Source organism: Haemaphysalis longicornis, unplaced genomic scaffold (genome assembly GCF_048455015.1).
Source record: "Haemaphysalis longicornis isolate Haplotype H1 unplaced genomic scaffold, Haemaphysalis longicornis Haplotype H1 scaffold_1, whole genome shotgun sequence".
In the NCBI taxonomy this organism is placed as follows: domain Eukaryota; kingdom Metazoa; phylum Arthropoda; class Arachnida; order Ixodida; family Ixodidae; genus Haemaphysalis; species Haemaphysalis longicornis.
Window position 1 is genome coordinate 464,484,824 of NW_027526203.1, and position 71,782 is coordinate 464,556,605.

General features: G+C 47.6%; 2 protein-coding genes across 2 annotated transcripts; one reads left to right on the forward strand and one right to left on the reverse strand.

Annotated features, from left to right (window-relative positions):
- Positions 1-412: 412 nt before the first annotated feature.
- Positions 413-29,465, forward strand: LOC144156190 (uncharacterized). The gene is made up of 5 exons (XM_077688058.1): positions 413-1,169; positions 1,230-1,305; positions 11,588-11,859; positions 14,490-14,562; positions 28,590-29,465. Exons 1-5 carry the CDS (start codon positions 616-618, stop codon positions 28,662-28,664), a joined length of 1,050 nt encoding a protein of 349 aa, XP_077544184.1. The 5' UTR covers positions 413-615; the 3' UTR covers positions 28,665-29,465.
- Positions 29,466-38,090: 8,625 nt separating this feature from the next.
- Positions 38,091-55,188, reverse strand: LOC144162589 (F-box only protein 41-like). Its single transcript, XM_077693191.1, has 7 exons — positions 54,940-55,188; positions 54,209-54,263; positions 50,668-50,716; positions 47,223-47,321; positions 43,127-43,273; positions 41,786-41,904; positions 38,091-38,293 (listed from the first exon to the last, which is right to left on the reverse strand). The coding sequence occupies exons 2-7, from the start codon at positions 54,249-54,251 to the stop codon at positions 38,091-38,093; spliced, it is 660 nt and encodes a 219-aa protein (XP_077549317.1). The 5' UTR covers positions 54,252-54,263; positions 54,940-55,188.
- Between the last annotated feature and the right edge of the window lie 16,594 nt (positions 55,189-71,782).

Here is a 71,782-nt window from a genome sequence, read left to right on the forward strand (position 1 = left end):
AAGGTCGCGTACAGCTTCGCTACCTTCAAGTCTTAGGCGTTAGTATGAGCTTCCTTCATTTTTTTCATGTTGCATTCCCACTCCCCTCCTTTTCTTCCTCGTCTACACATTGACTAAATACCGTCTTCTGCTCCCTATTTTGTCTTATCTAATTGGTTTCTATCAACAACAAAAATCTTTTTGCCAATCCCCCTAAGTGGATATGCACCATTTGCACCATATGCATTTGGCCAATCCCCCTAAGTGGATATGCACCACTCCTCCCCCGTTGTAGACATGAGATGCAACAAGATGGATAAAAAACGAAAAAAAAAAAACAGCTCTGTTCGTGTGTCTACCCCGAGGTGGCACACGCGTGGACATGGTCGGCGCCTCTGTAAAGGAGTTCCCGGCCGGTCACGGGTGCTCGGCCCCAGGCAGGCGAGCCATCGACATGGTGAGCAACGGCGCGCGTGGGCCTTTGCGGCGTGCGGCCCGTGGTCCCGGCCCATCGGGAAAGCGTTCGGCCGCGTACCGGCGCCGTGAACCGCCCCGCCGCGCCCCGGTCCGCAATGGCAAGCGCAGCCAAGTGACGCCCAGCTCCCGGCCGGGCCTGAGGAGGGCACCGCCGCCAGGATGTCGGCGCCAGCGGCGACCGGCCAGGGCTCACCCAGCAAGAGCCCAAGGTCCTCAGGCGCGAAGGAAGGCAACCCACCCAGTGAAAAGCGGGCCGGGGATAAGTCGGCCTCCGAAAATTTGTCGGGCAGCGAAAAGTCGGGCACGGAAAGATCAGGTAGCGGCAGCAATGATAAGAGCGACGATAAGAGCCATTCTAAGAGCAAAGACCTCAGCAAAGGCAGCGACAAGTCGGGAGAGAAGAGCAACGAGAAAAATGGCAGCAAGCGTGGAAGCAGAAGCGGGAGCAGAAGCGGTAGCAAGAGCGGAAGCAGGAGCGCTGAGAAGAGTGCGGAAAAAACTAGTGGTGAGAAAAGCAGTAAGAGCCCTACTCAGGAGAAGAGCAAAGAACAAGAGGGTGAGAGTACAATGAAGGATCCCGAAGAGATCTTGAAGAAGGCTGAAGAACATCTTCTGGAAAAGACTCAAGAGAAGAGTCAGGATGGCGCTGAATCTACGAAAGTAGGCTCTGGCAGCCAGCGCGACAGCAGCCAGCAACAGCAGGGCGACGGGATGTGAGTACGACAGGAGGGCAGGCACCTGTGCATAGCTGAACGCTGCTGTTTCTCTTGCAGGATGGGGGATGACAAGGGTCTCGAAGGCATCAATGCACTGCCCGAGATGTCCGCCATGAGGCTCATGTACGAAAACGTAAGTGCCATGTCTCCTAGGCTCGTTTTTTAAGAGTATATGCAGGACCTGCCGTGTAGCTCGGTGCGTTTTTGAGATCAGTGTGACGGATATCGAATGGCTCGAATTTAGGAATCGCAGCTGGAAGGATAGGGTTGGCAGTGTGCAAGTCACTACACACTAAAACAACTAATTTGCCATTAAACCTTTTAAGCCACTGGTACTCTGAAAATTTTGTTGCACCTAGTGTGCGGCAGGCTGTAGCCTTCGTCCGAAACAAATACACTGGGACTACCTGATTTTCAAGAAGCAGCTCGGACCGCTTTCTCCATTGTGATCGCGTATTTGTGTTACTTATCTACAGAAACACGATTGCCCCATTTCCGACTGCCATATGTTATGTTTACCTTTTCGCACTGTGTCAGTTTTTAAATGTTTAAATGCTCTGCAGTCACGGCTCTTGCCTTTTCCTCATCGCCTCACTGGTACGCACAGTGATGTGTTGAGCACAAAATTTCAGAACTTTCTCTGGCCGCTTTCTACACTATCATTGCAAGCCCATGTAAAAAAAAAGTTGCAGCCTTCCGCGGTAAGTGCGAATGTCAAAACTAGCCTCATTCTGCGGGAGGTTCCCATTTGAACCCATTCCCATTTCACCCTTCCCGCTTGTTCCCTCCCGTTTCAGCCCGGCGCAAAACGACCTTCCCGTTTCGCCCTTTCCCACTTTGCCTGTTCCCGTTTGAACTCATTCCCATTTCAACCTTCCCGTTTGTTCCTTCCCATTTCAACCCGGCACGAAAGAACTTTCCCGTTTCGTATTCTCCTATTTAGGCCGTTCCCGAAATAACGTACCCAGTTCATGAAACGTTATAACAAACATTTTCATATTGTTTTTCCTTTATTTCCGTTTGCTCACAGTCGCTGCGATAGCATGCTCAGTAAAGCCAGAGTCCTTGACTGCTTTTCAAACCTGGGGTTCACTTTTTGAATCTACAGACGACGACATTTGGTTACAATTCAAGTCATACCAATTAACAAATCTACAAAATTTACACGAAAACAGCGAAATACCTAAACTAAACGTATTTAGGTCGCGAGGGTCTCCCGGCGTCTGCCCTCGTTTGCTCTTGTTCGGTCGACTGACCCTTGTCTCAAGCTTCTTTAGATCCACCCCAAAAACCCCAGACACTTAATTTTTATTACATTAAAACGACGCCATCATGGCCGTGTCCCGAAAGAGAGTGAGGAGGGACTACTAACACACACGACCACGTCAACCAAGGGTTTATACACAAACAATTATTTTATCCACACCCTAGAGCTAATTTTAACTCAAGCTTCAAGGTATTCGTCAAAGGGCGAGTAAATAACTAATAAAAACCAACCCACCCATAGTAACACCGAACGCTGGCCATCGACTCTCGGGCGGCCTCTATAAGTATTGTTCCTACGACGCGCGCCGAAAATATGCTCAGCGTCGAAGACATTCCCGGCTTTGTCAACCAGGTGTGTCCATTACAAAAGGAGCTGTCAGTCCCTTGTCACATATATCCGTTGTAGTGGTGACACTGTAGGCCTGTTACGAATTTGAACCTCACTGCTTACCTTGGCCGGTGCAACTTTTCCAATCGCTGCGGCGGGCCTTTATTCATCTCCAGCCCCACCAATGACGCCGCATCGAGGATAACACCACCGACCAGGACGCACCCGCTCTTTGCATGCTCTAATGCGGTAATTACCCCCGGCAACTAGAGAGACCTTCCGCCGGCGTCACAAGGTACCCTCGGCGGCGTATAGACCTGAGACATCAAATGTGCGGCTCCCCCCAAAAGGACAATAACCACCTTTCCGTGGCTGGGATTATTTTTATCGGCTAGACGCGCTACCCGGCTTCCCCACAAAAACGACGAAAAGCGGAAAGCGTTTCCGCGGCTGCTCCTAGCGCCCCTCGAACACTTCAGCGATGCCTGCACAAAGAAACCGCGCAGGCTTTATGCAACAACAAAAACAAAGGACAGAAAACCCCCTGCGTATACTCGCAAAATGTGCATTTGGATGAGTTAACACATTCAATCGTTATTTTTGCTTTTCTTTAAGTCTCTCCTATGGACATCTTGATCTATAGATCTCTCGAACCCGAAGACAAAGCTACGCTCCAAACAATGAGCATAAGAGCGGCTGTTAAATAAATTTCAGCCACACGTACGGACACCAACTGCATAAAAATCCAATGCGTGCATTACTCAAGATATTGGGTATCTTTCTAGTACACTTTCGCAGCTACAAATATTGTGTCAAGAGGGCAGTATCGGCCTAAGGCATTCGGAAACTTTTATCGGCCGGAAATATCGGTCGATTCCGGATAAATTGCTGCATACAAGTTTTTAGTGCATGACCCATTGCTTGTAAGCACATTTTGGGGAACAGTTTCGAAGACGTTAATGCATATTTTCAGAAATTCAAATGGGTTGAAACGATGCGGGTTCAAATGAGAAGGGCGCTTTGGGAACGGGCTGAAACAGGAAGCGCCCAAACGGCAAGGTCGTTACGGAAGCGGGCGCACAAGGGACGGGTCAAGCGGGAAGAGCGTTTCGGGAATGGGTTCAAACGGGACGGGCGCCCGAGCCATTGCGCGATCGCTAGGTTTGTGCCATTGCGCGGCGCTTTTCCCCTCTTTCCTCGAAATGTCGTCTCGCCTCAGCGCCACTGTGTAGAGCGGAGCCGTCTTCTCAAACTCCTGCCTGAGGTGAAGGCTGCAGCGACCGTTGCGGCGATAAAACACTGTCGCGCAGCAGGTGCTCCGCCCTGGTAGTGGAGCTAACCTCGCACCATTAGCCGCGTTTACATGAATGCGACAACTGACGCATCGCATCGCATCGCAATAATTTTCTAGCGCATCGCATCCATGTAAGCGGGGCTAATGCGCTAGGAAAGCGCGTCGCATTAATGCGCCAGACAGGGGTGGATTGAGACGTGTAAGTCGACTTTCGAAGTGTATGTAAACGCGAGCGCATCGCATTAGGAATTATGTCAAGAAAAGTAAGCCATGAAAACGCAGCTTTGCATTTAAAAACGTCTGAATCGAGTGTAAGACGCCAGAAAATGCGAGTCGTGAAAAAAGAACAAGAACCATGGAGCCGTGCCGAAGCTTTAGAAGCGCCAGAAACACTGCTTTACCTTCGATATGCGACACCGTATGGCGGCCACCATCACACCAGGTGTAATGCGGTACATGTAAACGCTAGCGCATCGCATTACTCGTGAAGCGCTAGGAAATGTGACGCGAACGCGCGCCCTGCGCGGGGGTCCGTTCGGGGAGACGCTTCGAGGACGCCGAAGGCCTAGCCACCCTACCGAAGGTGTTGGCTGGAGGTATGTCGTATGTGACGCTTTCTTTACCAGCCGGCTGCAACTCTGTTGCGCCGGCGAAAGCCCATCAGCCCTTCCGGCTGACGGCCCGTGCCTTAGGCTGCTCCTGTAGTCCCACCTACCACTCGACGATCACGCCGTGCGGTACGCGCCGGTGAGCGAATAGGCCGCGTCTCCCTTGCTGCTGCGAGCCGATCTGGCCAGCACGGCGATGCGCGCGCACAACGTGTAGGGAGCCTACATGTGCCGCGCCTTCGTCGTTTAGGGTGGCGACAGCAGAGTCCAAGGTTTCCTAACGGTGGCTGTGGCGGCCGCCAAACTTGACGGGACGCCATATTGGGTCCCTTTGCCCGCCCGACCTAGGGAGCCGGCATGCGCCGCGCCTACGGATTCGCGGAACAGGCTATCTCTAGCCCGACCTGCTTCGAAACGATCGTGCGTGGTTAGCGGTTATCGCCAAGCAGCTTTCCAAAAACTTACTGCTGCTGGGCACAGTTGAGATCGCGGGATCATTCGTTTAATGCGGCATTTACGTCCTTGGTAAAGGCTTGCCAGTGCCTCCTTTGGAGTGCACTAGCTGTGCGTAGAAGCGCGCGACTACGCGATTTTTCGTGCCTGGAGCTCCATGTGTATCTTGTTTTTACATGACATTAGTCGAGAATAAAAACACGTCGTGAGCAACTGACACAATGGAGAGCAACGTCTCGAGAGAAAGGCGCAATGTGAATGGAGGCACACCAGTGTTCTTGGTTTTGAATGCCTTTTTCAGGCTGGTACTGAGGAGCAGCAAAAGAAAATGTTAGCAGGGAAATATTTCACAGCTTTTTGAACATAATGTAAATTATACAAATAAGGCATCCATTTTTTTTTATTACAACTGTACGGCAATGAAGTTGCATATAGTTATTAACAAAGGCACAGTCCTGAATTACGATTGAATGTACCACTCAAGTCGTTCAAGTGTCCTCACATAAAAAAGTTGATCGCAGCTGCGTATCCTGTCGGTGCTGTCGGTATCTTGTCGGTGCTGCTCAAAACTTGAATCTTCAAAATGTGCCTAGAAGAAAAAAGTCAATCTTAACAACAATATTTAAACAACACATAATGCACTTGAATTAATCGCTCGCGAGGCAGAATGCTTGCTCTCGCGCGTTTTTTTACCTTTTGGAATGGCAATTGATTATGCCCTGTAACTAATGCCGTACGGGAGTTTTTATGGGGCGGTTCGCCACAGAAATCTTTGCAGACTTTAGTGACCCCTCATACGCAGTTTGGCAGTGTTGCAAGAAAGAATCAATCATATATTTCATCCCCGTGCGGAATATCAGCACAAGGAACGCAGGGGACAATTTTTTCGGCGACCCGATGAATATCCAGCACACGGCAGCTTCAAAATCGATTGCCGAAGATTGCGCAGTCGCCCAGCGATCGCTTTTGTCGCTTGGTATCAACCAATTTTTTGTCGCAGTGACGAGAATCGCGCCTTTTCTGTCGCAAGCGTGAACGGTCTGGGCCTTTCGGGGATGTTTTATAACCAGGCTTAGTTTTGAACATTCACGTTTCATGCATGCGTAATCCGGCATAATCAAGCCACGCAAACAATCCACTTGCGCGCACGCTGCATTCGCACGCTAAATTGCCGCTCGGCTACGTCGCTACGTGCAGCCGTCGCTGGAAGCCATCAAAATGATCAAAACAGGCCGTGCCGTGGCCTCCGCTACCGGCGCGCAACGGCGCTGCGGCGACGGAGGAGACGTTGAGGACACGACGACGCTCGCTGAAAGCGTTGCAGGTGCAGAGCACTTAAATAATAGCATATAGCTGCAAGTACGCGTGCAAAAAACATGAAGCGAGGTGCAATACTCACAGCACAAACACGAGAAGCAGCAGTGGGCTCCCAGCGGTTCCTTTTCACTGGAACGAGCCAGCGCTTTTTTCGGTTCGGGCTGGCCGGGAAGCGGAACATCCGTGTGCCTTTTCTGCAATGGTTCGTACATTGCGGAACGCAACAGCCGGGCATTTTTGGTGCTCATACAACTCCCAACACGTTCACCGAGCTCGCATATTTATGAAAAGCTTCCCGTGGTCAACAAAAGTCACCGCGAGTCACAGGCGGCAAGGACGCAGCCCTACGCACACGGCGGCAGTGAACCAACTGGGGAACAACATGGCGCCGTATCGGCCCCGTTGCTATGGCAACGTGTGCTGGCAACGCTGCCCGACGGCGGAAGGCGGCACGAGCTGTGTCAAAGAGTGGCGCCACCCTAAACGACGAAGGCGCGGCGCATGTAGGCTCCCTAACAACGTGCGCCGCACCCCGGATTTTGCCCTCACCGAAGCCTTTCCCACTTTCCCCTTCCCTACCTATCCCCTACCGACCCATCTATCCATAGCAGCACTCAAGCGCAAGAAAATGGAATAAACGTGTCTTCAATCAATCAATCCTCACCGAAGAGCCCACTGACTCTGCGCCGACGACGCGCACACTTGTGCGTGGCGCCCCATCGCCCCTTTCAACTAAAGGGAAGTACGTACCAGTACCTTAGATCATGTAACTGGGACGTTGATGTAAAATAAACGTCTTCCCTCCTATACTAAGGAATAAGTTTGCGCATGCACGAGGACGAAAGACGAAAGGACAGGACGGGCGCAGGTTGCGCCCGTCCTGTCCTCTCGTCTTTTGTCCTCGTCTTCTGCGCAAACTTATTCCTTAGTACATCATGAACCAACTAGCCAGCAATCAAGTCCTACTAAGTCTTCCCTCCGCACCCTGGGCATTTTCTTTTGTCGCCCCTACTCCACCTGCCCAATAGAGGCGGTGTTGAGTTGGCGCGACGGCGTTTCAGTATCGTGAGCGTGCTCAACTAGCTCGAACCCACGCTGGTTCCTCGCAGTGTGCATGAGTGCATGCCTTGTGCGATGCTACAGGGTTGTGCATATTGTGAGGTAGAGACCACAAGTGTTGACAACAAAGAACAAGGTGCGAGCTTATCACAGAGCGGCAGCTTGCTATGGCCCCCGAGATAATCAGCGAGGTGGTTCACATGCGCTGGAGATGCCGAGTGCAGAAATTCAGCATCGGGAGCACCGATTATCAGCAGCCGAAGATGCGCCGGTGGCTATCGTAATCTGCCGCTCTGTGCAAAGGCTGGCTCCGGCTTCTTCGTTATTGTTAGCACTTTTGATGACTGTACATTGTGTTCAAAGGCGCATGCTCCTTTGTGCCCGCAAACAAGTGCGCAATGCACCCCCCCCCCCCCCTTACTCATGTGCAGTAATTGGGGCTTACGGCCCTCAAGGCAATCATTAGCAAGCAAGTAAAGAAATTACTTTAACAAAGCAAGCAAAGAAAGAAATTACAAAGCAAGCAAATAAATAACTTTCTCAAAGCAACTCTAGAATCGAAAAATAGAGTGCGACATAGACAGCGACACAAGAAAGAACGACGGGACAGGCGTCGTTCCTTCTTGTGTCATTGTCTATGTCGCTCTCTAATTTTCGATCATAATGTACCACTTGCCCAACAGCTTTGTTTAATGAAACTCTAGAAGTTTCCTTTTTAACTTACACAAAATATAATAGTTAATGCTCTATTTCAATCGGCACTGACCAAGGATAGCGACTATGTGACAGCTTGGGGGGCACACAGAAAATACAAGCGAAAGTTTAGTTTGCTTGCCTTCCACATGACGCCCTCGAATACTTCGCATAATACTACTACTACTACTACTACTACTACTACTACTACTACTACTACTACTACTACTACTACTACTACTACGACGACGACGACGACGACGACGACGACGACGAATACTAAGCATCGAATACTACGCATGCTAATTTAAGGGCCAGGAAGGCTTTACTGGCTCCGTTGTAAGCCATTGTGGCCATAAATCACGTCGAAGCATGGGCACATGGAAGCTCTTTTTCTTTGGGCTACTATATAGTACCTGTTGAGGAACTGGAGCCGGGGCCATAGCAACGCTCAGAACGCCTTTATTCCACTTCGACTTCTACTGGCTAACGATGGTGATAGTGTACATTACAAGCTCGCCGTCTTCGTCTTTCCTCAACATCCTCCCTCCCACGACAATGATTGATGCGCACACAGATATGCACAGGACCCACGCAGGAAACACCACAACAATAACAGGCAATTGAGAATCCTGGTTGTGATCCGTTTAGCCGGTCGGTCTCAGGACGTGAGTTGCTTCCGTTTGAACCGGTGCTTTAATGGAGTGATGCAGCTTCCTTGTCCCGGCTCTGTTTAGCGCTGGCAAGGAAAGTCCAACAAAATTCTGAACCGGTGTTGGAGTTGGATAGCGGGCGATCTTGGGTCGAGGGAGTTAGCAACGTTGGACTGACTGGTTTTCCTCGTGATTAGGGCGGCCGTTTCCGTCGGTAGGAGTGAACAGCAGTCGGCATCCATCTCCTTAGCGAGAATGGGTGTCCTCTTCGTTGTTGAGATCCATATGTAGCTAGTTTCATATGGTGTCCTCTGGCCCTGTGCCTAAGTATCTCTGTCCTGCGACGATATAATCTGGTGTTCACGATGGCACCTTTGGCACGATGGCACCAGTAGCCACAACTGAATGCTCCTTCTATCTCGTCGCACACTCGAGGGGGTCTGGTTCGTCGGGCTCTTCATTTTTCTGCGGTATGAACTCGCTCTGCGGCTGCGGCGTGACACAAGATCCAGAGTCGACGACGCATACCGAGACTCAGTGGCTGCCTCCAGGGTCGCTGCTGTCAGCGATTCGTTGGCGGGGACTAAAAGTTCTCCAAAGGCAACTAGAGAGGGGGTGGGACCGCTGCGTGACGTTCGCAGAGATGCAATTAAAATGACGGTTTCAAGAGGTCTCCACGAAGGCTTGCCTTGGCTGTCTTACGGGTTTGTGCAGACTTAGCCATTTTTCGATAATTTCTCACGAAGCAGCAAATTAGTTCGAATAATAATTGCAGGGTATACGTCCGATTCTTCATATCCCTTTGTGTAGTCTTACAAATCCAATACATATCTGATATGATTGTCAAGCTGTACGAGGTTGGTCTGTTTTTGCTGTGCGCATTTATAAAGGGTTTTCAGAATGAATAGCTGGTTTCGCAGATGGCTGCTGCGCCGTCTGCCGCGTTGACGAGGTCCAAAATCTGTACCCGGAGGGTGTCTCTGAGCTGTAGCAGTTGGCCCACGTCGTCCAAATCGTCTACGGGTACCATATGGTCGGTGTGGAGCGTCCAGCAGCCGGCCATGGCGGGCGCCGTCCGAGGGCAAGGCGTCCGGTATCAGGGGATCAAGTTTCCCAGGCAGGAGTTTCTCAGGCCTCGCGTGCCTCGAAGATGCGCTGAGCCGTCTTGCAGTCCACTGGGCTGTTCCCCCCGGGCTTCGGCATCAAATGTTGAGGAACTGGAGCCGGGGCCATAGCACCGCTCAGAACGACTTTATTCCATTTCTACTTCTACTGGCTAATGATGATGATGGTGTACTATACAAGATCGTCGTCTTCGTGTTTCCTCAACAGCATCCTCGATAAACCGCAGCGGTGCGCATCAACTGTCGTCAACAAACCGATGCCCACCGTCCCGTGGCAATTTGTGGTTGCCTCGTCGCTCACCGAGAGAGTCGACGGAGCGCCTTGGTGCAATCCCAAGATGCATCGCGAACGGCGCCGGCGAAGCGGCTTCCTCCGCCGTCTGTTGCAGCGACGACGCGTCGACGCCCTCGTGTGCAGGCGGAAACGGCTGTATATTGCTGCTGACGAGGATGAGTTAATGCTTGCGTATTCATCAGACAGCGATGCGACGCGCCCAGAACGAGCGTTAATAACTGCCAGAGATTGCACATGAGCACACAAACATTATGTGCCATGTAGGAATTATGCTTACTGCAAAGAAGGCTGCACAGCCAACCAGTAGGAGTAAATTTGAAGCTTTGCATTCGTTTTGTTCGAATGAGATGTCACGCACAGTCAGGTGCCTAGACCATGAAGGTCCTACATATTTCGCCGTAGCTGAGGTCGGACAGACCATGACTGCAGGAACTCGCTATGTTGTGGATCTCAGAAGACGAGAAGCAGCTTGTAGGTGGCTGTTTAGCAGGAATACGTTGTCACGCATGTGTGAGAAATACAGGCTGTGAGGTGGCTTTCAATAAATATCAGTTTGTAGCGGCGCTGTGTCATATTGAGCTGTTTTACTGGAACTTGTCAACGCTTTTATGAGTTGCTCTCATAGCCCAAAAGATGGTGCTAGTGTAGAACCGCTCAGTCTGTCCTCGATGAACGCTCCGTGCCGGTGCGCACCGTCGTGGAGCACTGTTAATTGCGCCGGTTTTGGGGTCAGCCCCTTTGCGTGTTTATCGAGGACGTTATACGAAATCGGCTCACGTAAAATATGCCTCAGCGTCGGTAATGGTTTTTCCACGGGCGAAGGGAGCAAACGGGCCTTTCTGGAGAGAGAAGGGCGACAGCAAGAGATTTGTGGCTCAAATCAGGGTACTAATTAGAAATTACAAAATAGAATTAGGATTAGAATGACAAAATAGAATTAGAAAATAATAGGTAAACATCACGTTTTAATTTCCCCCTGAGTAGAAATGGTCCGGCCAACATTTTTCCTGTCGATGTTATGAGCACAATTACGGCTTCCTTCACCTTGTACTCCACTATATTCCATTATCTCCACTATACTCCACTTCCACTGTACTCCACTATATTCCTCTATTATCTCTCGCAGTAATGCGTTTACCAATGTGGTCTTCAATCGGATACCGTCGTTACAGCCCGCGGTCACAGGTCAGTTGTTTCGTCGGTCCACGAAACACCACATCTAACCGTTCGGCAGTCCTAGGTAAAGTGCAGCTTGAAGCGGCAGTAGCAAGATACGCGGGGGGGACGCCATCATGCCTCACAGCAGTTCCTGCTCCTCCTTGCAGGCGCTGCTGAACGTGCGCAACCGGCAGCTGCAGTGGCTGATGTCCGAGCTGAAGCAGGAGCACCTCGAGACTCTGCTGCAAGTGGGCAGGCTGCGCAAGCGGCGCGGCACTCACACCGGCCCGAAGGCCGTCATGGTGGACCGGGCCGTGTCGGCGGCCATCACCGGCGCTGACGTCGCCGCCCACCAGCCAGTCACCGAGTCCTCCGCGGCGCGCTACGACGAATCGCGCTACGCTAACCTGCCTTCCGTCACCGTCAACATCGAAGACAAGTGAGACGCGCATCAACCATTTTGTACACGGCGAAAGTTAGGCTGCTTGGCCAACTATTTTATAGTCCTTTGCTAGACTCTCTCAACTGTCAGCTAACACGTAATGGAACATTAATACAATGCTAATAGCGCAATTCGTAGCCAGCATCGACTCAAATAGTTTATTTCGCATCAGCAAACAGGCAAACCGATGTGCTGTAGCTGTTGTGAAGCTTGAGCCGCATCCTTACCATATAGCGGGAGGTTGCCAACAGACGAGGGGGCACAAGCTACCAACGTATCCAAGCTTGCCAGCGTGTGAATGAGGAGACGACAGTTAGTGTGCACTTGCAGCTTCGCGCATGACTCGCCAAAATGATACGAGCCCCCTGGTGCTAGAATGAGCTTACTGTATTTTGGAACTGTTACGAAGTTATGACTGCCCAGTAAAACTAAGGGAAGTTGTTTTATCCAGCAAATTTTCTAAATATAAAAAGAAGAGCATGTCAGAAGGAACGGATGCTCGTACCTCCCAATTCACGTTCCTCACAAGCTTTTGAGAGCAAAAGCTCTTCTACGCCGTCTTTCGCAAGGTCATTCACGGCATTGCAATGACCTTCAGCCGCCGGAGCGCAACCGTGGCAGGCGTGAGTCGTCACGTCACGAGATTCGCTGCGGAGAGTTATCGCAGCTTGACTCGCTCGGAGCCTCTCCGCTAAGCGAGGGTTGAACGGCTGCTTCGCCGGCGCTTCATAACTCAGTCTCACATGGACGGCGTGCCGGCTGGGCCGTCTGAGCGTGCGCTTCAGCGCAAGCGAAAGGGTGAAGACAATAATCCAGTAGGTATAGCTAGACGGCAGACCGCGAAAAAGCAGGGATGTGTACTGCTTTCGCACTATGTCCCATGGTTGCTGCACCCAAACCGTCTGCCATTTCTTACGAATAAATTGCTTACTCCTAAAGCAATTTTATTGGGAGCGCAGGATACTGTTCCTCATCATCAACATCAACAACGAAGGCCTCTCCCATCGACCTACAACCGCTCCTGTCCTGCGCTGCTCGAGTCCATTCTTTGCTTCCGAATTTACTTATTCTGTACATCCATCCAGTTATTCGCCTTTCCCTTCTTCTGGAACCGTCTCTCGGTATCCAGTGGTCCAGCGGTTGTCATTTCGCCTGACTACGTGGCCAGCCCATGTCAATTTCTTTTTCTGTATTTGATCTCTGATATTATTTGAGTTTGTTGTCTGATTCAGGAAGCTCGTTTCCTCTCCCTCAACGTTACTTCTATCATTATTCTTTCCATGGCCTGTTGAGCCGAACAAAGTTCGCTTTCATATTTTTTTTTTCGTAATAACGGTTTGTTTACGCCACTGTTTAAATGTGAAGTATAGTGTGCCAGCGGAATTTCAGAAATTAGCTGCTTAATCTCGTTAAGGGGCCTTGGTGATTTTTATGCATTAACTTGACACACGAAATATTACGAACGTGGTGTATTGAGGTGCCTCGCAGTTCATAGGACAACCTGGCCGGACAGGCTGCACTTGATGCTTTGTGCTATCGATTGACGTGTTGTTCATAGCTATTGCACATTTATAGTGCCATCCGAAACCGCGAATACTTATGGGGCCGGACTTACAAGGCATTTTGCTTACGTCTTAGGCCGGGCTCAGTCTGTTGCCGAAACTGTCGTAATATCTTTAAAGAATGACGTCATTTCACGTCTCAGTCAACCGAACTACGTGACACGCCGTTTTTTTTACGTCCATAGCTCACGATACGGCTTTTGCGTCCGTAGTCTGAACATAGCCTTAGAATGTAGTACAGCGCTCCGATCACGAATAAATGATGATGATGATGATGATGATGATGTCACTGCTGGCCGTGGCAGCGATGCCGCTACAGGCTATTAATCCACCACCGGCTGGCTTATTGAGAGCTGGATTCTTTGCGGTGTAGATACCTGCTGGACGCTACTAAGCGCTAAGATTTTTTTCTCATCTTGCTCGCCGGTGGGTATGAGCCAAGAGCTTTTGTAATGAGTGCTCTCAGCCCTCCCACGCCCAACAGACAATAACAAGGCGTCAGATGACATCGCACGACAACCTGATCCCCTTCACATGAACACGAGGACGCGAATAGAATCGTAAAACAATACAGGGAGCGGCAAAGGCTCCTTTCATCGCTAGAAATAACGGGACCGATGAGTTGGGAGACTGCGCTACTCAGTACGGATCCCGAGATCCAGAAGAAAGTGATCCAGCTGGCCGAAGGTGCCGCTGGGGCCCACGGACCCCTAGCCGCCACCTGAGGAGAAGTTGCACCCTCCAGTCGAAGTGGATCCAAAATAAAGCCGTTCTCTATCTTTCTCTCATCTTGACGGCGTTGACTGTATAACCACTTGGCTAATACGCAAAACGCGGGCAGGAGGAAGTTCTGGGCTTTATTATTCCCTAGTATTGCACCCCCCCCCCCCACTTTTACCCCCTGAAAGGAGACTAAATGGCATGAATGTGAATGGGCTATGCACATTAACAACCGGCAGACTCTTTCTATATGTTGTAAAACGATTTTTTGCCGTGCATGTGCTGCTTGTAGGCAGGTTAGTGATCATCGCATGTGGCTTACCTCTGACACCTCATTTCTTGCAGAGGCATCTCGGCGCAGGATGAGAGCCTGTACGCGTTCGGCAGAGGCGGCCGGGGCGTGCGAAAATGCAAACATGTAAGCTATCTTTCAATCAAGCGTGTCTAAATGCCGCAGGCCCAAATTTTCACCAAAACACTGATTCAGGAGTGGCGCTGCTCACTGCGACCCATTTTTAATTTCGCTGCAGAGTGTCATTGTTTTTGAAGGGACGTTGCGCTGGTTATGCTCGCAAAGACAGACACAGGGAAAACGTACACTTTCACGTGAAGATGGCGCACTAACAACTGATTTATTCTAAGCAAGGCGAAAACATATATACAGTGAAGCGCCCGTATAACGAAGCGTCTGGGACCGAGATAATAGTTCGTTGAGCGCGTTATTTCGTTATATGCGTCGCCAGCTTCACTGACTCCTTATAAAGCAGATAAGCATACTGAGAGAAGCCATAATAACATTTATACTGCAGTCGGTGAAAAAAAAAAAAAAACCCTCAACAGTTTGCTTTTGTGCAGTATGTATGACGTACTAAATGCATAACACCGCCGACCTGACTCAGGTCACTCACTGACTCAGGTCTCGTCACTCCATGACCTCGCGCTGCGGCGCGAATCAGGGAGTGCCGGGATATATATATCTGCAGCGCGTCATCACGGGTATACTCGTTACGCTTGGCTCCTCATCAAGCTCTTCATCACTGACCATTTGTAGCAAATGCTCTCCTGACCATTTGTAGCACCCCTTTTCTCTATGACAGCCTCTACGATGTCGTCAGTTCTCTGGTCAGAGTAAACCAGGACCTGGTCGTTAACCGAGGCGTAATCGTCGGCCGTCACAAACTACGTTGCGCCGCAACACGCACTGTACGTGTTTATCGATTCCTGCAGCTCCGTGGCAGAACTGGATGGCTCACAGTCGTCAACAAATCTGTCAGCTGCGCGTTAGCACGTGTGCAGCTAGACGTATTCGCTATCAAACAATAGTTCAGCGATTGCGAACGCATGAGTTTTTTTCGTTAAACAGGCAAATTCGCTGTAGTGGTATTCGCTGTTGTGGCGTTCACAATACATAGGAAACATATCATTCTGGCCATGCCATATGGTCTGCTTCGTTGTACAGGCTATTTCGTAGTAGAAGCGTTCGTTGTAGCGGCGTTCGAGTGTATTAGAAGCAGAATGAGACAACAAATTCCGGAGAGAAGAGAAAAGGGGGCTGCAAGGGTAAAGTATGAAGATAGCGTGCGTCAAAGCCGGTCCACGTGCTGTCGCTAAAAAGATTATCCTGAAAATTAAATCTCACGCTGGGTGAGCGTGATGGAAGGGGTGCTCACATATTCTCCCTCACGCCCTGACATCATGGCAAACGCTCCAAATATCTCACGGGGCATTTTATCTTCCGCGCGGAACAAAATGGTGGCCTCATCAAATGCGACGGCACACTTACACCTCGCACGGTGTGCAGCGAAATTCCCTACTGTACTGACCTGTTGGCAGGCATATCTGTCTTCTCGGAGTCTTTCGTTGATACAACGACCTGATTGCCCGATGTAACAACGACCGCAACACAAGAGTATTTATACACCCCTCTCTCAGCGCAATTCGCAAATTTGCGCGAGTGCTGAATCTTGCGCGTTGCCTTATGTGCGCCGTTTTCTTTCCTCGTCTCAATATCCTTGCAAAGCCCACAGAGCTTTAGAGATGCAGTAAAAACAACAGGTACATTATGCTTCCCCCCGACTTTTTTTTAATCTCTGAGAAGCGGGAACATATGGCGGCGTTTTCCACAGATTAAAAAAAAAAGCTGGGGTTACCTAGTTTATAGGAAGGAAGACCAGAGAACACGCAGTGCACGTACACGGAAGTGCTGTCCTTCCGGCCGCTTCGCCGACGCTTGGTCCCTCATCGTCGCCTTTGATGGCACGCCGGTTAATTGGGCTGCCTGTGCGCGCCCTTCAGTGCAAGCGAAGGGATGAATCCAATCATCCAGTAGGCATAGCTAGACGGCAGGCTGCAAAATATCAAGCAAGGACAGACTTTCGCGAAACACTGTGTGCTTAGTCTTTGCTTTCGCTCCTAATAACTAGGTTTCGAAGTGTTTAACCTGAACCAATTTTTCTTCTCGTGGCATAATCATAATCTTCTGAAACTTGGCAAGGCACACAACCCCCCCCCCTCCCCGAGGGAAAAATAACGGTGCCGTCAAGCTCGTTCATTCATTGCTCGGTTGGCCTTAGTCATTAGGCGTTGCAGCGGAAGTGGAGCTGGGAGGACACGCGCACTAACCCTGCAGCCGCTATGGAGGCTACATGTAAAGCCACTGTAGCCCTCCTGGTGCACCGGTGCAAATGCAAGCTGTATTAGCGGCTCGGTAATGTTTATGGCGAACAAACGTTTATAAAATTATTTCTTATATCAACCAAAGCAAGCCTAGAAGTTCTTCATTCAAAGCTTACCCAAGAGCGTTATAACTGAGTACGCGAACGCAGAATGAGAACATTCCCAGCACCCTTGGTTCGATTCTTCAAAGGGGCCATGAATACAAAGAAAATTTGTTCCCTTTAAAAATAGTACTCTCTGGTTACTCAGTTAGCTCTACCAGCCACGATAGACGTTTTTTTAATAAAAAAAACGCAATAAATAAGGAAAAACTTTTAAACTTCGCGCCACAGTGGCGTAATACATGCAGTAGTGACGTGATATAACGCCGCACTAAAAATGAAGTCGTGAGTGTGTGAGCTGCACGCTACCATTCCAGTGGTACACTCGAACGGGACTAGATGTCCCACTACAGTCGCCCAGTCATGTTTTTTTTACGGTGGCTTAGGTCAGCGGCCGCCAATCGCGCAAACAAGTTTCTGTGACGTCATTGAGAAATTGCCAAAAGTTGCTGGGGAATCACCGCTCGTTTGGGTTTTCTTTATTATATCGATGATTTGTTTGAATCTTGCAACAAAATTGCTGATCGTTACCAGGACAAAGAAGTTCTTGTATCTGGGATTTGTAACTTGTACTTTGTCCTTGTACTTTGTACTTTGTACTTTGTACTTTGTAACACTTTGTAACTTTGTAACGTGTACTTTGTACCCTTTAAAGAGTACGTGAAGACAACGTAAGGCCCAGTTTTATTTGAAGCAACCTGCGAATGGTAACTCCCCCAAATTTAGTCCAGCGCCGAAAGACGTTCTTACCAGAAAAAAAGGCCACAAATATTGACAAACTCTCATATTTCACACTAGAAAACGTCGGCAGTGATGTCATTGGTGAGGCGCCAAAACATAAGGATCAATATGTTAACTTCTTGACGCCACTGCAGTCATGCAGTCATGGTTATTGTCAATAGTTTTCGTCGGCGGTTGCAAATCGTGCAAGCTGGTCCCTGTTACGCCACAAGGAGAGTGCGGCAAAGTGGCTGGTGAGTCACCACTCTAGTCTCAGCTGTCCTCTTTACCAAAGGCTTAAGCATTTCTACGTGGACTCAACGAGGAAACACTTCTGTCCGTCTGTAACGTTGTGCCACACTTTCGCCGCATACGACAAGGCTACTAATAAAAGGCGCTAGGGCCCTCACAATTTTATATACACGACCGCTTATATAGCTCCTTAAAAATGTACTGCCAGCAATGCATTGTGTACGGTAGTGAAACCGACTTTAAAAAAGGTCTTTATGGAGGTATGTAATAAAACGCCCATTCACAACCTTCATACTTTCATGTAAGACCGCCCATGTTTATCACAAAAATGTATTTTTAGCAGTGCATATGTGTAAATAGTGAAGCCCACTTTAGAGTTGCTTGGTGTATAGGGTTTAATGGGGATACATGGGCTCTTATGGAGCTATGTAATAAATCACGCTGGGCCTACACACCTTGATATTAAGTGCAGAACACTTTAGGCGCTCACCTTGTCGTCCTAGCTCTGAATTTGAACCAGCGGCGCCCCCTGTCGATCCGCGCCGCATCTTTTGCTCGTACCGCTCTTCGCCGGTCCGCGTATCCCGTGCGCACTGGGCCAGCGTGACTACGCGAAGCGAGCCGGGCGTGAACTGTTCTACGGCTTCGAATAAATAGGAAGCCCTGAGAAATACTAAAAAACAAAGGCTACTTCACCTGCGGGGAAACAAAAACAAAAAGAAATTCCCCCGCACCTCCCCGAAGGGAATCGTGCAGAAATGCGAACGCATTGGGTGCACCGATGAGTGTGTTGCGAGTAATGGCGTAATTAATGACGAGAGTGTGAACGTAATCATTTATTCATCAGCACCTGTTTGTGTTATCGTTGTACCTGACGGCCACAATCACTGCCTTGTGATCGCTAAAGTGCACGGTCAAAGGGTCTTTGAGAAGCATGCGCGCGTCACAGTTTCGCGTAAATACCAGATCAATGCAACTCCCGTGAATGGTAGTGGGGCACGTGTCGAAGCCGGCAGAGAGACAATGCATATAGTGCCTGGTCTGCATGTACTCGACCAGCCACTCGCCACTCTTCTTGCGCACGTCAACGTTGAAGTCGCCAACCAAGACTATGGGGTCAGAGGGTTTGGAGCGCACGCGCACACTTTCCACAGCCGCGTCCAGAAATGCATTCGCATTTACGACGACGACGACGAAGGCAGAACTACGAGGCGCGAGCGCACGTGCGCGCGCTCACGTGCGCTCGCGCTGGAGGAATGCAGGCGCACGCCGCTCGATGGACGCAAAACAACCCCCGACTAATAAATGCATTCGCATTTAAAAACTAGACGCCAGCAACCATATCTTCGGCATCAACGCAGAAATTGAGACCCAAACGGGGCCCTCTATATATATAGCCCTGGAAAATGGTGTGATTCAAATGAATAGTTCAAAATGCAAGTGCGGCTGGGAGTAAGCAAAAAAAAAAAATGAAATATAAATTTTAATCCGTCAGCATTTTTCGATAATACCCCAGAGCCCAATCTGTGTAATTCCTGGCATTTGCACAATAACGCACAATGGGAGATCGAAGTTAACACGTCGTAATAGTGTAACTGTAGACCATTTGTCGAGTGAAGTGAAAAATACATACAGGAAAAAAGAATAAAAATGAACTTGCTATGTCGAAAAGTCTACCTATTCACAACAATCACACGATTAATAAAACAAAATTATAAAGAACCCGGAAATACAACCCGAATAATACAAAAAATATTAATACGCACCAAATCCCAAACGCCTTGCATTCGCACAAAATGGCATAATTATTAAAACATTTGTCGTATAATAAAGTAAATGTATGTTATTTTGTATAAGAAAAACTAAAAATACCAATAAAGCTAGAGGTGAACTAATGGGACAAAAAGAAAACCAATTCGCCGCACTCACCTGTTTATTGATTTCAAAATAACACACACCAGAAAAGCAAACGAAACACGAACAAATCAGAAAAGCACCAATCTGGCTGCAAATAAAAGCCTCAAGATGAACAGAAGCGGCATAGGAATCCATACACACGTACAATTCTCTAAATTTCTCGAATTTTGTTGATATTTCACGTACATAATCCCTTGCTTCGTTTCTGCGCTCGTCGGCAAACCCAAAGCGTTTTTTCTTTTTTTTCGAGGAAGCTGCTGGACGGCTGCCAGCCGCGGCTGGGGCTAACACACGGTGACGGCGATTTTACCATTTTACATGAGTAGCCATGACAGCCGAGCAGAAATTGTCCACGAAGTTGCCGCGTGCACGGGATAAGCCATCTGTGCGTCCAACGTAGGACACACAGTAGCAAATAAAACGCTTATTTAAATGTTAGCACGACGAGCGCTACTCAAACTGTCGACCATCGAAATTAGTGTACACGTCACTCGAAAAAGGTGCCCGCACAAATTTGTGATATGAAATGCGGTTTTGCTGTCGTTCCTGCGTGCGAGGGCAGCTACAAAAATGCAGAGGCATATGCTCCCACATACGCTGCTGACGAAGAAATGCTGGAACCAAGCGTTGAGGTGATCAGATGGCTTCTCGGAGCGCAAGGGACCATAGTACTATGGTGGCCTTTTCTACCCGTACGAGCAAAATATGCCGCCGCGGCTGCCAGGAGGCGCTGCTTGTGCCGCTCAAGTAGCAGCGCACTATAGGAGGCGCTGCTTGTGCCGCACAAGTAGCAGCTCTTAGAGCACCAAGGCGGCGTCCCGGGGTAACACTGTTGTTCGCGGCGTACCCCAGAGGCTTCGAAAGCCAAGGGGTTTATATAGACATAAGCGTTCGAAACTCGTGAAACGCTGTCGCTTGTCATACACCTTCCCGTTGTTTAGAGCAAAGAAAACTATATATATTGATTGATTATAGGGTTTAACGCGCCGACGCAACGCAGACGATGAGGCGCGCCGTAGTGGAGGGCTCCGGATTAATTTTGACCACCTGGGGATCTTTATCGTGCGCCGAAATCTCGTGCACACGGGCGCTTTTGCTTTTCGCCTCCATCAGAAAAGCGGCCGCCGCGGCCGGGAATCGAACCCGCGACCTAAACTATAGGTACATTTAAGGAAAAATATACGCAATAACCGGTGGCGCCCACGTTCCTTTAGTTAAGGACGCCCGTTGGGTTGGTTTTTACGATATTAAACACAAAATGTGGCAGTGCAACGCCGGCACGTGCGGGGAGAAAAGCACAAAGCCCAGAGTTACTGGATATCCCGCTGGCGCAGTTTCAGGCAGGGGGCGAGCGAGCACTGCGAAGGCGGGAAATTGGAATTCCATTTGGTGGTAACGGTGAGCGGAGAACGGCGCTACAGCCCGCTAAGGCGAATCACTGCTCTGCACTTCCGACAGCTTTCACATTGAGTGGAACGGCTTTAATTTTCATGCTCAATATGCTGTCTCTGAAGAAATGTTTTCCAAGCAATGCATTTGTATATAGTTTTGAATGCTACTTAAAGTATGCTCGGTGTATGTCCTAGTTTCGAATGCTTGCGCATTATCCGGTAATTCTCAGCGGAAAATTATTTGGAGTTGCATTATAATTCGCATAGCTTTTATTTGGACGTGGCAACCTGTCAATCAAACCAAACTTGTACTTTGTCTTCAACCTTTTGAAGCTGCGCTCTGAGGCAAGTGTGCGTGCGTGCGTGCGTGCGTGCGTGTTTTTCAGTTGGATGGGTGACTTTGTTTGTAGGGTAGTTCAGGAATCAGGATACGCGCTTTTTTCGGTATCCCTGCCGTGCAGGAGAGCCAATCGTGGAGATCGCCTGCGCGTCTGGATTTTGCTTTTGTCATTTCGGGAGAAAGCTCGCTGAAACCAGCGTGTGAGTGAATTACGGTTTTGAAGGAATTGATTGCGCCACGGACAAAGGGGGTGCGCTTGTGTTTCGTTGCCGGACGCTTCTCGCTTTTCTAAATGCGGAAACAAGAGGGGCTTATTGCATCAAATGTATAGCGAGTAACGCGAGCTGTAATGTCGATCAGAAAATGCCACCGTGAGGGCGGCACTTGATAGTTTGAAATGGTAGCGAGAACGTCAATAGGTTGCCAAGAAAAGTATCTTGTTGCCGGTGACTCTGTTGCTTTTAACGCGTTACTTCCAACATTGAGCGTAGGTGATTGTTGTATTGTTGGACGGCGCCAGTTAAATCTTGGAGTATTGCGCAGACGTCGATTTGAATACAAGAGTAAATACATGCACCTGTTAGAAGAATTTTCTTTCAAAGAACACCGCTGTTGTCTTTACGCTATTGAAACATAAGCAGGCTTGGAGAAGCCGCTTTCGGCGCTGCGTGCTCCATATATACGGAGGCCTTTTTCCTTATGGCAGGCGTCTATTTCTGGTCCAGGTAATTTATTTTTCATTCGGGGGCTTTATAGCGCAGATATCAGCGATTTGCAAATGTTGGAGCGGCAGACTGCAAATGTATCTGGAATTCTGATATTCCTGTTTCCCCTATCGGCCATCGCTGCCTGAGGGGCTGAAACCACTCGCTCAGTGCAAACGCGAACAGAACGACGTGCCTCCATTCGCACAATGCTTGCTGCGTTCACCGAGGCGGGGGGGCAGAACGCGTCACGCTTCCAGCGGTTAAATCGCGTTTTATATCCGGCAACCCAAGGGGGAAACGGGGTTGCGCAACCGAGCGAACAAAACAACGGCGAACTGAAGAAGAGGGAAAGGAGAGAGCAAGCTTTGAGGGGTGCTGTACCATTATGTCTGTCGATGGAATCGATAGTGACGCGACGGAGAACGAAAAGTACCTGGGCAGCGGAGCGGCGCCGCAGAGTAAGCGAGGTCTTTGCGGCGCTCATTCTCTTGGTTTTCTGAACCGGCGTGGCTGGTCTAGGGACATTCCGTTCGCAGAGTTTCGCCCGAGCGGCCGAGCGCTTGCTGAAAAATAGAGCGGCCGCACACGGTTGTCGTGAGCAGCGCGCCACTGGTGTACACGTGTTTTGGATTCAGTTTTGGATCCGTGTTTGGGTTCGGTTTTGGATCCGTGGACACGTGTTTTGGATCAGTTTTTATCCTTTGCTGACGAACGGAGTCTCAACAAACGCGTCCGCTTGATATATCCGTCACGAATGTAATCAGCCTGAAGAAGTGTTTAATTCGCGTAAGCCCGATTCTTGCGCGTTATTGTCGTTCGCGTGAAAAGATGCGACAATAGTGAGAAGTTAGTAGCAAGTACAGTGTGAAAGAACAAATGGTACAGTTTTTTATTCTTTTCTTACCTTGGTTTCGACATAGAAAAAAATCGAGGGTCTTCCAGCAGCCGCGGTCGTTGTCCTCACAAACGACGCTAATTTCAGGATCAAATTTTAGAGCTAAAAAACACAACGAATAAAAGATGGTCGGCACGTGTCTTACCTTGCTTGCCTATTGTTGCCGCTAGGCATGCAAACAGAGCGTGAAATCACTTGGGGCAGGGTAAGGAAGGTGATAGATGTGTGAGGGACACTTCGATATGTGTAAATGGCAGAGTATGCACACGAAGGAACTCCTCCTGTCGTCTTCACCACTGCGCTCCAGAATGACCAATTAAAGGACCAAGTTTGCAAATTCGGCGAAGATCGAAGCTCAGCATATGATTTGATTAAAAAAGTGCATGCGTGCAGGGACAACACGCAAGGCGTGGAAGGCATTTTGCATAGCGCAGTGTCGCTGCGCAGATGCCCTTTTTCATCCAAATTAATTGCTTAGCCAGGTCATTCGTCAAATTTGCACACTAGGCCACTTGGATTGGTCATTAGGAGCGCTGTCGAGAAGACGATTTGCGGGGACTTCTTAGAATGTATACGCGGATAATTAAAGCAGTTAAGCACACAAAAATACCACGCTGACATTCTGTCAACGCATACGCTCGGTTCTCGGTAGATGCATAAACAAACGAACGAACCATGCTGCCCAATTGTCTTTTTAGTTGTTGTTGGCTTTTAGTGACGCCTCCCCCCTTCCCCCCTCTTTTTTTTTTTTTAAGCGGCACATTGGAGTTTTTTTGAAACGGTGTTTGTTCCGCGGCGCCCGCCGGTTTGCATTACATTTTTTCTTAAGTTCTTGTAGCGCACTAGTGCTCAATTACTGTGGCATTGGCGATTCTAGATGGGCGTGCTTCTCGTACGTGTGTTGCACAGTCTTATTTCACAATCCTGGTTATGAAATCGAGAATGACGGAATCCCGTCTGGTCGGGAAAAACATGCGGCAATTAAAAACTGGTCCGGACCAGGAAAGTAATAAAACAGACGTTTCGAGACGCGAGACGTTTCGAGACGTTTATAGCTTTCCTGCATGGAGTCAGTTTTTGATTATTGTAATTCTGGTTATAACAGACAAGCCGGACTCCAAGATAGTTTAATAGTAATTACTTAACTTTTGGTAGTCATCGAACGGTTTGCGATACTAAATGATTGGCCTAGTTCACTACAGCTATATTTAAACACTTCCCGCTACCTGTACAAATGCAGTACAGCCGGTAAAACGCTTGTCTATAACAGCGATTTCAACTTCAACTAGTTACTTAGGGAAACTGCCGAAACATACTCTTTCCTAACACGTTGGAGACAAAGGGGTTGGGCTTAGACTTCAGAACGCCGCAGTAGTTTTCTTCAAATCCCGCTCAAGCGAGGCAGGATAAGACTTTAAGTAGGAAATATGTGCTAGCGACAGGCGTTTTACCGGCTGAACATGCACTTTTTGCTCCTACGGCGTTCAGTCTTTTCGTGATTGAGAAACCATTCTGCTTTGCACACTTTCCTCTAAACGAAACCACTGAAGCACAGATGAGCAACAGCGGCGACCAGCGCATCTCAGGCTGTGCAGTTTGCGTAGAATAAAATTAACCTTGAGATACCCCAGCACAGCTGAAGCAAAGGATGGCAGGGGCCTTAAAAATTCGCGACCATGCGTTGCGGCGCTTCAGTGGGTATTTAGCTGAAACTGGCCCAGACCGGTGCATCGCCGGTTCGGCGGCTGGAACTAGTATTGTACTATTTCAGACAACTATGGCATTAATCCTGGCGTGCATACTTTCTAAATTAGTTTGTTGCCAATTGTGTTCTAGGCTATTTCGCTTTGTCAGAATATTTTCTTATTCGAAAAGAGAAGTTCTGTTGCGATTATCGTTTTGTTTTAGTTCAGCTGAAAGTTGGGCTGTTTGATACAGTTCTAAGCCCTGTCGCGAAATAAAACTGACAAGGCTAACTTTCCTTTTGAGAACGAAGGCATTTTGTACAAAGATGCATCTGTTCATTCCCACCTTTGCCTACCCCCCCCCCCCTTTTTTTTTTTTTTTGCTGGAGAATGAAAGAAACGGAACGGGCTCATGTATAGCTGTATTTTTCACCATTGCTATGTCTCGCATCAGATATGAACAGGTTTCTACACCTGTTCAAACAACGGGCCTTAGGCCAGGCGCAGCCTATAGTGTCAGGCCTCACCGCCTCCCCTCTCGCTTCTTGTGTACCAGGCCTTTCCCCAGCCCATTCCAACTCCTACCTATCCCTCCCCTTTGACGTCCCAACTCATGTCCTTCCCCTTCCCTTCCCCTCATACCTCACTGCTCTTCCCTTCTCCCTTATATTCTCCCTACTATTCTCCAACTCCGCTTCAACCTCTCTCCTTGCGCACTGTCCTTCTCCAAACTCTTCTCTACCCTCATATCTTCTCTATCCAATTCTCCTCTGTACAGCCTATTCACCTTACTGCCCCTCCTCCCCTCCCCATACACCTCATATTTTCCATTTACCCATTACTACTCCTCCACTTCCATTTCACCGTTCCCCTCACCTCTCCTACTCCACTTTTCCGGCTACTTTTGTTTCCCGCCTATTCTCCCCACTTCTTTTCTTTTCTCTTCCTATTCCTCTCTCCCCCTCCCATTTCTCAACTTGTGAAACTCCTGTTCCCATCTCCCTCCTCTAGACCAATCACCATCGCCAATTATCGCTCCAGTTAAGTTCTTCCCTTTTATTTGCTCGTTCGCCTTGCTGTTGGAGTAGCAGTTGGCTGCTGCCAACATGGGAATCGAAGACAAACTCCTTCTGCTGGCACCTTGAAGAAACAATAGATGCGATATCTGAGACTAGAGAACGTTTAATGCGTCTCCTCCTCTCTTCTTTACAACCTATTTACACGAGGTTTCATAGAGCTCCTTAACACAAAACACTCTTTGCAGCCCAATCAGGAAACAGAAATTCTCCTCCGTTATACGTCCAATTGGTTGCAGTCGAAATGCCCGCCCGGGGTTCCTTTGGGCCAACTACCCGGAGCACAACCGTCTTTCTCGCGTCGATCATTTGTCGCCTGCCCTCATTTCCCGTTATCTTGGGAACCCGGAGTTCTCGCGGTCAGCGCGGCCCGCCGATGAGTCACCTCGAACGGCCACAGCGCACTTGCATGGGTCCTTTGTAACCTGGAAGCAATTTGCCAACGCGGCGTAAAGTCATCGCGCGGCCGTCCGATGAGTCAACCTTCCGTCGCTCGGTCGGGTGGGGGGCAGTGAGGAGGCATTCAGGTGGCTGCGTGTCTTTAGAACCCAACATCTCCCCTCCCTCTTTTCTTCAACCTCGTATCCCCCACTTCAAGCACCCCCCTCCCCCACATCGCCATTCACTTTCAAATCACCATCCGTTTGGCGTTTTCCCATCCTCTTCTCTCTCTCCTCTCCCTCATTTACTGCCTTCGCTGTCTTTATACATACTCCCTCCGCTTCTACCCCCTCTACACTTCTCTTCCCCTCACTAATTACTAATTCCCGGTGGGTAAGAAACCCACCAGTTAGCAGAATCACCTGTAACATGTCAGGCTGACTTGAGCGATAAACGCACAGACAGGCAAAAATTTTACAAAAATTTTATAAGAATATTTGGCGTTGCGGCATACCGAGTGTTCGAAAATTATTCTAAAGTTGTCCAAACAATATTCGAAATTTCGAATAGCTTTGAAATGCAGTATTCGATTCGTTCACCCTATCGAACAAGGAAATAGTCGATTCTAAAATCTCACACATTCGCACACCTTTAGTGCTCCGGAAACAAAACCTGTAATAAGGAGTATGCCTCAGCCCAGACCTAACGTTTCAGCAAGGCTCTTTCCTTTGTCACGGCATAATGGAGGCAAGTCCCTTGTGGAAACATCGGAACCTGGCTGAGGCTGCCCCCTTATTCAGAATGCTGTTTACAGTGTGTGCGGTATGTGAATTATAGCGGACGGCACTTCAGAGGGCAGCTTCTTACACCTCGTAAAGGCACAAACTGCATGCCGCCTCTATGGAAACTGCAGCAGCTCAACCCGAGGGCTGCTATTTCGTTATTGTTGTCTAGCCACGGAACTAAGAAAAACACTCTTCTGGGGGATGAATCACTTGCCTCCATGAATATTTCCTTTCCACTGGTAAGCCCTATAACTGCGTTTTCCAGTAAAAACAAGCGCTGTAATTACCAGACATGTTTTCGTCATCGCCAGACATATTCCCGGGTTGCTGAGTCGGACTGAGTCGAAGGAAACATTTCTTCGCAAAATTCAATGTAGGAGCATCATTGTGCGCCTCGTCCTGGGTCCCATACAATATGAATTTCGTTTTTGAAAACGAGTGCTACGCCTAAGCCACACGCAAGCTTCTAGGAGATCCTCAATAAACTCAGTTGAAAGAGAGAGCATGTCTGGCGTCTCTCATTGCTTGTCGCCTCTGTCTTTTTTTTTTTTTTTTTACAGCGCAGCTGTTGTAGGCTATGTTCTGACCAAAACTGCATGCACGGACAGGCTGTTCAGAAAAAAGTCGCGTCGACAAAACTTGACCTTGCGGCAAAGCCAACTTTGTGGCGAATGTTCTGCAGCCCTGAATCTAAAGTAGGTATATTGAAAAAAGTTATACTAAAATTGGCCGTTAGGACGACATTATCAGTACGCCGAGTTTCATTTACTTGTCATAATTAGTTCGTTCACATGAAAGTTGTGAACGTTACAGAATTCCCGGCTGCTGCCAATACATGGCCGTCTACAGAGGGACGATGGCTTCAGAAAACGGCCGTAACTTGTTTTATCGAGAATATTCCAAAACAGAATACATGACAATCAGCCGTATACATTGCCTCTAACATTACACCGACTTTCATCTGCTTTTCTTGATTACGTAGTTCACAGTGAACTTGTAAACAGTGTGGAATACCTGTATGCTGTCAATACATTTATATTCTGTCAATGCATGCGCTCAATCGCAAATTGCAAACAATGGGTTTGTTTCGTGCACTTCTTGGACTGCCTCCGCTGGTCATCCTTCATTGCAGAGTAGAATGACACTGACCTTCTTCGCCCCCCCCTCGCAGTGGTGTAATTACTAATAAGTCACCTAACGTTGGATGCACAAAGCAGACAAGAATTACCGAACACTATGGGTCTGTTCCCTCACTTGGTTTTCGCGCTTGTCCTTTTTGTGCATACTTATAAGTTACGCTTTACTAATCTCAACAGTCGCACCTTAATCTTATAACTGCCTTGTCTGTCTTTGCATGGATGGTCGGTCATAGTAATATGAGGAATTTTTATTCGAAGGGAAGGCTTTACGTCTGTGGCAAACCATGTGTGCGTATTTTGCATGCGTCTGTGGGGGACTGGGAGGGGTAAAAAGGCAGGCTAACAGAGAGACTGGACGCACCTGCCGCCTTCTATCGCAGGTGTCTGGGCCCGAGGATGACCTCAACTGGGAAAAGTTGCAGTCGCATCTGCTTCCGGCCTTCTACACGTTCTGAACGAGCGGAGCGGTTCACGGCGGTCGCCCGGCTATTTGACGCGTCCCGTGCGGCGATGTTCACCGCACGGCAACAACATTCGCGGCTTCTTCAGCAGCGGCTCGCTGGAGGCACGCCGTGAAGCGCGAGCGTCGCCGAGCCGTCGATGCTGACCATGCAGCGCGGCTGCGCCACACACCGCACACGAGTAGTGCCTCGCGCGCAGCCGGCGGCCGCGTACTATACGCACAATTGGAAAATTTGCAATTTCTTTACTCTTTGGCGTTTATTTTAGTTTCCATCTCCTGGGAATTCGCTCCGTTTATCTTCGGTGAGGACCAGCTTCAGGAGCGTGTCAAATGGCTGCCTCTGTTGAAGGATCTGAAAAAAGCCAGAATTGTACGCTTAAAAAACCTTGGGGGTTTAAATGGACCCGTCAGCTTCCACTACGGATGTAAATCTGAAATTCGCCTTTTTTTTTTCGGAAAATGTAGTCAACGCATAGACGATTACTTCGTCTGTCTGACAGCGCAGCAGCTGCCATTGTAATGAGTAGAACAGGGTTTTAGTTTGCGGCTATAGTTCGTTGTGTTTTACCATGTGTGTACCTCGAGTTCCGTCACGGTGTCTTCGAATGCTGCTGCAGTTCCGAAGTCACGTTCTTGTAAGATTACGCTGATTTCTTTCAACCTTGGGCAACCTCCTGCAGGATGAAGTCGTCAAAACACATTCATATAGCGAAAAAAAACTGCTTAAATAACAGCATTCTTATGAAAACCGCACGAAGGCGGCGCTGAAAGGACGCGAGATGGACACGAGTGCTCACTAGCAACTGAATAGCGTTTACTGCAGAATTCATTTAAAAATAAGAATTGACGCCATTACAAAACAAACGGAAAAAACGCGAAAATTCTTGTGTAATTATGGGGAATAGGATAATGTTTGTTTTCCTTCCGAAATAAAAATTACCCCATTTTTAACCTGCGCTCAAGTTTGTCTTTCTTGCGTCTCCGTATTCGAATGTTTCAGCTTAACCAGCTGGCCGAACTTCAGTCTTTGGGTGTAGACATCGCAAAATGTGCTCCTGGTAAATTAAAGGCACTAGTCCCCTTTACCCACGGTTCAAAGGGATGCTAGAGAGAGAGAGAGTTTGGTGCATTTGTGTTTGTGAGTATGATTTGTAGACAATTGCATGGACCTCTTGTTCACGGATTAAATTTGATTCTTACCCTGGACCACTACTAAAATGCTAAAAGAAAAAAAAAACCCACGTATCTGCTTGCTTCGGTGCGAGTGTCGTCGAAAGGCGACGCTCTTCTTGCGCCACCCTTACACGTAACTCGATCCTATTTGCTCTTCCCCTCCTCGCTCCAACAATCACTGCAATGGAGGTTTGTTCAATTTTTCTTCTCATCGTTTCACGCGCCGAAGCTACACCTGGGCTATGAGCCACGCCGTAGTGGGGGAGGGCTTCGGATTAATTTAGACCACCTGGATGTCAATATTTTTCAATTGTTTCACTTCTCGCACGCCATGTCTGCCTTGTCGCTGGTCCTCCGTTTTTGTTTTGCTTGAAGCAGCACGAGACAGAATTTTTTTTTAGAGTTTGCTTTTGCTTCGCCTCTCTTGGGAACCGTTTTTTTAACCAGCAGGTTTTTCCATTTGCTGCCGTAAAAACTGACCTGAGGTATATTATTAAAAGAACGATGGCACTATGCATTGAAATTGCGAAAGCAGAGAATAGACCATTATGGATTACGTTCTTGGACATTAAAGGGGCATATGACAACGTAAACAAAGAACGGCTGTGGAGAATGCTGAAAGTTCCTTATAGCAATCTATAAATACATTAGAGTGCACCTTACATGGGAAGGACAGAAATCCGCACAGTAGGTCAACATCCATCGGGGACTAAAACAGGGATGCCCTTTGAGCCCAATACTGTTCATGCTTTACATGGCAGGGTTAGAAAAAAACTGGAAGAAAGTCAAGTAGGGTTTAGCCTAACCCATATGCTGCAAGGCGAAGTGGTACACCACCGTATTCCGGGAATGTTATACGCAGACGACATTGTTCTTTTAGCTGATAACCATACCGATATGCAACGGCTAATAAATATTAGCGGCCAGGAAGCCACCGACCTCGGGTTAAATTTTAGTGCAGAAAAATCGGGAATAATGGTTTTCAATGACGCTACCACTGACGCAGTGTCTATCCAGCAAGGCGAATTACCCAGAGTGAAGGAATCTAAATATCTGGGAGTGTGGATAAACGAAGGGGATAACTACTTAAGAACTCACGAGTAGCAACTTAAGGTTAAGGGAAAGCGAAACGCAGCTATAATGAAGCATAGAGCTCTGTGGGGGTATAACAAATACTATGAAGTAGTGAGAGGAATGCGGAAAGGAGTAATGGTTCCGGGTCTCACGTTTGCGAATGCTGTACTCTGCTTAAAATCAGACGTTCTATCAGGCCTTGAAGTAAACCAGAGAACGGTAGGACGTTTGGCCTTAGGCGCGCATGGAAAAACAACTAACGAAGCAGTTCAGGGAGATATGGGCTGGGCGTGTTTGAAGCTAGAGAAGCTCAGAGTAAAATATGCTTTGAGATGAGGTTGAGGGCAATGGATCAACGAAGGTGGGCAGCTAAGGTTTTTAGGTATCTATACTTGAAAAGCGTGGACACGCAGTGGTTAAGAAAGACCAGAAGGCTAACGATGAAAATACGAAAAGAACAGTGGGGAATCCAAAACAGCCAAGGTAATCAAAAAAGAGGCAAGGCAGGTTGGAACGAGTAAATGGAGGGAAAAAATGGAAGCTAAAACGTCGTTAGAAATGTACAGGGCTGAAAAATTGAACATCAAAAAGGAAAATTTCTACGATAATTCCCAGGGCAGTGCTTTGCTTTTTGAGGCTAGAGCAGGTTGCCTGCGAATTAAGAGCATCGTGGCGAAGTATTCACAAAATGATGGGGTATGCGTGGCCTGCGGTAAAGAAACAGAAACTATGCGGCACATAGTGTTAGAATGTGAGGCCATCCATCCAAATCTACATGAGGGAAATATTCGGCTTCCAGAAGCCCTAGGATTTAAGGGTATCAGAGAGGAAGTTAACTTCAAGGCTGTCGAGGGGACGAAAAGAAAATTAGAATGCTGGTGGAAGAAAAGCAGAGAGGGGAATATTGCCTAGGACAGTTACCACATGTAACAGAAAAAAAAAGTATTTTATTATTTATTTATTTTATTTATAACATACGGCGGACACTAGGTAGCAGGGTGGGCGATACAAGTAAACACATTTCAACAGCAATACACCACTTTATGACAGCACATTTGTGGTGGCTAGGTCATTCCACTCACTGATGGTGCGTGGAAAAAAAGAAAACTTGAAAAGGTTAGTTTGTGCAAAGTAAGGAGTAAGCGTGTGGGGTTGGCGGTGCCGGGTAACTCTTGTTAAGGGCGATGCAGACAGTTAATGGTCGAGTGCTAATTTGTTACCTACGAGTAGGGAAAGAAAGTCAAGTCTCAATTGCTGTCTTAGATTTTTGAGTAAAGGTAGGTCGTTAATTTTCATTACTTCGATGGGTGAATCAGTTCGGGAAAATTTGTTATGTATAAACCGCACAGCTTTTCTTTGAATTCGTTCAAGGTTATCAATGTTAACTTCTGTATACGGATCCCAAACGGTGCATGCGTATTCGAGCTTGGGTCTTATTAATGCTACGTAAGCTAAAAGTTTAACGCTAGGCGGGGCACTTTTAAGTTTGTGTTTTAGATAACAAAGATTTCGGAAGGCAGAAGAGCAAACGTTGTTGATGTGAAGGTTCCAGGACAAGTTATTTGTGAGTGTCACGCCTAAATACTTATAGTTATTCACCTCTTCCAGCGGCAACGAACCTAGTTTGTACACATGCTTGAGTGTTGTTTTTTTACGAGTGTTGTTTTTTTGCGAGCCTTTCTGGGGGGGTCGAATTTCTTGGGATTGATGGTCGCCGGTCTGGATGGTAAGCGTTCTGTTCTGCAAGAATTGAAGGACTTAGTTATATACTGCCGTTCAACAGTTCGTTTTGGCCAGTTTCTGCAATATAGCGTCGTGAGTTACATTATCAAACGCTTTTTGCAAGTCCACAGGTACTATTGCTCTCAATTGTGACGCGCTGGGCTCCTTTATTACTTCTTCATATAGTACTAGGAGGATATCTTGTGTAGATAGTTTGGGTCGGAAGCCTAGAAGATTGAAGGGGATGTGCTGGTGTTCTTCAGGATGCTTTTGCAGACGTCGTAATACCATTCGTTCGAGGAGCTTACCGGCGTTGGATGTGAGTGTGATGGGTCTGAGGTTTGATGTGTTGATTGCTTTTCCTGGTTTTGGGATAAAAATCATCTTCCCTGTTTTCCATTCGGTGGGCAGGGGGGTTTTGCCCTTCCATATATGTCGTTAATCTGTTGAAGCAGCCATTCTTGATCTTCATTGCTGAGGTTCCGGAGGCATGAGTTCGTAATTTGGTCTGGTCCCGGTGTTTTGGCTTGTTTACAGTCTTGCAGAGCGGCTTTTAGTTCAGTGAGGGTAAATGTCGCGTCAAGAGCTTCCTTTTCACTGCCGTTATAGTTCTCGTATTTCGGGTTTTCGTGTTTTCCAGGAGTTTCTGAGGGTCGTCGTGTTCGTTGGTTAGTTGTGCTATTTTTTGCGTGTTGCTGTTCTTCGATGTGGTTGGATTGAGGAGGTGTCTAATGAGTTTCCATGTTTCCTGTCCCTGCAGGCTATTGCATAGGTCGGTCCACTGTTTCTTTAGAAGCTGGTTCGTGTAGTCCTGTATGTGGGCGTTCAGTTCGTTGATCCTTTTCCTTAAGGAACGGTTGGTCTTGTTGCGTTTCCATCTTTTGAGGAGGGCATCCCGAGCTTCCCAGCAGTGAAGTAGGTGTTTGTACGTCGCCGGTTCTCCTTCGGGCTGCGTAGGGCTTTTGGTGTGTTTTTTCTTGCACTGTTGTATTTGTTCTGTCCACTCTGCTATGTCGGCTGCCTTGACTTCAGTGCGGTCTTTTCTCATTTCGTCCCAGTTCGTTATGTGCTGCTGCCTCCACTTGATACGCGGTGGCGTAAAGTCCACCTCTGGCAGTATTATGTTGTGATGATGATGATGATGATGATGATGGTTGGGTTTTTTTGGCGCAAGGCCGACTATGGAGTATGATGCTGTGATCGCTCCCAAGGTGTTCTCGCGTGTTGTTCCATCTAACTTGAATTCCTGCTGTTGCGAATATTAGGTCCGGGGAGGTGTCTCCGCCGAATTCCCGTGTCGCGTCAGTTCCTGCAGGTCGTTATGTAGTACGTAATGGCGGGCGGTAGTGTGTTTCGCTAGAGTGGCTCCCTTCTTGCTGTCTTTGTGATAGCCCCATGCTGTGTGGGGCGCATTGAAGTCCCCTAGAAGTATGTGGGCTTGCTTGCTATTTTGTGGTTGTAGGTATTGTTCGATATCTTGGAGTTGGTGTTTGGGCGGGCTGTATACATTTGTGATTAACAAGGCTTGCTTTTGCGGTCCCAGCTGTATCGATCATGGCGTAATCATCCGAGCTCGACTTGTGCGCTAGGAATTTCTTGCTCGTAAGGATAGCAATTTTGGGATGGTCTTGGTGCGTCGTCGTGTATCCCGTAATGTTGGGCGTTTTTGCTGGCTCTTGCAATGCTGCTATGTCGAGTTTGGGTTTCTGTTTGGCCATCCAAGCTTGAAGCTCGCCTTTCTTGGTAGGCCGCGGCAGTTCCACTGCCTTAATTTAAGCGGTCGCGCCCATGTTGTTATTGAAGGATCTTGAGGATGTTTTCTATGTTTGTTTCCAGGTTGCCAATTCTTTGTCTGAAACGTTCGTTGATTTCTTTTTGTTTCTGTATGGAGCATGGCTTCCAGCTGGATTTGTTTCTGCTGTAGGTAACAGTTTTCTCGTTTTATGTCTTGCATGGTGGTTGTGAGTGCTGCTATGGCGGTTTGAATTGATTCTAGCGTTGGAGTTTGCGTGATCGAGGTTTGTTCTTCCCGCGTGCGTTTTGTCGGAGGTGCTTGCTCATTGTTTTCCTGTGTCTCCATTGCAATAATACCCTGCATGTAGTTTTCCCTTTCCGTTGTAGACGAAATTGTTGGGCTTGGTGTCCCTTCCTTGGGTTTCTGGGGTGGCGCGGTCCTCGCTTGGGATTGAGGCCCATGCGAAGATTGTTTAGTTCGTTCGTGGGGTTCTGAGAGGGCTGGGAGTTTTGGGAAGTTCTCTTTCTTATTCGGCGGCAGGGCATGTTCTTCCGCTGGTTCGAGAAGGGCGTACCTGTTGCGTGTGGGGACGTACTTGCCTGGGTTTAGGTGAGGTTGTCCGCACGCTGGCAGTTATGTTACGTTGCTGTTATGGGTTGTGCACACAGATGACGGTCATGCCACCAGTACTAGTAAATGTAGCATCTGCCCATGCAATAATATTGTATGGTCGGCTACAGAAAATCATTTTTATTGTCTTTAGCTATTTGCCCCAATCAGCTATAGTCATTTCTATGGCTGTCTTTAGCTTTTATTATCGCAATTCCCATGGGTGTCTTCAGCTTCCCCTATGGTTGTATCTATGGTTTAGCTATAGCTGTTCTTATGGCTGTCTTTAGCTTTCCTTATCGACATGTAGTGGGTGTGTTTAGCTTCATTTCATTATTATAAGCCTTTTTGTGTCGACTGACGACAAAAAGCCTCTTCTAAAGATCTCCAGCCACGCCTATCGAGTGCCTGAAGGCCAATAGAGTGTTTGCATAATCACTATGCGCTCGTTTATGGTTGTAGCTTCGTTTATGGTTGTGTAAATGGCTTAGCTATAGCCGTTCCTATGGCTGTCTTTAGTTCTTCTTATCGACATGTCTATGGGGGTATTTAGCTTGGTTTATGGTTGTATCAATAGTTTAGCTATAGCCGTTCATGCGACTCTCTTTCGCTCCTTCTATCAACATCCCTATGGGTGTCTGTATCTTCTGTGATCCTGTCAGTGGCTCTCTATAGGAGTCTAGCTTTTTGTATACATGCACACTTTCACGGCATTTCATTTTGTCGTCTTTAGACAGCTCAAATCCCGGAACCATGTAATTTTATGGATCTATAGAACTTCTCCTGTAGCAGTTCTTCGGTTGTGTGCCCAGCTGCAGTCTGTAATAAATGTTTCGTTAACTTTTAGCAAAAATGGTGGAGGAAAATGTGATGAATGAACGGCAAAAACGTAAGCTTGACAGGCGCACATTTGTGGTGACACACAGCGCAAAATGAGTCCTGTCTTTGTCGTCATTTCTTTGCAAAATTGTTCTCGAAATATGTTACAGTAGTATGGGATTCTATTGCTTTTTTGTTGGATATTGCTTTTGGCTTATTCACAACAGGCTTACACACAGGCATACAAGGAACGTAAAACCAAGAGATTTTGTATGATTCACTTCCTTAGATAAGAAAAACCCTCTACGCCACTTCGCTGCCAGTCTACGGATGCTCACATACATCGATCTAGACGCACGGAAAGCACGCTCCAACAAGCCCGCTCACGCTTGCATCACTCGCTTGACTCCCACACGACGCGGCACACTCTTTGCGGACACCCGCAGGGACACAAATACAATCAAGTGCTGGATAGTCCGTAAAAAAAATCCTTAGTAGTATCTCACTCCACTATATACTGAACTCACAAAGATGCAAATGCGGAAGTGATAATGCAAACGCACTCTTAATAAAACAATCAAGACACCGTCTGCTCATCTAGCTCCTTGTAAGTTCTTTGTTCGCGGAAATATTATCTTTGTCACATCGCTGAGGCCATGTCTTCTTCAGTTTTGAACACTTTGCCGATGCCCATGCGGCTCCGGTAAGTTTTAAAACGTATTGTTGATGTGTCAGTACTCCTTTAAGTGCAGCATCGGCGAGTCCGTTGCTCTGGAGGTAGTGCGGGCTCGAAGTCTGGAGCAAACTTGACAAACACAGGCGACGAGAACTGCGGGCCATTGTCTGATACGCAGACCGTATCTGACTTCTCTTTCAACCGCGAAAATCAGTGTTGCTTAATCGGAAGAGTTGTTCTTACGCATCGTACGGAAGTGCTGTGTCGCCAGTGGGGTGACGAGGCGCTTTGGAGAACGTGTCGGCAGCAACAAGGTCCTTCCCAGGGAGGAAGTCCCCCTCGTGCTGGTAGTGCATCATTCGCATTCTAAGTATCCATAACCGCGCTGTAAGGTCATCAGAACTCTTTGGCGTACCAGTGGTTTGTTGTGTGTCTCGAGTGTGAACGCCTTGCCAACCAGGTAGTGGCAAAACTTTTCTCAAGTCTAGACTAAGCTGAGAGCATTTTTCTCCATTTGAGCATAGCGCTTTTCTCTTTCGAAGAGGAGCCTGGAAACGCAAGCGACGACAGGAAACTTGCAGCTAAATTATTTTTGACGAAACACCGCTTCGAGTCCAAAGAAGGAAGCATCTGCGCCGACCACAGTCTCTTTCACAGGGTCACAAACCCACAGCACTGAACGAGACGAAAAAAACTGCTTCCACTTGTCGAACGCTTGCTGTTACAGTCCCAAACGGATTGGTTCTTTTTTGAAAGCAAGCAAGTAAGCGGTTGTAGTATATGTCATGAAAGCGGGCAAGATATGTTGCCATTCCGGTAACTTTTTGCAGCTGGCTTCTATTTTTTGGACTGTTGATCTTGTGAGGAGTACTGATGCATAATTTCAAAGCTGAGATAACTATATAAAAATCTTCTTTTGTATGTGGAGATACTCCCTGCAAGTCTCAACCGTTGCAACCGTTCAGCATAACATTTTAAATCGGTTTTAATCTCTGTACGCACGAACAAGCTCAAACGAACACCCTTTCCAGATTTGCATCAGCATGACAACCCTCGCCCATGGACGAAAGAAAGCTTCCCCGGCAGTCACTGGCGCATTGGAGAAGTAGTGGAGAAAGTCGCATGGTCTTCTCACGCTCATTGGGGGTCACGCTTAACGGGTGCCCTAGCAACAGCGCGGAAAGCCGGCTCGCCGAGGCCCCATCAGCGAGGCCCTGCGCGGATCAGCCGGTAGCCAATGGTAGGCAGGCGACAACGAAGCAGACGACAGTGAAGCGAGCTATGGCGGAAAATGCAGCGTGTGCGCGAAATACAAGCAAAAAGAGGCGGCCTCCAAAAATGGCTTTATACTATTGATGGCTAAATTTTATTTACTTTAGCAAATCTCATCTGCGTTTTCGAGGAAGGGTCGAAAATGAGGGGAAGAGCATGACAGAGGGTGGGGGAGAGAAGAGAGGCATTTACGCGGCAGGAGCAGCAGAAGACGCGTCTTTCGACGACATTTGCAGCGAAGTGAACAGGTACGCGGACAATTTTCATTGTTCTGCCAACGCTAGGCAATTTCTTTTTCTTGTTCTGCTGGCGTCAGACAGGCCGCTGCAGCCATTTGTTCATCCGGTGGCCGTGTTTTGGATGTTGTATAGAGAACTCTTACCATGCAAGATAACAGCAGCAGCAGCTGAAACAACGGTGTGTGTGAGGTAAAACAACTCGACTCGCTGCAGTCCAGCTTCCACAAGCGCTTCGGCGGACTTGTCTTCGATGTCACGTCCTCTGTCGATTTCGAACGACTCCAAGCAAACGCACCCCCTCACTGCGACAGAAGTAAAGCGGGAAACGAGGTAACAGTACGTATCGCTTCCGCTAAATATGTGAGGTGAAACATGCGTCTATCTTAATGGGTGTCTTGAGGGGACCAGAAGTGAGCCTCTACAATTTTCTCTTTGCGCATCCGGATGACATTTTAAGTCCGAAAGCGCTAATTGATTCGGCAAATTGTGCGTAACTTAACAGCTGAATAGCTTGCGAATTTCACGAACTTTTGAAATGGATGCGGAAACATTGTACGGAGTCAACATTTCTTGCTTTTGATGGCAATGTGGCCACTTCGATGCCGAAACCCTGAACGCTTGACCGCGCACGCCTGTCTTTTTGGACGACTTCGATCAATTACCAGGTATTTCCAAGCGTGTAGAGCAATACGTTATCCTCTTTATCGCTTAAAATACAATTCAACGGGCTCACGCTCTTATTGGCGGGGGTCCAGTGTACGGGGGTTAATTAATGTACAAGAAGGGAGCAATGGGAGTAGAGGTGAAGATTCTATAGCGGGAAAATTTTGGAAAGTGCCGGATTAGGTGCTGATCGGCTGATCTCGGCTGATCTTGGGAGCGGGGGCAGAGCGGTTAGAAAGGCGTTTGGAGTGAGGTCCTTGAGGCGTAGGAACTGCACCAATGGCGGGATCTATGTACACAGGTGTGTGGTGTGTGCGCTTATGTGCAGCTGCAAGCTGCACAGTCTCCTGGCATGCAGCCACCAGTCAATGCGAGGATCAATTCTGTGAAATTGGAGGATGGGGATTTGACAAAGGATATTGTTGGTGATTGGATGGGTTGATGTTGGGTTTTTGAGAATTTCAAGTGCTTCGAACGAGTCTGTCAAGATGCGTATTTGGGAGACGGGAGGGAGAAGTGATCATGGTGGGAATGATTGCATAATTCCGCTTCTAGGCAAAAACCACACTTTTTAACCCGTATAAGATTAATCGGCACTTCAATTTGGCACTGAAATGGTTTGTCTATATGGCTCCAACAACTCAAAGCTCAATGAAAAATCATTCCCCGCACCATACGCCGCATCTGTAACAAATTTGGGGGAGCAGGCTCAAAAGCCACCCAAATTTTATCACGCGCTGTCTCAATCCGCAAAACGCAGATTTGAATGATCCAGCACACGCACCGAACCAGCCTTCACATCATCAGCGACCGAAACACAACCGCGTGGTCAACCTTGAGGCTGCAGTTGCTCTTCCCTCTTGGAGAATATCGTTTAGAATCAAGCCAGTCTTTTCATAGACGACCACTCACTCACTAATGTGTTTCCATCATCACCTGAGGATATCCCCGGCCACGACAACCCCACAACATACCACAGCCTGGCCTTTGGGACCCTAGCGCAGCCCGTCTGTCTCGAACTCTGCGGTCACTCATCCCGTCCCACATAACGTACGTTCTACGTGATACATGACAGCAAACCAGCCCTTGAAGTCGACATTTACACCCACACAAGCATCGCCCGTTGACCGGTTGACATAGCATGGACTTCGACTGATCTCACGTCCATCCAAGACCACTGAGCCCTAAATATATCACAAGTTTTATAAGTATGGTAAAAATGCACGTAAACACTTCATTTCTGAAAAAAAAAAAAAATTTAACATAGCCTACCCTGATGGCTACATATTTGGTACACCAAGTTTTCTTGTTTTAAAGTGAAAGTACTACTAGCCTACTAACCTATAGCAAACAAGATTTCGTCTTCGTTTGTATGAGGCCTCTTCTAAGCTAAAGCTTCCGGGGCCGGCAGCGACCCCGGGGCCACTCGCTTGCGAAGTTTATGCCTTACAGACTATGCCACGCGAGCTGGTTCCTTTCATGGGTAAAGCGTGTGACGTGGCCTTTGCGCTGCAGACGCTTACGCCTTAGGCTATATGCGTATTTGTATTCGGACAGCCGGTGTATGGAAGAACCATTAAGCTAATCATTAAGCAGCAAAATAGAAGCGCGCTTGCTGAAAGAAAGTGACTGTTTACACTATTCATTTGCCGTTTCTCGTACAACCTGCAAAATAATACAAAGAATCGTTCAGTGAAATGCGGTCACCATTCGTGTTAATTATGCTTATAGCACCCAGTCGTCAGCACATAGGATGATTTTCGCCTGCAAATAATTAGGCAAATCTATTATGCATACGGTTTACAGGGCAGCGCCGTGGCCGCGGAAATGTTGGCCGATGTGCCGCCATAGATGGGCATCTATAACGCGTTTATCGCCGTGGCCTTCGCTGATGCCACTGCGCATCGGCTCGGCTCAATGGCGAATTGAAAATTTTTTTGTATTGCTGTAAATGGGGCCTTATTGTCCGACTAGGTAGCAAATGTGGCATGATAATTTTTGGTTGTCCTTACTTTTTATCGTTGCTTACCTCCAGGTTGTATCTTTGTCGGATTTTCAGCAATACATTTCATTTATTCCTGGCTTAATGGCTCATAACTGCGATAACCATGCATGTTAATGAAGTATTATACTTTACTTTCGCGGCAGCCTTGTGGCGCTGCGTCGGTATACGCTGAAAATGTAACGGCTAATCCGACTCATTGTTAACAAGACTTGCACAATGAAACGATTGCTCTCAAGCCTTCACACCTAGTGGTGTCCTCGTGGGTAACTTTCACAAGGTACGTTAATTATGCTCGCAGAGGCCGAAAATTGACATATCTACGTTCTGAGTGGCAGTTGTAATCAATAAATGCAAAAGTTTTTTTCTCTGCTTTTCCACACTTCGTCTGGTCTACCCATCGTAATTAGCGCAGCCCACCGGGTCTACGGAGGGAACCGAAACTGGGGAGTGAATGATCGAATCGTGCTATGCGCCGGGGCCTTCGCATGTTTCCGTACATTGGAGCGCTCCCGCGAACGTCCTATTCCATTGCAGTAAAACGGACAATTGGGCTAGTTGGTAGCTGTTCATCTTGAAGGTGGAAGCGCTCACACAACAGGAACGAAAGTAGGAAAAAACAGAGACGACACAGCTATAACTCGCAACTATTTGTTTATTGAAAAGAAACACAAATATATACTTGCAACCTCTCACGTGGTGCGTTCATCTCGCTTGTTTTTTTTTCTACTTTCTCCCTGTTGTGAGAGCGCTTCCACCTTCAAGATGTCTTATTCCATGCCGCGATGACCAATACGAGCTCTGACAACACGAAGCTATGGCTTTCCCTCATGCTTTTCATATTTTGCTAACGGCGCACCTCACTGCAGACCATGGAAGTCTACGGCGGAAACCGACTCCTGCAAGTGCGCCGAGGCCTGTGATGGCGAGTGCAGCGCTAGCGCCATCTGATTTAGGAGGGACTAACTGCATGCTGTAAAGGGCCTATACTATAAGAACAAACATGGACCCTGGACTTAACCCTCCGGGTGACACATTCACTACAGAGAATTTGAAGAATTAAACGAAACATGCACCCGCTGAAGCGGACCATAGTTTCTGCGCGGAGACAATGAAATGGCATGCTTACGAGCGCTACAGATGCTTGCAAGTGAGAGGCTCCTGCCTCCAATGCAAAGGACGCGCAGCTGTGGCCAGCACTTCCCCACGATCTGGCAAACCCGATGGCCAGCGTAGCCTTGCTTTTTCCTGGAAGTGAAAGCGTGGCCATACTAACAATTGCTTTGTAAGATTGTCACGATGGCGGGCATGCGAAAAAACATACAGGGGACAGAAACAACACCATCAAAATACATTTCTCGCAACTAAAAAAGTTTCACCCATGGATGGTACCAGCAGAGGATGTTTCAAAAGACATGCCGACTACGTGACTTTTATGCACATAGGCACGGTGGGACGTATTAATGAAGCAATTTAGAGATAAATTTCAACAAATGTAACTACCAAAAACAAAAAAAATGTAGCAAAAACAGCAAATAGTTCCCAGCAGTGCAGAAGTAAAAGGTTGTCGGGCTTTTCTTTGCTGCTTGCAAGCCGTATGGCTAGGCAATGCTGAGGAAGGCATCAAGAGAGATTTTTGGTAGCGACGGAACATGAGGACCAGAATGAGGATGCTGGACTCCATCTTGCTCCTCAATAAGATCACGCTATAGGAAACTTAATCCCGCCGCTCAGTAAGGTCAGGAACATAATTAGCAGCATAGATCCGGATCATACGGGACGGAGACGCATACGCTGGTGCACGCTGCTGACGTGCGTTGCAGTAACTGGCTGGCTAATTCGAGCCGCTGGCGAATTCCCGTACAGGCCCGCAGCTGATCCAAGCGGTTGTTGTGCGGCGTCGCAGCTCCCAGCGGTTGCTATGCGACGCAGCCGTCCATGTGCGGAACGTGCATACGAGAGTGAAATCGCCGCGTTTTCAGTACGCCTCCCGCAGCGGCAGCTTTTCCGGTAGAGGCGAAAAGCGTAAACACCCGTGCGTTGGAGATTTCGGCGCACGTTAAAGATCCTCAGATAGTCAAAATTAATCCGGAGCCCTCCACTACGGGGCGCCCCATTGCCTCTGTAGCGTCAGCGCGTTAAGCCTCACAATCAATCAATCAATCAATCAATCAATCAATCAATCAATCAATCAATCAATCAATCAATCAATCAATCAATCAATCAGTACCCCCTCCCTTTTTACACCTTGGCTGGGCAGCTGACACCGAAAAAAATTGTAATAAAAAACGGTATTAGATCTAAGGTTTGTAACCAGGTTGATCTCTAGCACGCCCGCCCCGTGATAGTGGCGCCATTGCAGGAATGCTCTGCTTGCACATGGCCGCGTACAGAACAGTTCGCACCTCTTTCACCTGTACCGGCTCCGCTAAGCGGTAAACGTTGGATGAAATAAAACACGAGGGCTCACCGCGGGTCCATGGGCGGTATAATGAGCGTCTTGACGCGTCTGCAGCCAGCTCCAAGAGACCACAGAGCCTCTGGAAGGGTCACGTGGGAGACGGCTATGTAGACCACCACCTCGAGGAACGAACACGCGCTCGCCAACCAGAGGACCCTGCGGAAGAGCGACTAAAGTGCTGCCAGCTGGTCCATGTAGAACATTAGATTTAAATCAAAGGGCGCCTTTATTTCCTTGCATCTCAGGATATCCTGCTCCCGGCTAATGTAACTGCCATCGACACCGGTAATCGAACCCTCGCATCCTCGTTCTCAACAGTGTGTGCATGGGCACGAGGCAGCAAGAAATACAAACTGCGCAAATACGGCCAGTAGAGAGACGTCATACAAATTCACAACTCTTGGAGTTGATGATTAGTAAATCTCATTTATATGCCAGAATGGTTGGTTCAGGGCTTTTGAACATGGTTTACAGGCCATTTTGCAGTGGAAGCCACCAAAGCCGGCAAGGTGTGAAATTAGCTTTGTGACGTCTGAACACCGCCAGGGCACGCAAGCGCGTATGAAAACGCCTGTTATCAGCCCACCATTTTTGAAGACACTCACTGATGATGCCCTCTGCTGCCCTTTCTAAATCATGCTAAAGCTAAGCAAATATGCCTCAGTACGTGGGGAGAGGGCGCTGGAGTTAAGAGAAGCAGGCATACCTCACCCAAGCCTATCCGCGGTAAAAAAAAAATTTCGTTACCTTACGGCGGAGGCTACATAAGGGACACATGACTTATTTAGAAAAGCAGTGATTTTCGTACGAAAAAGCCAACAAGCAACTTTTGGACGCGCCACCGGAAAAAAAGGTTGGTCATGTGAAGGTACGGCATGCCAAGCAGCCATGAACGAGAAAACGCTCTGGTATGACCGAATTTCCTCGCTGCCAGAATGAGCCTTGCCAATGAATAGCAGTAACGTCACTCCGTTTGCATACTGCCATTCATGCAGTCACGAACGAAGCTGTCGCCAGAAATTAAAACTTTCGTGTCTGGCTGCAGACGAAAATAATGGAGAGCATGTTGGAATTGAGTACAGTGCGCAATATATTTGGTTCCCCTGTTTTCCCCCTCCTCCCAGATGATTTTGGCCAATGTCTGGGTCAAACCGATTTCTCTCTGAAAATTGCGCGCCATTAAAAGAACTATTTCTTGGTCACCGAATTGGCTGTAATAAAACAAATATTCTATCCGGATGCCCGAAAGTCCTGGTTGACGGCTAATGCAGGGAGATCTTCCTGACATCTTCCCTACAAATCCCATCTCAGGCATCACATCAAGTAATATCACTCTCTCTCTCTTTATATATCTAAGGGTGTCGAACCGCAACCGAACCGTTATTTTTTGAGCAGGCTGAACCCGAACCACAACTGCACCGAAAAAAAAAATACGGTTTTCGGTTCACGACGAAATTGTTCGACCATCCGCTGTTTGTAACGCACGGTCAAAACCATTTGGGGCTTTTTTTCTTCCACGCACCATGGACCCCGTAACTTCTCACGACTTTTCCTATCACTCACAACACAATAAAAACTCTCTCTTCGTCGTCGCAACATGAGGAGCGGCGTGTGCACCAAATTGTTTCAAGGGTATGTTACTGCTGGTAGCGCGAGCACATTGCTTGGGTGAGCAAACGAAATATCACACTATCAGCAACCTGCAGGCGATATAAAGCATGAACTTTTCCCTTCCCTAGCTGCGACAGTTCAGGAACAATCGAACCGCATGCAGGATTGCTGCACTGGGAAACGGCGAAGGCCAACACCCTAAATGCGCATGCTTGTTGCATTTTCGAATTTGCCTTAAAGGGACCCTGAAAGAGGTTTTACCGATACGTGGGTGTTCACATTTTCAGGTAAATCAATGTCCTAGTAACCACTTCCTTCAAGAATTCTGTTAAAACGACGAGTATTAGTGGAGTTATTGCAAATTAAAACAGCACATTTTCGCCCCGCGGCACGGTAGCAAGACTTGGAAGTCAGCACGGCCTGCGTAAGTGTGCGCAGGACCTGTGTTGTTGCCCCGCCGAAGCGGCCTCCAATTCTCTCAGTGGTGTCACTGCTACTTCCAAACACATGTGATCTGCCGGATCGTCTCGATGGTCCCTCCGACTTCGTGGTGCGGCACGCCAAGTATCCGGAGCCACCTATCAGCAGCGCGCTCGATGGGTTGACCATTCAGCGTTAACTGTATTTGCGCCTGCAGTTGGTCCAGGCCTGCGATGACGAGGTATTTTGTCTTTTCTGGACACGGAGTCATTCCAGTAGGGGGGAGGAGACCCCTGTCAAAAGCAGCAAGTCCTCGCTGAATGGTGCCGATTACGTCCCGCGTGTTGAGCGTGGTACATCGAGAGGGTCAACCAAGATGGTGATGTCATCAGCACACATACTGTGCTGCAGGTGCGGAATGTCGCGAAGTTCTTTTGAAATATTTCGCATCGCCAGGTTAAACAGGGTGGGTGAGAGGATGGCTCCTTGCGTTACACCAGTGGTATTGGTGGAGACACGCGGAGGGTTTAGATCCGTTCTAATTTCAAAAGTCCGGCCGTTCATAAAGCTCTTAACGAAGTTAATCACGCGCGTACCCGCACCACATGTCCTGGAGAGCTTCGATAATGGCGCTGTGCCGAACGGTGCCCAAAGATTTCTTGAGGTCGACGCCATAATAGCGGGGGAGATCTTAGCTACACGTCGGCGCTTCTAGCCGGTCAAGTTACGGAGAAGTAGCGGGCTGTCGTGGGTGCAAAGCACAGGTCGAAACACAGTTTGTAGGTGTACGGTAAAATTCAAATAAGCCTATTGCGTCAAGTTTCGCAGTACAGCAAAAATGTCACTGTATCGTAGATATAATTATTTAAAATTTTTTAGTTATTTCGGTGACGGCGTCCGGAAACTTGCATGGAAGCTTGGGACGGAGAGCAAGTGGGCTGGTTGGTGCATGTTTAAAATGTAAGAAACAGCGCTAAAGGACAGGACGTAGATTAGACGACAAACACGCGGCGCTGACTAACAACCAGGTTTTATTGCTTGCAGGCGGCTTATATACACATCTACACAGCAATGGAAAGGGAAAAAGGAAAATACAGATAGCAAGGGAGGAGAAAAATACACAGGTTATTGTCACATGGTCATCGATAAGTAAGGTCCGGTTATACATTTGAAAGATACGCGATTTCATTTTCATACAGAAGCACGGAAGGTTTGCTTACACATTTATCTCCCCTCTGACTAATGCAAAAGGCTTCAAAAATTTCACGTGTACGTTTGTTTGCATATCTTCGAATAATACGACACTCATCAAACATTGGTTGGCACTTACACTGGCGACAGTGCGCAGCTAGGTGACCGCCGACATTCGATTTTAGTGAATTTGCATGCTCCTGGAGCCGTAGATTAATACATCTTCCCGTCTGACCCACATAGCTTCGTTTGCAATCCAGGGGGATTTCGTAAACGACATTCTGACGGCAGCCTACGTACTTCGTTTTGTGGTTAATCTTACATGGGTTGTGCTTTCTGCCTACCTTATTTACCATCGCACAGAGCTTGCTTAGTTTGTTGGGCGCTTGGAAGCTTGGGCTTCACCTGCGCATGGTTCAAGGTGGTTGCGCGAACATAACTACAGACTCCGGAGGAAAATGCCTTGGCCCCAAGTAACAAAAAATGCTCCGCGGACGTTTTCATAATTGGAAATCAAAGTGCATCTTCTAAGTTGGAGCAGGGCGAAAAAGATTGTTCAAGCTAGATACCCTCGTTTTCGCGGGATTTCCAATTCTTCCGTGTGCATTACTTCTCTCAAAATTCTGGCGTATTAAATTTTTGATGCCAGATAATATTTCGAACTTTATGAAAATAAAACCTGAATTTCTGAAAGATGTTATTAAAACCCATATTTCTCAAAACATTCAAACTAGCTCCCGATTTGTCCGCCCGTGTCTGAAAAATGATAAGACCCGTGCCGAAACACAGCACCTTAGCTTATATTAGCGGGTGAACACATATCTCTTCGCGCCTTAACATTGTTTCATTCATTCATTCAGAGCTCGTAATACGTGGAGCTTACCTGTCCGTCAGCACATTGTCGCAGCCAACGACGGTGATCGCCTTCAATGTTTTGGAACACGCCTTCAGTAATTTATCCAAGCCATGCTCAAGTTGACCCCTGCGGGAAACATGGAAGCAGATGGGGAAACTATAAAACATACAGCTAGCTGCGAGCACCGTTCTGTCGCGCTCCGCCCGGGGCCGTGTAACTTTATACGCGACCTCAAATAACGTGTTCGCGGTGCGTATATACTGTACTTCGCAAGAGGAAGTGAAATGGGCTATGCATCGCACAAGCGAACGGAGATGAGCAGGTTCTCTGTAAATTGAATCCCCTAAGTCCCACTGTCTTCGAGAATAATCGAAATCAGGGGTGCTATTCCGGAAGGCGAGAGATTGAGTAAAACTCGGTAGGCACGAGCTCTAGCGACACCCATGTACATCATGGTAATATTTCTAGGCGGAGTTCAAGAGCTTTAAAAATGCGATTTATGCTATTTGTTAATTATTTAGGTGGCGTAACCGGTTCAAGGCATCACGCTCCAAGGGGGCGCGGCTCCAGTGTTGCACTCGTGGCTACTGAGGGCAAGCAAATCCAACTACTTTACTTTATCACGCTTTTATTATATTAATCAGTATTTCACTACAAAGTTCATTTATTTTTATTTCAGGCAGACATGGGAGCTTTTTGTTTGAAATATGTCGTGCTAAGGAGCAGTTTCTGCACATTTCTGACGACGGTGGTGGACAATGCATTCACGTGGCTAAGGTCGACTGGCAAAAAAAGAAAGTGGGTGATGGAAACGCGCCGCATTCAAAATAATTGCTGCTCTGTATTGCGTTATCGAAACCCTCCGTCCGCTTTCGGATACGAAATTTCCTCGGGGCACTTCTTCAGTCTGCTTACGTATTTCGGAGGCGAAAGCCTGGCGAAATTATTAGCAACTGCTAAAAGGATACATTGCACCTGCTTCTTTTTTCCTCGCTTTCATATCTCTGTCTTTTGGCACGAATTTCTTCGACTGACTTCTTTTTACTATATCGTTTTTGCGCAAGTTTCTTCTCGTTCATTTCTCAGTGAACTACGTCAGCAAGAAGGCTGGCACACACCACAGCCTCCCTAGAACCGGGGTTCTGCGCGGCTGGCGGGCACCTGTCCTTCTCACGTGCAATCACGTTCACTTCACGTGTCACACGCAATACTACAACTTTTACTTTTCCAATTCACAGTTATGTGAATTTTGAAAACCTAGCCCATTACCTCCTCAAAGCTCCCAATTGCGGGAAAATCGCCCAAGTGGGCATGAGGTACGAAGAAAAGAATAGCAACCACCACAACTTTTCAAATTTGCTTTATTTCGCTTTGCTCTTCACCGCTCTTGTTCGACGAAGCTATCTGCAGTGTTTTTTTTTTACATATATAAAGTCCCATCCCCTCACTACCTCTCTTCCTTGGCCCTCTTTCCGCTCTCGCTCACCCTCCTTCTGGCGTCACGCTGTTAGTTTCGGTGGCTAAGGCGTTACGCTGCTGAGCACGAGGTCGCGGGTTCGATGTCCGGCCAAGGCGGCCACTTTTCTGATGGAGGGGAAAAGCAAAAACGCCCGTGTGCACGAGATTTAGGCGCACGTTAAAGATCCCCAGGTGGTCAAAATTAATCCGGAGCCCTCCACTACGGCGCGCCTCATCGCCTGCGTTGCGTCGGTGCGTTAAACCCTACAATCAATTAATCAATCAATCAATCTCATTCACAAGCTTTGCATGCTCTGCATCCTGCCAGACGACGACTACGACGCTGGACAAAACCTGTTGAAATGCCATTGATTGTAAACTATCCTACCACTAACGTTTTCGCAAGAATGGTGCGACAGGAAACGCCTCAAGCGAAACTGTCTGCCGCGCCGACGATAAATGAAACGCACGGTCATGCAACGCCTCGCTCCAAACAGTTTTGCGAGCAGACGATATAACTGAAGCGCACACCGCGGCTGCAGACGGATAGGCACATGGTGGAACCTTCGGAAGCCATGTCCGGCGAACCACCTTAGAAAGGCGAAAAACACGTCTGCAGTGATCTTATTGTGCACATACCGGCAGACTGTTAATTAGTGGCGGTCGCTGGTGCGGTTGCTACCAACGTACGCTTCCTAGGAATATGCTCGTCGCGTAAAGCCGCAGCGCACACACCGCTTGCTCCTCGGCGGTCATGGGGCGAAAGCCGCCTTGAAGTCGTCGCAAACTTGGCTGGTCGCCAGATGACTCCACAGCAAATGCACAGTACTTTTCGAGAGACGAAAACGAGCTCGTAATTCCTCCTCCGCGAAGGAAAAAGGTCCTCTGGGATAGAACTATGCCTGCTACAGCGACCGCGAACAATGAACGACGCAGCAGCAGCCCCCACCAGGAACCTCACTAGTTCAATACGGCCTCGCAATATCAATCCCGAGTTTTTTCCGGGTTCTCGTGCCAATCAAACACATCCAGCCCATTCGTGCACGCACGGCGTAGCGACCGAAGCTCCACCCAACTATGGCGTAGACTTCGCCGGTCGAGTAGCCTCGCAGCCACGAAGTCACTTGCATTTAATGCTCCAGTAACAAAGCTTAGCAGCAAAAAATTAACGAACGAAGTCCCCAGGCCACCGTCAGTCAATGCTGCCACAGTCGCGGGGGTGTTCGGTCCTAACGAAGAGTTCGCTCAAGTGCGAACGATAGGAGCGGCCAAGACAAGATTTTCCCGTGACAGCCGTCTTCATACACAGTGAAAACACGATCGATGACAGATGACACGACTTCAACGCCTAAAACGCACTCGTGAATGTTCAATCACGCTCATGACACGCAGAATTGGGGCGATTTCTGATAGTACGCCCGCCATCCGCACGTAAACAAAGTCGGCCAAAGTCGACAAGGGCGCGTTCCCTTCGCTACAGTGAACTCCTTCGCTTACGTGGTTTGGGCTTGCGCTGAGCTGCATTGGAGCCCCCCTCAAACCACGTAGCGAACACAACTGCGGAGAAAAACAGAACAGCGAGAAAATTGAAGCCGCCCCGCGCCGGTTTTAGAGGGCAGAATCGAAAGAAGGCTGGGGCCAGGCGGGAGTTTTAAACGAAATAGCGGGATTATCTACTTTACGCCACGGAGTGCACATAGCAACTCAATTCTAGACGGCGCTGCACGCGGATGTTTGAACAAGCCATGCTTTATTAACGAGAGCGGCCTGAACTGGGCGAGCTGATAATGCCAAGCGTGCTTGGCATTATCATAGCCGGTTTCGCTCGAGGTTTATCGGATGCTCCACTATCACTACTTTGTTCGCTCCAGCAGCTAGAAACTCGGGAACGAGTTAGCTCAGACCTTCTTGAATAGCGCCCCAGGTATGCGTATTTCGGTGACTCTACACGTTCACTTCAGTTTTAACCTAAAATCACCAAAAGAATAGGTGGTACTTCAAACTTGGTACGCACCTAAAATTTTCGGGCATGAAGCTCCGCTTGGCAGGCGTCACTGCGAGGGCTGTAAGAGAAGCGAAGGCGTGCAGGCGACGCTGAACGCACGGGTTAGGATAAACCGTAATCAGCGGCATGGATTGCGGGAAACTGATTTCGGACACATAAAAAAAGATCAAAGCCCCTTTCTTGAGAGAAAGATGGTTAGAACGCAAAGCTTTCTCCCATGCCACCTGCGTCAAAGCCAAGGTCCAAAATTCAAGCTGCCGAAGTACAAAGCCAGCGTCCAACCGCACACCACGAAAGTCCAAAGCCAAAGTACAACCCTGCTCAGGAAATGTATTTTATCATCATCGCTAACCGTGTGCACTGCCAAACTATATTTTGCCTATAACGAGATGACTGTTAGGTGTGCGAAGACATCGTATTGTTACTTTATGTGGTGTATGATTGATGTACCCTTCATGAAACCCATTGTTGAATAATGGGTTTCATGAAGGGACTAATGGGTCTCGGACTACTCCTCTAGTTGTATGCGGAGATTTTAATATTGACTTACTAACTGCTTTTGGTCGGGATTATGTGTTCTTGTTGCAATCGTTAAGCTTAAAAAATGTAATTAGTGCTCCCACCCGTGTAACATCAAAATCTGCAACGTTAATTGACCATGTACTGTGCAACATTGAAATAACTGTGCGGGCTGGTGTTTATGAGGTTCCGATTGCTGACCACTATCCTACTTTCACATTCTTGCCTCGGACGTATCTATATCCCCTTTGCGAAAAACTAGCAGAACGGGTAACCCGACTTGATTACGGAAAGGTTAACAGCCTCCTTAAATTGATTAATTTTGAGACTTTGTATGATAACGGCGTTGACATAGAATGTGAGAATTTCATCCGCTGTATTCAGAACGTAGTAAATAAATCCACGCGGGAATGCTCGCGTCGTCAATACAATCATGGTATATGCCCCTGGGTAACTAAGGACATATTATCAATACTGAAGAGAAAAGACACGTGTTTTCGTAGGTGGAAGCGTGATAAAACAAGCACATATTATCATAGTCAATTCAAATATTACAGAATTATTTCGGTTGCGATGATGAGGGAAGCAAAAAAGTAGTATTACACGAACCTAATCAATGAGAAAAAGGGTAATTCTAAACTGCTGTGGAAAACTATAAAAAACGTAACTGGTATAGGTCAAGTGAAAGGTATTTTTCCCGATGACGTCACTGTAGAAGTCGCTAATAATTTCAACAGTTACTTCACCAATATTGGTAATAGCCTCATTAGCTTGTTTCCATCCACACTCACAAATTCATGCTTGCCAGCCAAGAAAGGTCCATAACGACTTTCATTTTCGTGCCATTAGAGAAGATGAAATTTTGTCAGTTGTAAGTACATTACCGATTATTAAAGCAATCGGCCATGACGGCATACATACGAAGGTCTTGAAATATAACATCGAGGTACCTTGCACTCCATTGTGTCACATTTTTAACCATGCATTTGAATCTCACTCTTATCCTCATATACTGAAACTAGCGAAGGTCGTACCGGTGTTTAAATAAAGGGATCCAAATGATCCTCGTAGCTACCGGCCGATATCTATAATAAGCATAATTAACACCCTTTTTGAAAAACTAATTGCAGTACAACTAAATCTGTTCCTTGATGCCAACCACATAATTTGTCCTCAACAGCATGGTTTTGTTACACATAGGTCTACATCTACAGCAGTTCTAAACCCATCTCAAATTATTAACTCCGCCCTTCATGAAAACGAAATCGCAATAGGAATCTTTTTAGATATTAAGAAAGCATTTGATACGGTTTCCCATACTGTGTTGTTGAAAAAGTTGGAAACTTATGGAATCGTTAATGACTCAAAACAGTTTTTTCAAAGCTATTTATCCTCTCGTCAACAAAAAGTAGTAATTGGTAATTGTCATTCCACTTACAACGCCATTACTTGCGGAGTACCTCAAGGCTCTCTGCTTGGGCCCATTTTATTCTCAATTTACATAAATTATCTTCCCCAGTCCGTTTCTTTTTCTGAAGTTTTAATGTACGCAGACGACAGCCTGTTAGTCGCAGTTGGTGACGCTCTTCCATCTCTTCGAAGTGGTATAATGGCTGATTTGCAAAACATTTCGCAGTGGTTTCTACATAACAAATTGACTATAAATACTGATAAATCGAAACATATAATTTTTCAGTCAAGATCAAAACACTTTAATTATGACACTTTTAATTTATCCATTGAGAATCATTTAATTCAAAGTGTGTCTTCCATCAAATACTTAGGAATTATTTTTGACCAACACTTACACTGGATGGAACAAATTGATAGCGTATGTAAGAAGCTTGCTTTTGGTTGCAACACACTAATAAAGGCCCGTCAACACTTTCCACTTAATATTCTCCGCTGTCTGTACTTCTAGTTACTACACTGTCATTTATGCTATTGTAGTGGATCGTGGGGGGTTACCTATGCGACCTATTTAACTCCGCTGCAGCGATTACAAAAGCGAGCGTTAAGAAAAATAACATATTCTTCATTTGATCACCCAAGCAACACATTATTTAATGAACTTAGAGTGCTTTCTTTCGCACCTCTCCGTGATTACAAAATTGCCCTTGTAGTCAACACCATAATAACTTGTAACTATCCCCGGCCCTTAACTTTGTTTTCTTTACCAGTTCGTAACACTAGACAAGCTACAAATGGTAATTTCAACCTTCCGATTTGTAAAAATGTCTATGGTGAAAGGTTAATTGAGTTCTTTGGTGCGAAAATCTGGAATGTGCTAACAATCAAAACTAAACTTGCAAGAAATTTTCAGTACCTGTAAAATGGTTTTCTTGTCTAATAAACCTGTATAGTTTTATCTGATCACGTATGCCTTGTTTTTCTTGTCTAAAATGTTTTTATTGTCCAAAGAACCTTTAAAGTTTTCTCTGATTACGTATGCCCTGTATTTTTCTTTTCTGCGTTGTGCCTTGTTTTGCTATTCAATAATGCATTTATGCTTTGGACCGGACACTAGCCTTTGGCTATCGGTCCAAATATTTTTGTATTGTTTAAGAGATGCGTTTAATAAAGTTGTCTTGTGAAAAAAAAAACTGGCTTTCCTGCAGTGTGTTTTACTGGGATGTCGACGCCATCAGTGAGGCACAGGAAACTTAGCTTTAAAAAAATGTTACCCCACTTCACTCTCTGAACATCAATGAGACACTCATTCGGCGACGCCTACAAACGCAGACATACAACACACAGCATTTCATCAACCAAACGAATGACCACCTCGTAAAAACCCCAACACCACGTACCACCTGGTATTAATTTACCCTTGCAACCTAAACCCCATCCCTACCCCCTCCCCGGAGCAGTGGGAGTGCGAGACGACCAGGTGCCTGTCTGACGTGCAGGTCAACTTTGTGTCTCGCGCAAGAGCGGAATGCCATGGCTCACGGCATTCCGGACTAGGAAGACCACCCACAATACTATGCTCAACTCCAATTGACGTTTATCAATAACAACATCAACTTACCTTGGAGTGCTATGCTCTGAGTTTCGGAGCACCAGCCGGCCATTTCCTCGAAGAGCTGCAAAGAGGGATGTTCTCGTCGGCGCGCTGCTAATTGTGCTGAAAACGAGCACCCACTTCAAGCTTGCTGTGCGCCATTACGGCCACTATTTTGTCGCCAGCGGTCGTGATGAAAGTTTGGGATGGCGGCATTTTAACAACCCTCTCAACACCTACCACCTCGTCTTCTCCTGCCCCCAACACCCACATCCCCACCCCTTTTCTTCCCCTGAGCAGTGGGAGTCCGAGCTGACCAGCTCCGCACCGGAGCGCCAGGTCGCCCTGGTGCGGCGCGCACTGGAGGCAGCCCGCACCAGGGCGACCTCCTGGTGCGGGCTGCTGGACTTAGGAGGCTCCTGGACTTAGGAGGCTAACCACGCCCTTATACCCCTTCCCTTTAAGCTCAATAAACGTTTTGCCATCCATCCACAGATGCGAAATTTTCATGATGCATCAGGTCGGGTGCACCTGGTATTTTTCTGTGCTATTAAATGCATTAAAAACCGGGGATTTTCTTATCCCCCCCCCCCCCCCCCCCTTAACACGATGAGAGCCCTCAGGAAACACGAGAAGTTGGATGGCCTGCGACATCGACACTGTTCAGCAGGGCGGCAAAACGCACACCGCTATGTAGCGTATTCCCAAGCAACCGCCCGAGCAGCCTGTCGAAAAGCAGCGTGCAGGCGTGAATTTACCCCCGCAGGGACGCTGGTGTGCTTGAGCTCAACGTGCAGCCAGTGCTGCGGTCGTTCAGCGGCGAGTTTCCAGGCCCGAGACACCCGGCGACAAACCAGCAAGTCTTCTGTCGACAAGTGCCTGATGACTAAATCTAGAACGTCTTCTGCGCAAGGTGAAACGTTAAAAAAAGACGATTAAACGCGATGATACATTGGGTAGACACAAGGAATATGCGTATTTTAAGCGCTGTGACTGATGGTCATTCGACCAGAAAACGCGTTGTTGTTTCTCCCAGCTGCGCACAACACGCCGCAGCTCTTGGCGCAAGGCCTCACGTAAAACGCCTGTGCATATATAGGCACACGAAAGTTGCTTAGGCTGGTTAGGATGGTTGGTTGGTTGGTTAGGAATATGAATTGATTGATTGTGAGATTTAACGCGCCGACGCTACACAGGCGATGAGGCACGCCGTATTGGAGGGCTCCGGATTAATTTTGACCCCCTGGGGATCTTAAACGTGCGCCGAAATCTCGAACACACGGGCGTTTTCGCTTTTCGTCTTTATCAGAAAAGTGGCCACCACAGCCTGGTTAAGAATATTGGGATGCTCAAGAGGTATATGTAAGCTGCAATATCGCACAATTCATGCCCCTTCCTGACATCTTTATACTAACATTGCTCCCTCGTGTACATTAAATGCTGCATGAAAATACAGTATCGATAAGCAACAAGGTATACGTCCACGCAAATACAGTGCGACCGAGAAGCAAGAAGTAAAAATTCAGTATTGCTATTTACACTTGACAACATCAACGGTAGGCTGAGCAGATCATACACTTTTTCTATTACACTTGCCTATCTTTTGCGAGGTTTCGGTGTTCGGCAGACGCCACTGCTTCACACGAGGAGTGTCGGAGGCGAACTTGACGTGCAGCTTCTCCAAAGTGCGGTGCTTTGGCCGTGGGTTTGTCTGCGTGGCTTTGTCAGTAGCGTGAGCTTTGTCAAGATGGCTTGCTTTGTAAGCGCGAGTTGTGGCTTTGACAGGGTTGTGTACTTCCCTAGAAAACCTGGCTGGTGGTGACCTGAAACTTCCGTAAAATTTGGCTGCTGGGATCGGTTCTTCTCGCCAGGAGAAAGGCGGCGGGGGCACGATGTCAGTTTCATACCGATACGGCGGTAACAGATCACGGTCTGACCATGTCTTCAGTTCCGTGCGCTGGAAGAAGTCGTCAATCTTGGCACGAAGTCTGGCCTGCTCTCGTGAATAAGTATCTCGTCTCCTAACCAGGTCGTAATTTGGAATGTTCTGGAAAATTAGGAGGAGAAAAATCAGAATTAAAACAGAACTCGCGAGTACCGAAAAAATCGTACAGATTTTACAGATGCAAGTACAGATGCACGCTAAAAAAGCGATACAGTCGCAAATAGTAACGGTGACACTAAGTCGCTTCGCGTGTGAGAAATAATTTGAACGGCACGGGCCTTTGTCCGGATTATAAAACAACACGCGAAATGTGCGCTGTTGTGCATGCGCAGAGAAAAGCCTGTGCTCACGTCAGCGGGTGCTTCCGGGAAGGAGGAGCGGCAGAAGCCGTGCCACCACTGGACGTGGTGCAGCAGAAGCCGGAAGCTCTTGCTCACTGCCCGACAGATAGGACAGCGGTATTCCGGCGGCGCCATGCCGTGCGCTCTCGGCGGCGTGCCCGAGGGCCCTATAAACAACCTGAGGTTGCCATGGCACCGCCAGTTTCTCGCGCGATATTTGAGCACACGCCACAGACGGCTATCAGGCTTGTATGCAGAAACGGATCTGCACTAACTTCGGAGAGGTGGGTGGCGGATCAAGGGGGGAGCTTTTCCTTGGGGCATGGCGAGAAGAGGTGGTGCACCCACTGCAAGCTGAGCTATGCTTGTTCAGAAAGTGTTTCGGTGGCTGCGGCGATAGCCCCCTACTTAGATCCGTCACTAAGATACGCGCAAATATGCGTGTTTAAATGACACGTGTCTGTTATAAAGGTGTTTTTTATACCCTCATTTTATGTTTTCTCTTGGTTGTTGCTATACATTTTTGTCACAATGTTCTTATTTTCTCGAGTCCTTGTCATTGGGTATTTTATTTTTATTTGTTTATTTATTCATTTGAGCGCCGACCTGTCACGACCGTGCGGGAGGCTGGAGCTTTGTCAAGCCGAAAAAACGCGGCTTTTATTAAAATGGACACGCATCAAGGCTTTTCGTGTGCCATCGTAATTCAGGACGTAATTTCAAGAAATGGACGCTGCTCCACCGCGAAAAGTAGAGGCCTAAGGTTATGTCGCAGAGTAATATGTCCAAGGTCTACAACTCCCCGTTTCCTCTTCAGTTTACTTTTCTCTATTTCCTTTACTTTTATCTGTGTGTGTGTGCGTGTGAAGCCAAATCGTCCTTGAGAAGAACTATTCGCACTAATAACACACGTTAGATTGTCTATTCAGATAATAGATACAACATAGGGGGGGGGGGGGGCGTTTGATCTGAGAGGAAGAGGTAATCGTTTGTGTATTCAGGATTCAGGTTACAGAGGAAGCTGGAAAAATACCTCGACTTCACGTCGGGATGAATAACAGAAAGGGAAAGAAAAATACGACGGAAGGGAACAGAATCGGCCACTTTGCTTTAGAGCACATTACTCGGGGAGTGTCGCTTCCTCTGTATATACCGCATGAATGCTTTAATTGATTTGATTGACTGTTTCTGGAATCCCCTTTTTACTTTCAGCGCTTCGATAAGCACCAGCTTCAAATTAAAGTTTTTTCGTAACATGTGGTAGCTGTATATATACGTTATATTCTCCTCCTTGATCTTCCTCGACCAGCATTCCAATATCATTTTGGTCTCCTGCGCGGCTTCGTAGTTTACTTTCCCTGCGTAACCTTAATGCCTTCGGACTTCGGTAAAGGGGGACATTTCTATTACATGGATATGTATGGATACTATCACCTTCGAATAAAATCTGTCGAATCGTTTCTGCCTCCTTTCTGCAGACCAGGCATGTCCCATCATTTTCGGTACACTTTCCTTTCCCACAAAGCTTGCACTTTCAAGCAACCGGTTCTAACATGAAAAAGCAAAATACTTCCCTTCAAGTTGCTCTATATGTCTTTCGTTCTGATATTCCCTTTCCCTGCCCTGAAAATTTCTGACGACGTTTATGATTTAATGTTCACTAATACTACAGCGCTTTCGACGGCGGCGCTTAAAGTTAACATCAACTTTGCTCCTAACACCCCGCCACCCCCGGGTATTCTAGCCGACCTTTCAGCACATATTTCTACACAAAAGGGATTTCATGGTGTCCTCCGGAACATGAGGTGTGGCATGGGTCCAAGAGTGCCGACCACGCATTATAGAACGTGTGTCGACATTGCCTTTCCGAACGTTTGTTGGGGCGAGCGAATATTATAAGGTTTGCTTTTGCATACCCAAGCGAATAACACGATATTCGATTCGGTTTCGACTAGAATAGGACTTTTCGAAAATTTCGAATTATTCAAAATATTTCCAAGTTTGAAAATGCGAAGGAACAGTTGTTTAAATGAACGCGGATACATAAAATTGTTACTTGTTGTAAACGAGAAATGCCCCGCTAGAACACACGCAAAAAAATTAAAGCCAATTCCGCGCCTGTGAAATCTGCTGAAACAGCGCAGCTGACTTGGGCACGCTGGCGGCCACCTCCCGCAGAGGCGGGGGTCACTCGCAAGTCCACTGTCCGCGGAATGTACGTACTCGAAGCTCGCCCATGGAGGTCAGGTAGTTTATCGGCGAGCCATCGGACTTCCCGAGTCCACGAGTACCGAACGACTGCTAAACCTGGCCGCACACAACACCTTGGACGAAGTCATCGAGGCCCAACGGGTGGCGCAGCTAGATAGGCTGACCATAACCAAAGCAGGCAGAAGAATCCTGGACAAGCTGGGCTACAACTACCACGCCACGAACAGCAGGGCGCCAAGACGCAGCTACGAGACGACGCCAGGGACAAAATCCAGGTGGATTCAGTCCCGCGAAACATGCACCCGGACTACAACGAGGGCAGGCAGCGAGCACGGGCCAAGGCGCTGGCGGAGCTACACGCCGGAGACGCCGAAGCCCGCTACGTCGATGCAGCAGAATACCACAACGAACGGGGCTTCGTGGTGACGGTGGTCAATGCCGAGGGCAACTTCCGTGCGGCAGACCCGAGGAAGCACAGGAGGTGGCGATCGCGCTGGCCATCACAGGCCCGAAACTACTGCGAAGACAACCAAGTTTCACGGGGAAGACACGAATAAAGTGCATGATTTCTGGCACATGCAGACCAGTGTCGGAACGTGCCGAGAACCACAATGAAACCGCACACGCTCGTACGCGCGTACTCACTAACCGCGCTGAGCAAAGTGCCGGAGAATATTTGTGGCACAGCACACGAGACCGGATGAAAACCTACAAAGACCTTACTCAGGCCTATCCACTTGCCAGACACACGCTCTCGCCGCCCTGCAAAGGATTGAACAGGGAGCAGGCGGTCGTCTATAAGTATCTCCAAAGAAAGACGGTCCCGAGCCCCTACCTAAAGCGCAATATGTACCCGGAGACATACCCTGATGCCACCTGTCAGGTGTGTAGCAAAGCCCCAGCAAGACTCGCTCGAGCACGTGGTCTGGGATTGCCTCGCATACCCGGACGAAGCAAAAACAAGAAGGATGCCACCTGCCTTCAAGGAGGCGGTGCGGACTGAAGATCAAGATCTTCAACTCCAGACTGTCCAGCGGGTCATCGTGGCGCTTGCCAGGCAGGGGGACCCCGGCGACACGGTGACGAGGAGCGGGGGCCCCTAGTCGGACTGGCTGCATCTGGGGTGACGACTCCGGCCAAGTCATGAAGACCTAGCAATATGACTTTATTCGGTGCATATATAGCGGTGCATATATAGGGGGGTGGACGTGCGCCGCATGCCCTGCGGCACGAGCAGAGATTGCACACTCTACGGCCGTCAAGGCGGTGGCACCATCTGTCGGCTCAGCGAGGTACCTTCCCCTGGCGTCACGGACGTCAACGGACATTGCAAGCTCCTAAACAGCTCCGCTGTTAATATATTTTTCGCAACGAGTCAAGACTAGTTGGACGCCGGATGTATCGCCCTTGGAGCGCTTACAATCGACAGCTGTAACTTGCCCGCAAGCATGAAGCGGCACTCTCCGTTAGCGGCGATGGGCTTTTCCGCAAGGCACTGGTGACGTGCGGCTAAAGGGCAATGAGCAGGCGTACTTGGGCCGCGCCTCTGCGGAGGACGTCGGAAAGACACAATCTTCTCTGGCCTCGTACTCCTAGAAACCACGATAAAACTTTCTTAACGAAACAGCGTTGACGCTGCACACTGGCGAAGTTAGTTTGCTGACCTTGCACGCTTATTATAACCAACGCTTATAACCCACATGCCTCAAGTTTGGTCTCAACTCTTTTCATACATTTATAACAGCCATTAAAAAATGGCCCTGCCCGCCGTCATCACTAGATCTGTGTCTCACGCAGTAGCTCGTTGAGTAGATGCTTTGCTGCGGAACAGATAAGCACTGCCACCCTCTACCACCCTTCGAACTCCTATCCACGTGATTTTTTTTTTCCACGCAGGCTTGTCAGTTTGCTCCGGAGGAGTTTTCTGCGTACGCGAGACCGCCTGGTTTTTATTTCGCCTAACCATATAAAGCTTCGCTTTAAAAATTGTAGGCGAATTCTATTGGCGCGCTTTGGACAAAGCGCCGCGAGAGCATCAGCTGCGGGAGAATTGGCTACACCAAGCGGCGGTTGCCGATCCCCATTCACTATTGCCATTGACTATTGACTAGCGCTGCCACGCATAGTAGGCGTGGCTTGTTGGTGCCAAGCGTAAGGTTTCTGACAAAAATATGCTTAGGGTTGTTCGTTTGCGGGTTTTACCCGATTCTTACACACCGAATGGACCTTGTCAAAGTAGCGATCTGCACAATCGTGCGCTGACGGTCCGCCGTTCTCAACCAGTACTTGCTGGAAGCATGCGCCACAAACACGGCTTCCGAACTAATTAAGTATTGGCATGACCCTACCACTCACTACCCCAGGCTGGAAAATGCTGCACTGGCATTGTTGTGCCTAGCTAATGGAAGCTGTGTGGCCGAGAGAACTATGTCCCAGTCGAGGTACGTTTAACGATCGGACAGGTCTCGGATGAAGGACAGCATGTTGCGCATGTCGATGATGACGAATGCAAACAAGGATGAGTGAAGGATCGATGAGCGGCTTTTCCTGAATAAAATGCTTCATTTCTTAGACGTTATCAATGTTCTTCACTGTCATCACAACTGATTCATTTCGAAACAAACGCCAAATTTCGGAGAGCATTTTCTAGAAACCCCTTGTGTCCCCCCCAATGACTAGCTTGAAACAAACACCAATTTTAACGCACTAGAGTTAAGCTCGTGATACCTATACTGATAAAATAAACTGACTTTATTAATTGGTGCATCTGTAGATTTAACAAAAAAAAAACACGAATTTCGGAATGGTTTTACAAAAAAAAAAACCCAATTCCTACCCGATAATCAGTTTGACAAATAGCCCCCAATTTTTACCGCCCCCCCCCCCCCCCCCCGCCGATTTAAAAATAAATATAAAACCCGAAATGCCACCTCGTGTTGTGGTGGGCATTTTGGGAAGAGTACAGATTTGCATTAGCGTCGTAACTGAACCGTTCTACTGAGTGAAAACCCGTAATATGCAGCAAAAACGACTATGACAGCGTTCATTTACATAGGCACGAAACAAAAACACGCCGTATTAATGAAAAAGTGAAACAAGGCGTATTTTCTTCCGTTTTATGTTTTATTAGTAGTAGGTTAACTGGAACGTTTTATGTTTGTAATTCGCCCGCGAGTATTCAACGGACTAGGCAGGCCGTTGCAAAAAGCTTTTAGCTATTGCTATACCCCGCGAAAGCACATTATAATCCTTTTAATATTATTTTAAGAGAACAAATAATGGGAACAGTTCATAAGAGCTATCTACATGTGTCAAAACGTCTGCACCGTGAACCGACGAGCAAAATTCGGATAATAGACGAACTGTGTCGGTGTGGTTAACGGCAGTGTGCACAGCATGAACCAGAAATAATAAAACACAAAGGAACCCTGGGGACGCTGTGAATTCCCATTGGCGGCGCGTTATATAGCCCGTGCATCAGAAAAATTAGAACACAAAGAAAAGCGCGTGCATTTTAAATCTCGCTCGCAGTCTGAGTTCGCCTTCCGAGTCTGTGGCGGTAGTGTCACAGCAGCATAGATAGTGATTCTGCAGCAACTGGTTGCAGATTGCAGTGAGTCCGATGCCGATGTTGTAGGCTTAGAGTCGACATGGGAAGAAGACTCGTCCACAGAAGTAGCCTAAAGGAACACTTTCACGCTCTCGCCTCATAAGAATTGCTTAGGGATCAACCCTCTAGAACTTTTCTTTCTTGAATTAAAAATGCGACTGATAGTTAACCATGCGGTACCAGCTGAAATCAAGTTTTGCAGTGTTATGTGTTTGTGGAGTCCTGCGTCATATAATTTCGGGATGGTTCTGATAAAACACGAATTACAGCCGTTTTGTTACACTCCTCCCGTAAAGTCCACGTGTTGGCAGTAGACGGAAATTCCGAAGTGTTCACAACTGCACGGTCAACTAACAAATTATGGCAAGTAAATGAAACCTGGTCCGATAATAAAGAAGTTTTCTCGTCCAAATTGCATTGTGATTATTCCCAACCTCTCTACATCAGATTGACAGCTATACAGCATTCCTGAGAAAGTTGGCTTTGCCGCAAAGCGTATTTTGCTGCCGGACTATAAGACCAGGAAGAAAGTGAGAAATACAGCTTCGCTGTGTAATAAATAAATAAATAAATAAACATCCGAGCGTGATTCAATTCTCTGGCCCTCGGCGTTGCGGTGTCCATGTCAAAATCAACGCCGAATGATCGATGGATGGTCCTAAATCATTTTCATAAACGAGCGACTGAAGACTAAAGAGCGACGCGCGCAGGACGCCACGTATGGGGCTGACGTCGCTACCACTAGAGTAGTGACAATGGTGGGTACGAGGTATGGTGCGGATACCACGAGCACTGTGTACAGTCAGTCAGTCGGTCAGTAAACTTTATTGATGTGAGGCTGTGAAAGGGAAGGTGGGGCTAGAGCCCCGAATCAGCGGACGCCCAAATGCAAGTTTTGAAAGCACGGTAAAAGGAAACGGTGAAATAAGTTTACCACTTTTTCACACGGAGGCGCCACTTGTCCGAAAAGCGGCAGATGGAATTATTAGCGGCGTATTTAAAATGATGTTGTTAAGGAAACATTTTAAAAGCCTTCACAACAGTAACTTCGTATCACCAGCATTCGGCAAGCTATAACTCGACGTTTTCGGTGGTTCAATTGCTAAGGCATTCTTCTGCTGAGTCCAAGGCCGCGGGTCCGATCTCGGCCTCGCCGGCCGATCAAAAAAAAAAAAATGGAGGCAAAAATCTAGAACACCCGTGCGTCGAGAATTCAGCGCACGATACTTCCATTCTACGCACATTATGAGACATGATCTCCAGGTATTGAACAGTGTGCTCATCTCGGAAGCGATTTCATCTCACACATTGGCGGCTGCTGGTCATGACGACGCAACTGGTACGCCATGGTGTCCCCCGGGGGCACCGGCCGAACCCCCCAAGCCGTTTACTTTTTTTAGTTATTTGCTCTGAAACCACCCGGAGAGCATGAATGCAGGTCACAACGAAGAACACGTGGTCGCACAAGCGCAGGAAATGCAGTGTGCTAGCAGACAACGAAAAACCGGGAATCTGACCAGCACTACTGCAGTGACATCGCACACAGGGGGCGACACATTAACTTCTGCAACATTCACTGGCTTCTTCTTAAGCGCTGATAACTTTTGCTGAAGAGCTGGTTGGTAGATTTGAATGGTATGCAGGGCCTTACCCTCAATTTTTTTTTTTCGGAGGGCGTTATGGCTTCTCATAAAGAAGGAGTTTTGCCGAAAGGAACATTACGCCTCGCTTACGCGCTGTCTGGAAAAAATTGCGTAACCAAACCCCCCTCTGGTTACGTCCTTGGTGGTATGATGACATTTGTTACTCTCTGTTGCATCGACGCCGCTGTCATGACGACATCAAACGTTCGTTTCACTGCTTTTCTGACAGAGCACGCTGATTTCGTTTTAAATACCTTGACAGCAGCAAAGTTTCTTTACCTTTCGCACCCAGCCGGACGATACTTTAGAGCAATACTGAAAGGTGAGCTGGGATTTTAAAACTATTATTGACTGCCGTTCACAAGTCGGTACAAGTCAGCCATCCCCCCTTAAGTTGAGACGTCAGTGTCAGGCATTCGTCTCGGTTCGAAATCTCACAGTAAACGGCCGCCGCTGCAGCCGCATTCCAGGCTGTCAGCTAAAATTGAAGAGGATGCTGGCAGCGTCGTCACGTGCCGCGCCAAGTGGCAACTGCAGATCATTTGAAAAGCTGGCCAGACGCCATCTGCAGCTACAGTCTGCTCGAAGTCGAATATTGGATATAAATCGTCCCTCCTGAGCCCCAGTAACGCGCCACGGGTGGTCAGACGAAATGGGAGAAGGTGCTGCTAGCGTGGTCACATGCCGCGCTAGGCGGAAATTGCGGACCCCTTCAAAAGCTGGGCAGACATCGACTGGGGATGATCGAAGGTGGATCAGTAATTGCTACTCCTTAGCCATATGAAGGCGCTGCCATCAGCAATACCTGAACAAAGATGAACCGTGAGCGCCTGGCAGCTGGTCGTACGTTGCCCCGCTTCTAAAACATCTGACGCATTAGCAAAGTTTCTCCGGGATTTGGTTCCTTGTCTCTACTGCAGTGACGGTAGCCGAACAGATGCAATCACATTCCAGTTGTAGCCCCAACTGCAGGAACAATTTGATCGGATCGGTTACGCTTGTTCGTGTTCTATTCCGACTGACACCTGGCAAAAGTTCGTTCCCTTCGATTCCCATCGCAAGAAACGGTGGAAGTTGTGTTCTTCACTCTGTTTCAGTTTAGCCTGACATGTCAGGATGCTACTAGCACCCATACGCATACACACGTGCAGGCAAGCATGTATGTGTGTACGAAGGCACTAGCGCCCTGCACTAGCTGGGAGGAGGTTTCGTTTCCTCGGGAGATTTCTTCTGAACAAACATCGGGTGATGTTTGGGCACGCGCGGGAACGAGTGCGTTTATACAATTTCCCCGGACCGTACCATTGCTAAATGAAAACCTACAAACCTACAATTTAAAGCCTGGGCATAACGCCTTACCTCGTACACTTGACTGTCTTTAATGGCGCCGAATGCTCACCATTCATTTGCTCAGGCCATATGAACATACATGAGGTACAATTCAGTACCTTCAGCCAATTATAGTGGTTTCACTGTGCTATAAATTCTGCGTTCGTCGCCTAGCAAAGTGGGTGTGTTCGCTTTGCTGCCAAATGCATGATTTCGGAAAAGAATTATTCAGAGTTCTCGCATTCACGGAGCAGCACAATTAGGAAAATATAAAACACTGTCGACGCAAGGACCGACACACGTGATCGGTCATTGTGTATGTTCCTCCTGATCATGCATGTTGCGGCCGCATGTCCACCTCCAAGTGGCAGCAGTAGCCTGGCAAAAAAATGCGAATGTGCATGATAGGAATTTGAGTCGCTTACTGGTACATGTTAATACAAGGCCTGTACTCTACGACTGCGTTATTAGGTACACAGCTGCGTGGGATTCCTTCGCGAAAAGATGCCAGTCAGTGTGTCGCGGATGAATGTACCCTACTTTTCATATAGTAATGGTTATGTCTAAAGTGGGGCTGGGCGTCGGTCAAAAATTCTAACCCGATTAGTCTGCAGGCTTTATTCGGTTAATTAATCGATCGATCCGCTGCGTTAGTTTAAGAAAAAAGGATAAAAAATAATCTTTCGGTAATAATCTTAATATGTATAGTAGTAAAAGTAACATAAATATTCTTCTCGGCCCGTCCAGCGACGTTCCGAATGAGGTAAGCATGCCATGATTATGGCGCTGATGCGCGCGGGACGCTTATGAGCGTAGTAGTTTGGGAGAGTTGGTACATGATTGTCGATGTTAAAGGCGCTCCATGAGACGAAGGACTAAAACATAAAGAAAACACACAGAAAGTTGGAAGTTAGCGCTCTGTGCGGGCGTTTTCGCTTTTCACCTGCATCTGAAAAGCAGCCACCATTGTCGGGGTCGAACCCGCGTCCTGGGGCTGGGCAGCAGAATGTGAGCCTACTTGCATCGTTTCTGTTGTGACGTAAATAAGTTCAAGTTTATTTCACTTTTTTGGATAACATCAGCGAGTACAGAAACAAAAGGGGACCTGAAGTTGAGAACTGTCGGGGGGACCTCGTTACATACCCTAGTTTTAATAGAAGAAAAAGCGCAGCAAGCAGTTGAGCAGGTTTTAGAACATCCTAGAACACATTCAAGACAAGCCAAAACAAGATTTCTAACAGAAACCATGCAATAACGCTTCATTGAAAATTGAAGCACAGATGTTCTGGAAAAGCAATTATACAAAGCAAAAACACAATTAAATAGTTTATTAGACATGTGAGGCGGGTTTTGTGTACACAAATGTTATCCTTGCACGATTTTTTTTTTTTTGCGTTTCGGAGCTGGCCTATTAGGAATTCAGATGGCAATTAGGAGATCGGCGAAAGCTATGTCCCCCAGGTGTCTACGACGAAGTGAACGGAAGAGGTGAACGAAATGAAACAGCGATGTGAAACAATGATTTCATTTCGTCGCCCCAGTTTCTAAGAAATAATTCTTGTTATATATATATATATATATTTTACTCCCATATTTACCATTTCAGTACTTAACTAAATAGCCGCGTCTTACAAGCCCTGGCAAATCCCCCCCCCCCCTCCCCCACTTTGGGAGTACGAACAACTTCATCAAGGTGAAGAATAAGATATGAGCAGCCTTCTTCTGAAGCGTTTTGAAAATTCATGGCGAAGCAATGAACATCTTGCTGACTTCGTTAATGCCTTGAGGCGTACGCAAGGTCGTTATCCCAGGGAAGAATTCGAAAAGAGCAGGTAATGGTGCCAAGAGGACTCACCTGCTCTCCACGTATAGTTCTACTGTTCTTGACGCCCTGTTGCATATTTTAATGCCTTTTCCACCAAAACTTAATCGCACAATGCTTGAAAGTCAATTTAAATAAAGTTTTCATAAGAATGCAACATCAACTTGAGTGTTTCAATTCAATACGAGCAAAATCCAAACTTATCACCCCAATAATCCTTAAATTCACGGCATAATTTTTAATTACTTGTGACCATGAACTTCCCCTAGCTGACATGTAAAATATGTCATATAAAAGTTTTGACGGCGCTGCATTTAGGTCCAGTAACGTACTTCCGCTTGTTTCTCAAATGCGCGTTACGTGGATTTGGCTCATTTCGAAAAAAAAAAAAAAAAAGCCTCATATACGTTAGAGGAAAACGCAACGTAGAGACAGGGAGAATAACGAAGCTCCGAGTACCGTGTGCTCGCGCAAACGTTATTCCAATGCCACATGCCGTCAGGTGCAGTGTAGTGCCCAATAATCCGTGAAATACACACAGTTTAGTATAGCACACAAAGCATCTGCTCCCGCTCGCCATGTATTCTTATTTCTGATGGAGGTGAATACAAAGTATTCGCGGATATATATTTGTTTCGAGTGATTTCGTAAGAATGAGATGACAGGTGAAAATAATGAAATGTTGACTCATTTGAGGGGAGCAATCAAGCCTCATTTGGTTCATTTACATCGCTACGGCAGTCTAAATGGATCTTGCTTATTCTGATAGTGCATAAATTCCTGCCTACAAAGCCTTCCCCCTTACAGGTCCGCGGGCACGTGCCACTCTGTGAGCATGTAAAACTGGGCTCGTCTTCAGGCTTGCTTCGGAATATGCGCCCAGATCCCTCGTGATCGAAGCTCCTATAAGGTGATTACGCAAATTTATTGAGCGAGGGACTTGTAGGCCGAGTTAAACGGCTGAGTTGCCTTGTAAAGCGTTATTGCCAATACACCTGCGCGTATGTGGGCTACCCGGTTGGTATGTGACACTGTGCTAGGCTTCAGAGTACGCGCACAGGCTCAGAGCGGACGGATTACCGCAATCTGAGCATTGGCGGTCTAACCTTCGGCACGCCGCTCCTGCCGCTGCCGTTGCGTGTGCTGCTGATGCCTGGCTGCCCCCTTTTGCACGTCAGTGGGATCCGTTGATTCACGTTCCCGCCGACGGACTGCTCCTCTGCACGTGTCGCTCGTCGCGGAGCCGCGGCCCGTCCGCGGTTCGCCTACGCCGCGACGCATTCGTCTGCGGAGAGCACTGCGCGCTTCATGCACTGTCAAGCTCTCGAGGGGATCATCCGGCTCAGAAAGCGTCGTCCAATGCACCTCTGTAGCTATATGAGGAGCACGCGCGCGTCTTGGTTGACCCTCCTAGTGCTTCCGCACCAACAAGTGCAACCGTGCACACCCAAACACAAACAGTTCCTGAATGATTAGCATGAGAAGCAGGTGTCCTTCCTCTTGCGGGGGAGATCCTGATCGCGTACCGACAATAGCGTGCATTTTCACTCCATTTTTGCCATCCATCCCTGTCTGTCATGAGGTGCGTCTCTCATCCCGCGGTAGCTGGGCTCACGATTGTGATGGCCATGTGTCGTGATGGATACGAACGGATAAATTTGTGCTTGCGAGATAATGTTCCCCATTAAGAATAGCTATAGCGGCACTCCCAGAATAGCTAGGCGACGTTAGCTGCGCGTGTACCGAAGTCCAGATGGTCAGCATACTGGCCCATCATTACGGTAAGCCGAATAGGCAATGTGTTTGGCGCGCTAAAGGTTATAGTTCATTAAACACAGTGTGCCTTTAGCACTACTTAGCCCATCGTCCTATTTTTGTGCGTACGTGCGACGTGGACCCCTTTAACAGGGATGGGAAAAATTAAACTCTCGCCGTTTGATGCTGTCCCAGTCTTTGCTCGAACGTAACCCATGCATATCACTGTGAGGTAGAGGTCGAAAACGGTGAGGCCAACCCCTCGCAACACAGATGGCGAAGGTCATCGGCCCTGGGCCAAACTCCACAAATGCACACGTGCGCAGAGCACACTGAGACATTGCCAACAATGGTAAAAATCTGCGTGCTGCGTGATATTAATGCCGACTTGTTTGTGTTTGTTTGTACAATTCCTCATCTTGTTCACTGCAGCGCTTCGGAAATATTTCCGCGTATTATGCACTGAACGATTTTCTCAGGATACGCATCGGGAATTTTTTCTTAAATCGTAGATTACGACGTGGGACTGGTTTTAAGCGAAACCTAATCTCTTTATATACGCATGTTCCTTCTTCGTACCAGAGCCAAAAATAGAGGTACCTTATGCCGACCTATATTACTTCTCCACCACACATATATTGTGCTTTATAGTCGGTGGCTGTGGTTTGGAGCAGGGACCCGCCAAACGAATAGTAGTCAATTGCGTCAGTACGGGCATGAGTGAGGTGTGAAAGAGAGGGGTAGAAGGTGAGACTAGCATGAACATGGGCAGAAGATTTTATTGCGGTATAAAAATGATTCGATTCCTTCCAACCAATAAGTACCTCTGCATGTTGAATACTGTTCCACATCATTAAATAATCAGAGTAATAGGTAGTTTGCAGTGAAGACCAAAATAAAGATTATTCCACCTCTCGGGTATCTCCGACAGTTTGCATGGACATGTCGCAGGCGCTGAATTAAGATATATCGGCACGGACATTGGCTTCGAGATGTGTGCAGTTAAAAAACAAACAAACAAGAAAGCACGCATTAGGAAATAAACAGGTTCTTTTTATTTATTTTTTTTCAACCAGTGTAACATTGAAAAAAAAAACCTTGTCTGGGGAAATTCATTGTGATGCGACCAATCTGCAGTGAGGGAAACGCTTTCTGAAATCAATGATCTGGCGTTAAATCGTGCGCAATTTTTGACAGCCTAAGCTCTGCTGGGGCTTTTGTGATTCAGCATGAAACAACTATAATTTGTTCACTGTAAACGGAAATATTAATCGGGCACTTAGGTCTCTCAAGTGACTTGAAGGCGAGAGCCAGCGATTTTCGAGGACTCCTTCCCTGCTGCATCGCGTGCTTGCGGTGCCGTCACGTTCACCTGCCATGCGGCACGCATCCGGATAGTTCTTGTTCCATCCTGGCACGGTACAGGGTTAGAGCTGTAGTTACCACACTTGGTTGTGGCTCTTGAAGACCCGGGTGCAACTCTCACTCGAACTCAAATGAATTTCTATGTATATTTTATTTACTTATTTTCTTTTTAGAGCGGCCGTAATTTGGTTTCATTCGTGTAGTCGCCTGCAACTACGCTCACTTTTCGAGTTTGATAAACCATCCATAGTATCCGCATTAAGAATTATATGAAATTTTTAGAGCTCTGTGCGGAATCGTCTTTTTTCAATTTTTCATATTTTACTGAAAAAAAAAACATGAAAAAACTTTTTTTCACGCCCCTCAAAATTTCATAAAAACTTACATCTCTACATTGGCTGCGTAATCCCGGGATATCAGGCCATATGCAAGCCTTTCCACGCATGTTAGACCCTTTAAAGCGAATAGCAGATGCATATCTAAGGTTATTTTCTTGTTTGCTTGGATTTTGCTTTGTTTGTTTTCATTTTAAAGGTGCGATATCGACAGAACTCGGGATTTTTGAGTTTCTACGCTCTCAGCGCTTGTTCGCAAGAAAACAGGGCCGAAAAAAAAAACATAGCTGTTCAAGAAAAAGTTAGAAAATGCATGCATGCGTTACTGCATAATTTAAAAATGCTCTGGGACGATATATTCCAACTTCCACGACTCGCTACGAAACTGCTAGCGAGCAACCGGGAAAAAAATGCGAGATAATCCCATTGAAATTCCCCAAGAGCGATTCCGTAAACCAACTTCTGACAGAAGCGCGCGTTCGATGTTGATTGCCGATCGCAGGAAACAGATTCCGACGGGACGCTTTCAAGGAAAAACTGCGCTCCCATGGCGTTCGGCGAAAAGCCGCCTGGGTGCTATGCGGGGAAGTCGATATGCGTCGGTTGTAAAGCGGCAACAAAAGCAAGACTCACTGAATAATGCCCAGCGCCGTGCTCCGTGCTCCCTGCAAAGGGAGTTGACACACGCTGCTCGGTGGAGCCGCACCTATCTCCAAGTTCATGAAGCCTCGTATTCGGTGCCCGAAGTCCTTGCTTTCTATTTATTTCTCCACTGTTCCCCCAAGCTCTAATGACTGGATGTTCCACCACCGTGACGTTTGGCCCACTCCTCAAGCTTAAGGCAGACATTTCTTCGCTTTTCGTAACGAAGCGTTGTCAGGTATCGAGTCTTCGTCTTTACAACTCGACGCTTTCATCAATTCTGGGCTTTGCGTGGAGTGAACATATACTTCTTCTGCCTTCGATGGTCCTAAGCCCTAATTTGTGATGGATTGCAGGATATAATACACTTTGCATGAGTAATCTGCATTACGTTTTACCCCCTTTCCCCCCATCCCATTGAGCATTACTTACTCCCTAGAGTAGGGGTCTCAAGCTCATCTTGCGAAGCGGGACGCAAGACAAAATTAAATGCCCCAAGAGCACGCTGTTGGTTCTTGGGGAAATTAATTTTGTCTGTGCGTCCCGCCTCGCAAGATGAGTTTGAGACCACTATCTAGGGAGTAAGAAGGCACGCCTACATTA

Bases quoted from the DNA above. Each gene is read 5' to 3' on its own strand.
- LOC144156190 (XM_077688058.1), top strand. From the start codon at position 616: ATGTCGGCGCCAGCGGCGACCGGCCAGGGCTCACCCAGCAAGAGCCCA. The intron at 1,170-1,229 runs GTGAGTACGACA...TTTCTCTTGCAG, and splicing joins CAACAGCAGGGCGACGGGAT to GATGGGGGATGACAAGGGTC. The intron at 14,563-28,589 runs GTAAGCTATCTT...CTTCTATCGCAG, and splicing joins GCGTGCGAAAATGCAAACAT to GTGTCTGGGCCCGAGGATGA.
- LOC144162589 (XM_077693191.1), bottom strand. From the start codon at position 54,251: ATGGCCGGCTGGTGCTCCGAAACTCAGAGCATAGCACTCCAAG. The intron at 50,717-54,208 runs GTAAGTTGATGT...CTTCTCTTACAG, and splicing joins TCAGAGCATAGCACTCCAAG to CCCTCGCAGTGACGCCTGCC. The intron at 41,905-43,126 runs GTGAGCCCTCGT...TTTCACTTCCAG, and splicing joins ATACCGCCCATGGACCCGCG to GAAAAAGCAAGGCTACGCTG.